Source organism: Spinacia oleracea, chromosome 5, assembly GCF_020520425.1.
Source record: "Spinacia oleracea cultivar Varoflay chromosome 5, BTI_SOV_V1, whole genome shotgun sequence".
In the NCBI taxonomy this organism is placed as follows: domain Eukaryota; kingdom Viridiplantae; phylum Streptophyta; class Magnoliopsida; order Caryophyllales; family Amaranthaceae; genus Spinacia; species Spinacia oleracea.
Window position 1 is genome coordinate 3,260,268 of NC_079491.1, and position 72,089 is coordinate 3,332,356.

Below are 72,089 nucleotides of genomic sequence, written 5' to 3' on the forward strand. Positions count from 1 at the left end.
CATAGTTAAAAGATGACTCATTAATATTGATTGATAATGTTTTAAAAATAATATCTAGCTACTTAGTCCAACTCTATTGTATTCGTAACCAGTTAGAAAAATTCTCATAAAAGACGGCCTGATTAATTCTTATTTGTAATACCAAACATGAGTACCAAATGTTATTTAGGCCTTGTTCTTTAGAGCTGAGCTGAACTGAGCTGAATTAAACTGAACTGAACTGAACTGAACTGAACTGAACTGAGCTTAACTAAACTGAATTTACGTAAAAAACACAACCGTCATCAATTCAACTCATGCATGATACGACTGGCTGTACAATGAAATTTGACAGTAGTCATACCATCTAATAAAATTAAACGACGTAATTATCATGGCGTTCCAACTTTTCATACCTACACGGCTACACAGTTACACATTGAGAAATTTAATCATGAACAGCCGTAATATTACAAAACGTGTCCATTTTTTTCCAAACACATTTGGTACAAAGAAAGAATGACCTCCACGATGGTAACGTGAGATGATCGATAAGTATTTGGTACAAAAGATAACATACAAAAATGTAACATTTTGGAGTATGGATTTGAAAATTATATCAATTTAAGTATTTAGATACAAAAGGAGAATATTATAAATAAATGTAACAATGGTCCTAATGGAAATGGAATTTCATTCTTAACTATATGAGCAAGCTACCAAATAGATAACGTTATAATTTTTGGTCCACATAAAGTGTATGTCCAAAGTTACAAGAACAATATTGACATATTGTACACTCTTATAAGTTATGTTTTGCCAAATAAGTATATGTTTTAACTTTATATAATTAAAATCACGCAATATTGGTTTTAATATTAAGAAGATGCAATATATCCATTTTCATTGAGTCGGGATTTGTAAATTGTAAATATGAGTTGCCAAATAAGTACTTCTACCTTTGTATTATCAAAATCTTGCAAATTCGGTTTTAATTTTAAGAAGATGCAACGCATTTTCATTGTGTCGAGATTTATAACTTGTACTCCCTCCGTCCCGGAATACTCGATCCGGTTTGATCGGCACAGAGTTTAAGGGATTTGAATTGACTTATTTAATTTAATAGGTGGTAGTTGATAGTGGGGTATTATTTTAATGTAGTCAGTGAGAAATGTGTAAAGGGGTGGGGTTGGGGGAGAGTAGGGGTTGAATTTTTTTTTAATTTTTTTTTTGTATGGAGTAGGGGGTAGGTGGGTTAATAGGGGTGGAGTGAGAAATAATATAATATTGTTAGAATATTTCCATTTTTAGAAACAGGTCGAGTATTAAGGGACGGTCCGATAAGAAAAACAGGTCAAGTATTTCGGGACGGAGGGAGTAAGAGATACAGAGTATTACATACGGAATACACAGTATCTATACTAATATATTAAAAGGTGTTCTTAAGAACGTACACGTGTCACGTATACCTCTCCTTATTACGCCACGTCACCACTTATCAGCATCATGACATGTCATTGACAACCAAAAAACATGTAAGCAAGGATTGAACACCAGACCTCTTTGTTAAAAGTTCATCATCCAACCATCTTAACCAACTACAACTTGTGTTATATATTCTATATAAACATTTATGATCTTTTTACAATAAATAACAAATTGAATAGAAGTGAATGCAAAAAAATGGAATGATTATTCAATTTATAAAATGTACAGTTATTACTTTTCTAGATTAAGCCTCAAAAAAAAAAAAAAAACAGGGTAATAGAACGTAATAACGAGAAGTGGTCGAATAATTATAGAACATATTACATGCACTCGGGGTAATAGAGCGTGGAGTTTAAGCTTGGGAAGATTGTTAATCGACAGCTAATCTTGTGTGTAACCTCATAGTTCTATGACGACCCATCATCTAGATGGATACATATTTACAACAAATAAATCCGAATAAAAGTTAAAACCTGGGGCAACGCCCGGGCCACACACTAGTTTTATCGTGTAAAAGTTGTAATGTTGTTTAATCAACGAAAAAATACAAAAAGTCCAACATATTAAGTTGAAGGGTCCTACACTCCTACCTCAATTTTGCCCATCTCCATCTTTCGTGGACATAGCACAAACATATATATAGAAAAATAAGGTTGTGCTATTATTGTCTATATAAGACCAAAGTTATTACGGAGTACGTATCAAATACTTTTCGATTAGAGTAACGTACATAAGATATTAGGCAAGAGTAAATTTTGCATGTGATCTAATCGATCACAACAAAATTACCGTGATGTTAAAATAAAGTGATAACAATAAAATTATTGTGATGTTAAAATAAAGTTACCGTGACTGTCTCGCTGTAGTTTCATGATAATCTATACTATATATTAAAAGACGTTTATAATGAAGTTTATGTGCCACGTGGCGCTCTGTTTATGAGTATTTCATTTCATGTAAATTGCATATATTTAAAAATTTAGAAATGGAGCTTGTACAACACTTAAACCCGCAACCTCACGTATAACAATAAAGTGTTTACCATTGAGCTACAACACGTTACATGCTATAATTGTAAAAAACAATACTAATAAATATAATAAAAATGGAATTTATTAATAACATTTTCAAATAACAATAATATAAATGTTACTAATGCAGTAATCCGGGGCATCGCCCGGGCCTAAAAACTAGTTTAATATAATACTCCGTTTTGTTTAATATTTGTTTGAAGCAATAATACAACATCACATGATCGAATCACAATAAATTCTATTTCATATTGTGTTTTTTTTTTAATTTTTTTTGTTGAGAGAAATTGGGTTGTTGAAGTGTTGAACACACAAGGTCACAAGTACTACACAAATGAATATCCCAGGAATCAAAGGCAGATGTTGTCTTTGCAATCAAGTCACTACAGTTCGAGTAGAACTGGATATGATGCTTGATGTCATGATGTGAGTCTATATATGGGTCCTCCAATAATGCTCTCCCCATATATAATAAATTTCATGCCAATTGATATTAAAATAACCAATAATAAAAAATAAAAACAAAAGTATTCAAGGAGTTACTCCGTATGTAATTCTATTATGCACCCGAGTGTAAAAATGATACGGGGTCAGGACGACACGAAAAAGCATGGTCCATCACGAACATAGAGATGTGGGTCGTGGGCTTGGACCGAGCCGTGTTTTTTGGGAGTATGCACGACAAGACACGACACGGCAAAACGCATTAAATGACTGAAATAAGGATTAAACATTATGGCCCCACACGAGGACGCATGGGCTTATTAGGCCGTGTTTGGGCAGCACTTTTAAATTTTTCGACACAACTCAACTCGTAACAAGCTAGTGAGTCTGTGTCGGTCGGGCACTCAGGCCCCATTAATGTCCAAGACACGTGGGCTTGGCTCGGCCCAACCCACATCTATCTTTATCAGAGTGTATCTATTTCATTTATTCCAATAATTGTACATTGTACTAGATTTTAAAATAAGCAAATTCATTGAATTGAAGGAGCACAAATATATCAATCTAACTAGGGGTGCTTGCTCTTCACCTTAAAAAAATTCTCAACTCAACTAAATTCCAAATAATTAAGTTGCAATAAGTTCAAATTAGGTCTTATAAATTCACACTCCTAAGTTCACTATCTTAAAATCAGATTTGAACAGTTTTCCAATAAAATTCAATCGGTTTCATTAGATTAAGTAAGTTCAAATAACTTTAAAATTTCAATTCAAATAAGTTCAGGTTTTACAGAGTATAAGTGAATAGAATACACTCGCGCATATAATATAAATTAAGCTTATTAAGGAGGATGAGATGTCTAATTTTGGTGTGGGGCCCTTTAATAACATGAATGCAATGGCAATTGGCAACTGCATTGCATCAGTGGGTGCTCAACTGCCCTATTATTTCTTTTTGTGCCCAATTATTTGATGCTACACTTAACGAGCCCAAATAGGGGGCAAGGGAATTGTACATGTTAACATGTATCTTTGTTAGTTAGATATTATCAACAAATACTTTACTAAATTCAGATGAATACATACATTAATAATCAATAATAGTGATTATTGTTATTATTCATAGATACATTTGAGTTGGCATGTATTATCTTGTCTGCTAAGATATGATCTAGATATGATTGCAATTTTTCCTTTCATGATTTGTAAAATCAATTTGGTTTAGGTAATAATCACCATATTTTTGTCGTTTCATGAATTGTGTTTATGTGCAACTTTGATGAATAGGAATCGGTTTAACCGGCAAATATTCGTAATTCAGATTTAAATAGGGACACATCCTGATTTTGATAAAGTTATTTGAATAAGGTAGCACGAAATTTCAAAGCGTAATTGTAAGACCTTTAATGAGCTAGAACTACCAGCAACGGCTAATTCAAGCACTTGTTACCAGCTGATTCAAGCACTTATTGATGTATTGTGTGTTTTGTTTTTCTTGTGAAAAGGCTCCAAGATTTGATATTTTTCATATTTTAGGATCATGTGACATGTAATGTCTTTTTTAAAAAGTTAGGAAAATGGTTCACCAATGATAACATATAGACAACATTGGAAATGAGATCAGTATATAAGTTATTGTACATTTGTACTACCATATATTTTACATTCATATCCCCAATTCCTACTTTATCCAAAGATAATAAGAGGAGAGAAAATATCATATTGTTAATAGTTTTTTTTTTTTGAGAGAAATAATGTTAATAGTTAAGTAGACCTAGTTGTTTTTTAAGTTTGAGACTTCGATGGTGTATATGTATGATTTGAGATTTGAGAGCACGGATGGTTGGCTGGTTAGGCCATCTATCTCGTCTGAAGGCCGAGTTCGATTCCCTTGATGTGCTGTTATGAGATAAGCCACTATTGTAAATATTCCTAATAAAAATATAAGAAAAATGAGTTTATATGGTTTTGATAGATCATCCCAAAAAACTTCAAAACCTAGAAAAGAAGCATAGGGGTATAAGATAATGATGATACATTTACAAGTCTTAGATGAGGTATGGGCTAGCTATAAGTTTAGTTCTGTCAATACTTTTGATGGAGACGTGTTGACATACTTGTATAACAAATTAAACATGTTGGAGTTTGTTCCTCCAAAAAAGGAATGCTTCAAAAGAATGAAAAACCAAATGTCCCACATTGATAAAAAACCCACATACTACCTTCTTTATATATTGCACTACCCTTTAATCATTTGTTTAAGAGTGCTTGAGAGTGGCATGGGTGGTCACAACACACACGCGCGCGCCGGGCTCGGGCATGGGCCTTGGTACTTGGTACTAGCCGTTTTATGACTGTTGGAGTTCCCCATTACTCCGGTAACTGCTCCACTAGCCGTTTATGGCTGTTACGGTTTCCCAAAAACTCTCTATAAATTCATCATCTTTTTCCACAGAAAATTGGTTCTTCTCCTCTTCTCCGAAATAAAAACACAAAACCTCCATTGTTCTGGGCATTGCTTAAGGGTGTTCTCAATCTAGTTCTTCGTCGTACACCGAAGGATTGGAGTCGTGTATCCCTGGGGGTCGGTTGCTACGAGTCCGCGTGTACTTAGCGGGGCAAATTCGACTTTAGGGCAGTGATTGGTGTCACGCCACGACATTGTTACAGATAAGCTTGTTCTAATTATTGTTCTTATTAGTCATAGTTCCTACAAAACATATAGACGCGTTTGACATGATATATACGTAGAAGTTGTGACCTTAATCAAGAATTATGTAATGGAAGTTTCTAATCAACCTAACATAACAACAAAATTTAAGACGTAGGCATTCTAATCAGTAATCAGTCTAATCACCATATTTGTTTCCTAAACTAGTCACTCATAAACCAATGTACTTATTAAACATGAAATTAATTAACAAATTAGTTTTTTCTTTGTTTGTGCCAATAAAGTTTTCTGTGCATTTTATTTCTTTCATTATTATTTTTATAAAAATTTATGAATTTGTTTTTGGTACTCTATTACAAAATCTTGGTAAATGATGTTTGCAAACTACTGGGCTACCTTATGATCAATGATCAAATGATGTATGTCTACTTTTTCCCAACAATTTCACTAAAAAGTGGGAGCAATAACATGGAAAAAGAAAGAAAGAAACAAAATAAAAGGAAAAATATATATTCACAAAACAGGGAAAAGGTAAACGGGTACCAATAATGGTAAATGGGCCTACTTTAATCCTAAAGTGGCCCATTCACTCATTACGTTTCTCTATTGCTTATAGGCCCACTTTCTGACCCATCTTCTTTATCCCTTTCTGTAAAGCATATTTTTAGGATTGGACAAGTTTACATCAACAAGAAATTTCGTGACAAAATTAGCTTTTTCTATCTATCTCTATTTCCATTTTCTAATTCGAAATTAAAAAAATAAAATAAAAAATGCTCTCTTTTGAAGTATTTTTCTACAATTTTTACTTACGAAAATAGTGCAACAAATTTCACATAAAATTGCTAACTTTTATACGTACAAAGACTTTGCAAGTCGCAATACATAATTTGAAATATTATATTTTTATTTATCGAATTAAGTGAAACATAGACTCAACATTCTCAAAATACACGAAAACTACTGAATATACCTTATTTTTTAAGTATAAACGTACAGAGAGTGGTTTTCGTGAGACATATTTTATTCCATACGACACAAATTCAATAAATAGTTACGCTGAGTAAAGAAAACAAGATATAAGCTACACGTAATAAAGAAAATCAAAAGTGAAATGCTTAAGTAATAAAATCCTTTTTAAGAGGTACGGAGTAGTAAAAATTCTAAAAAGTAAAAGTAAAAGTAAAGAAGGCACATCAATGGTAAGAACTTTCGAGAATTAGTAAGACTTTAGAGTCGTAATGAGTGCAAAATCCAATTAAGTTGACGAATTAGCAAAAGCAATTAACATTTGATGAATATGGGTCCCTATCCTAAATTAGCTTCTTAATCAAGATTGTTATCTGATTAACATTTTGATTAATGTTTATACACGTATATGGAGAATATGGTACTAGTACATTTTTCTCATGGTTAACTATTTTATGAAAAAGGACTTTGATTATATCTGTGGGCAAGAAACCACACGTCTTTGAGTGAAAAGGGGGAGGGCCAAGCTAAATGTAAGACGAAGCGTGAAAATTAAAACGGTGCAATTATTGAAAACGAAATTACAAAAATTGTATAAACAAATTAGTACTTACTCTGTTTCTTGACACCATTCACAATGGAAGATAATCTTTTGAATTATTTCTAATTTATAAAAAAAAATCATAGTATTTTAGGGTCTTATTTGATTCGTCTCAATGAGTAATTTAACAATATATAATTTTATAATTTTTAATAACACGTAATTAGAGATATTAACGATATAAAAAGTCCATTGACAAATATGCCAAAGGAAAATGGGAAAAACATTTAGGAACAGAGGGAGTATTATACTCAATACACTATAAGCTCAATTAAAAGTAAATGGTGATTTTGAGAAATACTTTATTCGTTTTCTAAGTTTTATTGCTATTTGTTTTAAGGTATTTTTCTAAGTTTAGCTCACTCTTACTTTAATCCATTTACGTCAATTTGTTATTCATATTTTTATCATTTTCACCCTATTTATGAGAACTATATGTAAAAGTACCCGATAATCACAATTTTAATTTTTATTGGTTTATGTTGCTACATTAATTTAGTAGAACTTGGAAAACAGAGGTAACATTACTACAAAATAATCATTTTATAAAGACGGAAATTTCATCTCTATATAGTTCAAATCCGTCTCAAAATGATGCTTAGAGACGGATTTGAGACGGAAATAGGGCTTCTTAAAAAAAATTGAGGCAGAATTATTGCAAATCCATTACAAATTTGAGACGGAATTTCGGACTCCATATACAATTCCATCTCAATTTTAATTTAGAGACGAAAATTTAGTAACATATCTCAGATTTGAAACGTTTATTGTATCCGTTTATTGGATAATTTTGTAGTGCATCAGTTTATAAACTTGCTACCATTTCAAGAAAAATGAGCATAAAATGTGTTCTTTTCTAGAAATAGAATCGCAATTTCCGGTTTATCTAAAAATTTGGGGTTGGATAATAACAATTAAGCAAAATTGGAAAAAGATAAGAAGGATACCACCACCCAAAAATTACAATTTTATATTATGTCTAGAACTCTAGATCCTTTTTGAAAGGTTAATGGTAGCGAAATTAAGGCAATTACTATCCATTGAAAAGTATGTTAAACTGTTTATATTAATAGAAAGTTAAATATAAGGGAAATACAAATTGAAAAGTATGTTAAACTGTTTATATTAATAGAAAATTAAATATAAGGGAAATACAAATTATAATCGGGGGAAAGAAATTCGAACGTGAAACATATCGTACACAAGCTCCCAGTATATTGTACACAAACTCTCAGTTTAAATCACTAGGCCAACACCTCTTAGGTATTATAGGCTTATAGGTGATCAACATTGACCCGACCCGAAAATTACCGGGTTTTGGGCAGTATATTTCGGCCCGATGTTCGGGTCCGACAACCTTTTTTTTAAAAATACGGGCTTTGGACAACGTAAAACAACAATTTTAGTTATAAATTTGACCCGAAACGAAAATGGCCCGAAATAGCGGGCTATGGACACACAAAATTGACCCAAAACTTGGCCGCCCGGGCATAATTGACAGATTTTAATGGTCACGGCCCGGGCCGAACCCGATCCAGCCCGCCTTTTGATCAGGCTTAGTAGGTATCATACAAGAGTCAAAACTAAAGGTTTTTTTTAGTTCGAATGAGTTGGGCCATAAAAGGGAATACAATATACACATAGGGGAAGGGAGATTTGAACCTCTAATGTATCATACAATGGTCAGGGCGTGTTCGCTGGCAGATTTGAGGTAGCGGATCACGTTTTGATCTAGTAAAGACGTTACTTATAAAATCTGTAAGTGTTTGGCAAGTAAGAGGTTAGCGCTAGAAGTAGCAACTGGATGGCTTTTGTCAAGCGTTAAAATTAGTAGCGATCAAAGGTATCGGATATCATTTGATAATTTATACTCCGTAGTAAAGTTTTAAACAATATACAAAGTATATAGCTTTTATTGTATTTTACAATATCAATCGCTACTTTTACCAAACACTCGCATTAATAACTGCTACTTCGACAACTAACTATTGCTCGTTAGTCGTTACTATTCACCATTACCCGCCACCGCTAGTTTTGCCAAACATTGCCTAAAACTAAATATTAGTCGTTGTTAAATTCATTAAGTTGTTTTTAATCAGAAGTTATTTCTTAAAACAATGGGAAGTAAAACTGGTAAATATGATATGTCCTAGAATATATTGCTTGAAAGCAGAGAAAATGAGAAATTCTAAAGCCATAGCAATCAACTAGTCACTATCAAAACTCAAAAGTGATGTTAGTACCTAATTTTTCAAAGAACAAGATAAGTTAGATAATTGTTTAAAGTAACTTAAGATTTTGCACCAAATAAAAGTAACCTAAGATTTGCTTTAGAATATTGTATAACTAATTAACTATGTCCATGATAACATTTTAGACCTCTAAACAAAACAGACAAAGGAAAATAGAAAAATTTATTTTACGGAAAAATATTTTGCGCCAAAATAAACAACACATTACATGAAAAAAGTTCATTATGTCAAAATCTGAAAAGAAATTGGGTTATGTTATAATAAAGTCTAAAAGATACTCCTGCTAAATCTATATATTATACTAAAGCACAATTGTTTTTCCCCTCCTAAAGTTTACATATTTTATTTGATTTTTTTTTTTTTATAAGCTGAGTTGTAGTACTAAACTCTAACAAATTCTTCTTGGAAATAATAATAACGATTTTAAAATATTTATTGTGGCGTAGATTAAAAAACGAACATATTCTTTTATTGTTTTAATTGCATCTAAAAACAAATAATTTTTTAATTGTTTGAATTGAAAATCAAAGAAATATATTAATTGCTTAAAAACATTAATAAAGTCGTGCGTTGTACGAGAGCTAACTAGTTATAAATTAATTAAACATGTACTCGTTCTTTCTTTTAGATTTTCAAAAATTAAGTAATATGTGAAATTTATAGGCCTAAAATAAGATAAAACAAAAGTGGCTAAAGCTTTCATAAACACCCCCGGAACAGAAAGTGAGAAGAACGATAAAAGACGTAGAGAATATGCTGAATTTTTTTGGTGAGTCTAATTACAAATGAGTGAATGGGCCAGCTTTATAATTGGATCTGGGCTTGATAATGGGCCAAACTGTTTGAAATCTACTTCAACAGCTGATGTAGTCCACAGTTCATACCATCAAGATTGAAGGATAATCAAAGGCTCATCACTTTCCCCCCATAAATTAAAGTTGTAAAACACAATTTTGATGTCTAATGATTTTCATCTTTGGGATCTATCACTCTATCAGCCATTCACAACAATTAAGAAAGATTTTTTTTGTTTCATCGAAAGGTACACGGTTCTAAGATTTTCCTAGCTCAGGAAAAGACCAAAGAATTTAAAAGCCTCCCGGTCTTAGGGAAAGACTAATAGATAAGAACAAACAAAAAAAAGTAAAATAAAATAGCTAAACTAAACCAAAGCTTCTCAAGGAAGCCAAAGAAACAAAGCTTCTCGAGGAAGCTGATAAAACGGAGGTGACAAAGTAACTCGAATGTTCAACTAAACGATTTTCTATCGTCGTTCTTCCAAACTTCTTCGCCAAGATTCAACTCTCATCCACCCATTGTGATCGACAAGCAATTCCAAACATGCTTGTTTTGATAGCCATTTTTCGGACTACTCTCTTCTTGAAAGATGTTGAACATTCTTGTTTTGATAGCCATTTTTCGGGTCAGACTCATAATGATCAGGTCTACTCTCTTGTTTAGATTGACATTATCATGGAGTAGGTCATATTGGATTCGGTTGAATAATAATACAAACACCATCGACAAATTTTTCCTCGTGTTATGCCGGAGAGTGGTGGTACGATGTTACATGAAGTAGAGGCTTTGCAGTTGAATCGAAGTCACAAAATGCAACACTTAAGGAAGGCTATGGCGTAGACCTGATCAACTATAGCCCGACTTGACATTGCACAAAAAGTGCGGGTTTGAAAAAGCCTCAAATATACATTTTTAGACCAAAACCTAAGCCCAGCCCAAAAAACCCCATATCGGCTTGAAAAGCCCACACCAAATTTATAGGCACGGGCATGATTTTTTGTGTTAATTCCCAGCCCGATCCAAAATTTGAGGGAGTAGCAAGAAGCGGATAGGAGTTATTTGATGACTTAGAAATTACTCGAATCCTCGTACTATCGTACAGTTGACGACAGTTTCATTTGGAATAAGGAACAATTTTTTTTGGTGTTTTTCACCAGAAACAAACTTACTTTAAGGTTAACAAAATTAAAAATCAATCCTATAAATACAACATTACAACATAATCAGAATTCAAAAGTCATTATAATTGTTATTACATACCATTAAGGAAAAACAAGATTCGGATACACTAGCAACCAGACCAAAGAATCTAGGATAAAAATGTCACACTATATACCCTAAGCAATAAATAATAATAATACAACCTAATAATGACTTCGAAAATCACAAGGAATAATAACGAATTATTTGAGTTTCTTACCCAAAATAATACAAATAATCCTATAAAACATAATCCAGATCCCAAATCAAAGCATATCAGTACATTAATCACGAACAATGTTACCTAATTCCCTAATCACCCCACGAACCGAGAACCGAAAAGGCGAATTATGACATGAAGATGGTACATTTTTTGTTTAATTTAGCAAATTAGGTAGAGAATTGAGAACCCGTACCCAATCTCATACTAGCGAATCACGCAACAAACTAACAATGATCACGAGCTTAGGGAACAACCCGTACCTGGATAGATTGTAGCATATCAGAAACAGCAACAATACGGTCTCCAGATTTGATCATGCCTCTTATTTTCAACAACGACAGAGTTCTGCTCAAATTACTGTCCATGTCTTCAGAAAAGTTTAACCGGAAAGGGATTAACCCCCATTGCAGATTTAACTGTTTACGGACAGAAGCAGTCGGGGTAAAGGCAAATATGGGACAGTCTGGTCGCCACCGTGAAAGGAGAGATGCCATGTGTCCGTCTGACGTGTAAACAAACAACGCATCCACTTGAAGGCTGCTCGCTGTGGAATTGTTATGTTAATCAAGCTGTTAGTTTCAAGAAATGGTAACATTCATCCACGCCGGACTGTTATTAAGATTCTAAGTTTCTAACTTAGCTAAAACACCCAAAAAAAGAGACCAAGAATGGAGTTGATTGTTCGGAATCACTGCCGGTTTCCAGTTTTTGGTCTTGTAAGTCATATGACTTAAATTGAATAATGAACTAAAAGATAATTTTTACATATAGTAATCATGTTTATTATGAAAACTGGCAACAAAAAAAAGTGGAAACTAAGAATGGAGGGGATTAGAAGAAACTTAGGGAGCGTTTGATAGAGGGTATTTAGGAAAGGGAAAGAGAATGAGGAGGGTCAATTCCGTTTCTTGTTGTTTGTATTGTCATTTTAATCATAATACCCTTTCCCCCATTCATTCCCCAAACTTCTTTGCACTGATTACTCACACCCCTATGGTATTTCCATTCCCTTTCCCTAAAGCAACGAAACACACACCACAACACCACCATACACCCACCAGTACCCCACCACCACCACCACCCTTATCGGCACATATCCACCACAACCACCCTTAATGGTACCAATCCACCATTGCCACCTTCACCAACACCAACATCGATGCCCTGACATCACCCTAACTTCCCAAACCACCACGAACCACTAACCACCCACAAAACTCCACCAGAGGCATCGAAAATCCAACCTTAGCCACCGAAACTCCAGCCCCACCCATGGGAACCCCACCACGACCACCAAAATCACCATCACAACCACCAAACCGAACCCAAGCCACCGAAAATCCCACCCCACCCACGTAACCCTACCCTCACCCCATACCCGTCAACCCACCTTCACCCGCGAAACCCCAACACCACCCCCGAAAATCTACTACAACTTCCAAGAACTAAATAAAAATCAAGATCTAAGAAAGTAAAAGTGTTTTTTTAAAGGGGCAAAAAGCAGAGAGGGTAAGAGTGGCGGCGGCACATAAGGTTAAAGGCAACGGCAGCATAGAAGGGTAAGGGCGTGGCGAAAGGGAGGAAGTGAACCAGGGACGGCAGTGAAGGAAGGACGAGGGAGGGGCAGTGATGGTGGTGTGTTTGTAGAGGGAAGGGAAATGAGGTGGTTGTAAATTTTTTAACAAACAACCTAGTAAATCCAATGGTTTAGTTTTCCATTTTCCCCTTTTCCCTTACTTGATGTCCTTCTCTTTCCCTTTGTCAAACAAAACGCCCCCTTAGTTATAAGTTTATTACAGCTACAATCTTCACTTCTTGTAACACCAGGGATTAGCCTCTGCCCCAGATGGTCAGGCCTTGAAGGCAGCTTTTTCATAAAAGTAGTCATAAACCAGTCTCTTGAAGTATTTAGTTTACTTTTACGGGTGTTTAGGGGTTTTCCTCACTGCGATTTTGGTGTAGAAACACCAGAGATTAAGAAAAGCTAGTAGGTTCTCACGCAGGTGACATTGTCACCCCTCCAACCCCCACAGAAAACCTATATCTTGGGGTCTGGGGTCGAACATCAAGTTATGGATTAGTGCAACAATGATACTTGAATTCTAGAAAATTCAAACATCAATAGAACAGACTTCTGTTGCAGCTTTCTAACTTTTACCTACCTATCCTATTCAAAAGAATAAAAGGATTAGCATTGTGATAACATGGAAATTATATTACCAGAATCCCTGCACTGGAGTAAGCATAGAAACTGCAAAGCAACAGTGTAATAATGGTTGAAGTTATGCTCAAACCAATCACATTTAACATGAAAGTGTCACCATCAAGTGATATCACCAAGATTAGGAAAGAATAGACTTATAGACCTGATCATCATGAGTCCGACCCGATTAAAAAATAGAGGGGTTTGGGCCCGGTCCGGATTTTTAAATTTGGGTGGGTTTTGGGCAACTAAAAATTGCAAATTTAGTTATAAATTGGACCCAGCCCAAAGATGACCCGAAAGCCCGTTACTTTGGCCCAAAATAATGGGTAGGAGTTTTCAGCCCGGAGTTTGGCCCGGCCTGACATAGTGGGCAGAAAGTTTAAGGCGTGACCCAGCCCGAACCGCAATTTGATCAGGTCTAGGACAGAATAAGGAAGATAGATGCTTACCTATTTTAGCAGCAGAACGGCATATCTCTTCTTTTATGACAGCCGACAACGAAGTTGATATATTCGTCAGTTCCAACTCTTCACTAAGCTTATCCTCTCTACACCATTTCTCCATCCGCACGCTGACACTCCTAAGAACGGCCAACGCCTTATCAGGGTAAAGACCCATAGCTGATTCCCCAGAGAGCATCAACGCATCAGCTTGTTGTCTGACGGCTTCAGAAACATCAGCAACTTCGGCTCTAGTTGGTATAGGATACTCGATCATAGACTCGAGGAGTTGTGAGGCAACAATGACTGGCTTATTCAGCTGCCTGCATAGCTGAACAATTCTATGTTGTGCAAATGGAACTTGTTCTAGAGGTATTTGTGAGCCCATGTCTCCTCTGGCAACCATAGCTCCGTCCGAAGCTTTAATGATCTCTTCCAGATTCTTCAGTGAGTCGACACTCTCTATTTTAGCAATAACAGCAACATCCCTGCACAACAAATTTAAAAGTTGAGCTCTTTACCGGTAGCAACGTGCAACAGTTTATGAAGGGAGCAGAAATAAAGTTAAATGAAGAAAAATTAATGATTTAAAATTCACATGAACAACTCAGATTGTTACTTAGTATCTAAACAAAAACTAAGCTAGATTCTTGAGCAGTAATCTACAATCAGTAGTTTAGCATTTGATCCAAAAAATATCGACTTGCGCCACATTAATTACACCATATATGTGAGATTTTCACCATTGATTACGCTAATGATTTGCTTTGACATTGAAGATTAATTATCTTGCTTCATTCTTTCATTTACAGTAATGCACTTGCTTGTTGAGAGTGGACAGTTGAATGTTTAGGCTCTAATCTCTTCACCTTATTCTTATTGCTTATGTAGATCCATAAAAAACAAAAAGCACTTGCAGAAAATATTTGGATCAGATCAGAAACTAGAAAACCAGACAAGATGAAGAGAACAAAACCTTACTAAGAGCTCAATGCAAGTTCGCAACGTATGTCACTCATGTCAATTTCTTAGGGTCGAGCATTTTGATTTTATGGGCACATTTGAAATGCTTAGGGATTTACCACAAAAAATAAGAGTGCGTTCTTGTGCAAAGAGAAAATCGGGTTAAAAAAAAAGGTACCACAAAGAAGTTAAGCTCTCACTTGTTAGCAACATGCAACAGTTTATGAAGTGAGCAGAATAAAATTAAATGACGAAAAAATTAAGGATATGAGCACAAAAACTCACATTAACAACTATAGATTGTTACTTAGTATCTAAACAAAACTAAGCTAGATTCTTGAGCAGTAATCTACTATCAGTACTTTAGCATTTAAAACACATCATCACATTTCACCACCTGCATAATGCATCCTCAAACATAACACAGCATAAATACCATTCGTAGAACTAGTTTTGGAATTTTCCCTCTAGCAGAAGAATAACAATTATACAGCTCCGGCTAGAAGCTCAGCTGTTTTCCTGAAGGGCTAAAATGAGACATGGGGAATCTTTAGAGTTGCGCAGTTTTGATCTAGCAAGTAAAATGTTTACCTGTTAGGAGATCGTGCAGCAATATAACTCCGTAGATGATTGATTGTATCAGCTGAACGCACAAACGATAATGCAATGAAATCCACACCTTCTGCTATAGCAAAATCAATATCCAGCCAATCCTAGGAATCATAAAGGGTTTGAATCAGAATATATGGTATCTCGCCAAGTAACCATCAAAAACATGAAATGGAAGTAGTGATCTCTATGGTGATGTAGACCTGATCATCACGAGCCCGGCCCGGAAATAGCGGGTTTGGGCAGAATTGTAGGCCGGCTCTTGGGCCCGGCCCGTCTTAAAAAAATGGGGGGGGGGGCTCAAAACTGCAATTTTAGTTATACATTTGGCCCACCCAAAGCCCGTTATTTTTGGCCCGAAATAACAGGGGTTCGGGGCAAAAAATTTTGGCCCGAAGTTTGGTTCGGCCCGGCCCGACTAATGGCTAGAATTTTAAGTCACAGCCTAGCCCGCAATTTGATCAGGTGTGGGGTGATGATAATGGGTGAGGGAAAGACACCAACCTTAGACGTGATCGTTGGGAGCATACTGTTACGTTGTTGAACCAGTCTTCCCTTCCTCCATAAGGCGAGATTTGCACGAGGCAACAATAAACCCGGATCAGTGCACAAGCACTTGACATCAGGGCCAATTTTCTCAACAACCTCAAACCGAACCATACCACCATCCACGACAAGTTCATCACCCACTTCGACATCTATAACAATGGGAACAAAGATCAAATTTGAAACAACTCCCTTCATCATATGGCTCTTTCCACAACAAGAAAACAATTTAAAAGACATACCTTCAGCGAAACCGTCGTAGCTTGCACTGATGGTGCGCTCTGGCTGACTCTCGTCAAAAGACCGGACACTGAAGGTCCAAATATCGCCATCCTAGAGAGGTCAATAGATGCACATCAGTTAAAAAGGGTGTGGTAAATCCCCAATGCAATCACTTTAACATGTTGAGAGTTGGTAAACTATAAACTGAAGCCAAATAGGATAGTGAATATTCCTTATTCGCATCGATATTCTATAAGCACATATTTCAGTACTTGGATGCTTAAAAGCTCCGCATTTGTGTCAGACATCAAAGAAAAAAGATCAAAATGCATGAAAGCACTCATGTTAACAATCTCTCCTTACTTCCAGACAAGGTATGGTTTACAAAATCCTTCCTAGAATTAACTCAGAAATAACCTCCCAAATCTCTAGGATTCACCTAGAAAGAGCTACAATCATGCACAATGACGGAGCTAGGATTTTAATGTGGGGGCAGAAAAGAAAATGAAAGGGCATGGTTATATTGTAGTATAAAGGATTCGAACCCTTGACCAAAGAGTGCACATGAGTTGATAAAACAGAAATAACCACCAAAAATCCAACTAAATCTTGTACTCAATAACCCAATTTGCTCAAACTCTTCAGTCTTCGTCAGCAGTTCGTAGCCCCGACCCGTGGATTTCATATACGAAATCGATAGTAGAAGGGAAATACTATTTCGATATCCACTTACCATCCTCTATGAATCCATACTTAGTTATTGCTAAAAATCCTACAACATCTTGTGCCTATCAGTCTACATCAGTAAAGACTAAAAGCTCCCTCCTTCTCCCCTCTCAATCAGTAATGTCAATGGTCATTGCAACTTTCTATTAATACACGTCACCTTACTTACTGAGTCAACTCACATTGAACTTCAAACAATCTTAAAAATCACTATCAACAAACTCCAACAACTATAAATTTACAAAACCATAATCATAATGGTCATATGAAATTATAAAGCTACAAGTTCTCCACACTAAATTTCGAAAGTGAATTATTATTATGGGACAAACGAAAAATAGAAATGCGGCCTATTATTTAAGGACGAATGGAATATCAGTCTACAATTACATCAAAGTATATCACAAATTCACACAGGAATACAGGATGCTATTCCACTTTGCTATCAATCCATGTCACCTTAACTGCTAAAAATTCACAAACACATGCTTCTTAATTGGGAACAAGATTAATGTCAACTAATAATTACAAAATTAACTGTTCAAAATCCAACCTTTTTCCTAATTGAATTTCGGGTCACATCGAATCTATCCAATCAAAATAACCAATCCTAATATGCAGGATCCAATTAATTTCGGGTTCGGGTCCTAACATTGTGCACAATCTTTTGTCATCAATTTCCAATTCTAGGTCAATTTCACAGCTAAAAAAGAACCAAGAACCAAAAAAAAGGAAGAAAAAAGAAAATCAAACCTCGGCTTTAAGAGAAGAAGCAGCACCAAAATCACCCAAATGAATCTCACTCCCTTGAGTATCCATCATCACTGCAACAGCAAACCCTTTCTCCTCATTCAACCTTCGCACGTGCTCAAGCACCTCCTTGTGCCACTCCCTCGTGTTATGACACATGTTCAAACGTGCGACATTCATCCCACCTTCAGCAAGCGCCTCGATAGTATCGAAGTCGCACGTGCTAGGCCCAATCGTGCACACGAGCTTCGTCCTGCGCGTGCTGCGAAACCCGTTCTCCTTCATCTCCGACGAGCTTACATGGTCGATTTCTAAGGCGGAGGAGGAAGATGAAGAAGAGTCTAGAACCACCGGGGAAACCACCGCGGCTCCGGAAACAGAGACGGAGAGGGGGTGGTGGTGGTGGTTAGAGTGAGGGTTTGATTTGGGGTCTGATCGGACGGAAAGGATTGAATGGCGGGGTTTAAGGAGGGTTTTGAAAGGGGAGATTTTGGTTGGGGTTAGGAGAGAGAATGCTGTGGCGGTGGACTGAGACATTCTCGCCGGTGATGATGGAGTTTTCCGGCGAGAAGGAAAGAGATAGGAGAGAGAAAGTTGGGAATTGGGGGGGCGGAATTAACGAGGAAAAGCAGGAATTTTGGGGTGCGGTGATTTAACAGTATTTATAGTCCGTACTTGGTGATATCACGGATGTTGAAGAGTCTTAACTCAAGGCAACTTGACTCTTCAGACTTTTGGTTTTTTTGGGTTGTCTACCTGAAAAATACAAGTATAGTTGAACAACTATTTTTTTTTATAACAACAAAACTTGAAATAAACAAGTTTGTCAATTTTTCTTGTTCTTATGTCTCAATTTAATCGCCGCACTAATCTTTTCACGTGTTTTTAACGATACTTTGTACTCCGTATGTTGTACATTGTTGTCTTATCAATTTTTTGTATATTTTATTACTCATAAAAAAACTAGATGTGTTGTGATATGTGAAATGGACTGTACCTTTTGGTACTGGGAAGAGAGGGAAAATAAAATAATATGAAGCCAAGGCAATTAAATTGAGACGGGTATAAAAAGAAATACTGACAATTAAATTGAGAGGGGTGAAGTATTAAAAAAGAAAAAAAAAAAAAAAAAGTTTGTCAAATTTGTAATAAGGTAGATTGTTAACAAAAATATTCTTCAATTTAACCGACTAGTTATATTGCTTTCACATTTAAAAATGGGAGAGTTAAAATAAGAGCGAATAAAACTACTGTTTCTATTATAAGGTTGACAAATGATTGTATTAAAGTAAAGGTATGTTGTTGAATTAAATTGTGTGTCACCCAAACCTCCAACGAGTTCTATTTGGTCATGAGTCATGACAATCAAGGAATTGCGTTCTACTCACTTGATTTTCACTTAATTTTTCTGAACTTATCTTAACTGAACTTATTAAAACTTATTAAAACTTATTTTAGTTATAAGTTGTACTTGGTCAACCCTTATATTTCCTGAACTTATCTTATCTGAACTTAACTGAACTTATTTTTCCTGAAATAAGTGGAAATAAGGTAAACAGAACATAGCCTTACACGCGATTAAGAATTACTCCGCACTATATAATAACATATCTCATACTATGTACATGTTAGAAAGAGACCGGTGCTTTTTTATTTACTTTTTGTGAGAGATAGCGTGGTTGGAATTTAGTTAATTCAGTGAGTAATTAAAGAAATTGAGATTGGTAAAACAATATCAAACGAAAATTGGTATAATTATTATAAAATGTTGTTGAAAAATTATAAACTTACAACTTTATTTAGGCTTTAGCCATTTCAAATAAGATGCATGACATAAAATCATGCAATACATACAAAGTTACAAACTCAGTTAAAAAGATTAATAATGGCAACAAGTTTAGCCATGTTCATGGGCTTGGGGTAGTAATGATCCAACCCAGCACTCACAAACTCCTGAATCTTTACTTGAGAAGAAGTTGAAGACATTCCAATCATCAAACTCCTTACACCCATAGCTCGTATTTCTTGTGTTGCCTATAGGAATGAAAGAAGGTTAATTAATTAATTAATTAATTAATTCATTTGTATGAAAACTTTAGAAGTATGTCTCATATAAGACCGCCATATCATAAGACTGTTGATGTCAGCATTAAAAAGGATAAGCATTTGACGAGAAACTATAACTATTTGATTAAAAAATACTTGACTATTTGATTGAAGAATATAATTGATAATAGAATATAGCTACATTGAATAACCAACAATTCTTAAATGAATTGGTCCACGCTAAATTTATTGTGGACCATGCCTTAAAATAAAGTCCACAACTTGTTCCTAATTTATTTTGGCATTTTATTATGATTATTATGAAAAAAAAAAAAAATCAAATTAGCGTCGTTGATACATGTTGTGCTTGAATAATGTGATTTTAGTCACAATTCGCTTTTAAAAACATAGGGTTATTATGCTTCAAAAAACGGTTACTATATCTAAGAATTTTGGTGTTTAATTTATTATAGTTATTATATGAACAATAAAGGTCACTATGAGTGTAAAAAAGTTAGATAAAAAGGTTAGTTATTATAGACCGTCTTACACTTCGTATAAGTTTTTTGTATTTCACGTACTCTACTTTGTTTATATTTTATAATATGTACGTACTTCGTATTAGAGCATCTTTAATGGTAAGCTAATTGGTAAGTTGCTTTCATTTGCCACATCAGAATTTCAAGCTACTATTTTTTCATGTGTATTTTGCTCCAATGGTTAGCAAGTTGCTTGAGTTTTTAAACCATTTTTTAAAAATTTATTTTTATTACAATTCACATGTTTATCAAATAAACAAATTTTCTTTTCCGTTCTTTTTTTTCCCAAGCTAATTAGCTTTGTAGAGCTAATTTGCTTAACTTGGCTAATTGTTCATATGTACTCCAATGGTTGGCTAGTAGCTAGAAAATTTATGAAAATTGCAAGCTAGTCCCTATATGTAACCATTGGAGATGCTCTTAGTTAAGAAAATATATTCATGTTGGATTTTGTTAGATTCGTCCTAATGTATATTTTCCGAATATTAATTTTATTCAGATTTATGTACCGGCAATCGTAAAAAGCAAAGTGTTGCAAGTAAAAAGAAACGGAAGAAGTATTTATAGAGTGAAGTTGATAGTTATACCTGAAAGCCATCCATGATGGGCATTTCCATGTCCATGACCACTAAATCAAACTTGTAGCCCATTCTAAAAAACTCAACAGCTTCTAGCCCATTTTGAGCAATTTCAGTTTCAAATCCATTTCTACGTAAATACTTTAGATTTATGGCTCTATTAGTGGAGTCATCACCAACAACAAGAGCACTAAACTTCTTAGCATTTGCCATAACTTCTCTTACTTAGTGGACTAATTAATTAGTAGTTGTTGAGTTTGAAATAGTTTATTTATCAAAATGATGCTTTATATAGAGGTTTAAATTAATGGTTGGATTTTATGAGTAATGAGGGAAATCTGTGGAAATTAAGTACATATCTAATAGATTCGTGAGAAGGCACACCAAGTATTACTCTGTAAATGACATTATTGTTAATTTAGCTAATGTTTTTGTCCTGTTTTCGTCAAACACAATCTTAAGTGATTTTGTGAAAATTGAAATTTTATTAAATTAAAGTCAGATGGGAAAGTTTCAGGTGTCGTTTTCTGTGGGTTCTGAAGAAAATATGTGACAAATATCCTATAAATTTACGAGAAGACACACAAAGTGTTACTATGCAATAAGACAATAATGTTAACATAGTTGGTGTTTTTTATGCTTTTTCGTCAAACAAAATCTTAAAGTGATTTTGAGAAATTTGAAATTTCATTACATTAAAGTCAACTGAGAGAGTTTCAGGTGTCGTTTTCTGTGAGTTCTGGAGAAAATATGTGAAAAAATATCCAATACATTAATGAGAATAGGAAGTGTAAGTCATGTTACTATGTAAATGACAACAAGGTCTTCAGGGAGAGTTGATGGTGTATGTTTTTTAAGTGATGAAGGAAACACGTAATAAGTATCAAATAAATTTATGAAAAGACACATAAAGTGGTACTCTGTAAATGACAATAATATAATGTTAACCTAGTTGGTGTTTTTTTATGCCTTTTCGTCAAACAAAATCTAAAGTGATATCATGACAACTGAAATTTCATTAAATTAAAGTCAACTGAGAGAGTTTCAGGAGTCGTTTTCTGTGGGTTCTGAAGAAAATATGTGAAAAAATATTCAATAAATTAATGAGAATAGAAAGTGTTAGTCATGTTACCATGTATATGACAATAAAGTCATATGGGAGAGTTGATGGTGCATGTTTTTTAAGTGATGAAGGAAACATGTGACAAATATCCTATAACTTTCACGAGAAGATACACAGAGTGTTACTCTGTAAATGACAGTAATGTTAATTTATTTTCTGTTTTTTTTTTTTTGCCAATAACAATCTAAAGTGATTTTATAGCAATTGAAGATTTCATTGAATTAAAGTCAGCTGAAAAAGTTGATGGTATTGTGCTAAACTGATTAGTAGTTTGTAACTGACGCAATAACTATAAATACTTCTTTAATAAATGCAAGCAACTTCTTATAGTGTATAAGCCAAACTCATTTTTGCTATTCAATGTCAAACCTTTGAGTATATAGATGAAAGGATGCAAGATATCTCACCCTTCATTAACAACAATTAGTTGATGCCACCCTTTTGAGTCTTGTGACCTAAAAGCTACAACATGAAACTAATCATTATCATAAAATAAAATGTACTTAAAGACTTAGTGTTAAAAAACGTCTACTTCATCAACACGTTCAGAGCAATTATGAACATCATAATAAACTATCAAAGAAATTGCGCCACCCACAACAAAAAGTAAACTTCAATATATGAAATAGAGAATAAAATAACTAGAGTACTTATCAAAGAAATATTTGACAACATAATCTAACAATTCCTCTTTAAAAATGATATTCTCTTACAAACTTTCAATTTTTTTTTGTTTGCATTGGTAATTCGGAGATCATAGGACTAGAAACTACTCTATACTAAAGGTGGCCGTGGGCCGGGCCAGGTTGGGCTTCAGGTTGAGCACGGCGCAAACCGGGCCGGGCCCATGTTAGGCCCACATTGTTTCGTGCCGTGCCGGGCCGAAAAGTTTAAAAAGGGCCCAGGCCCAGCCCAAGACCACAGGCTTTCGTGCCGTGCCGGGCGGACCCGTCGCGCCTACGGCTAATTTTACTAAATTTAGCGTGCTTTGTTGTCCGGGTCGAGTCGTGTCGTGCTTTTCCCAAAAAATTAAGGCCCAGACCCCGCCCCCGCCCCACGACTTCGTGCCCGTGCCGGGCCGTGCTTTTTTCGTGCTTGTATCGGACCGGGCTTTTTTCATGCCGGGTCGGATCGGACTTCGGCCCGACCCGCAACCATCTTTACTCTATACAACTTACGAAATGCTTCATTAATCATTACATTATTTATTCACCCTAAAAAAAAAAATCATTACATTATTTATCAATATGACCATTGTTTCGAACCCTATATAATAGCTTAAGCAAGTAATTCTCGGACTATTTGAGTGGCCGATTATTCCCCTCTTTCTTTGCAGTTGATTGTTCCACAGCTAAATTCTCTCTCATCAGGTAAATTTGCTCTATTGTTTCCACTTCTTGCTTCTCTGATTACTTTTTATCGAGGTTATTATGATTTTGATCATGCTGTTCTTTATTTTATGCTTTAAATGAAATTCTAATACAATTTTCATATACGAAGTACAATTTATCGAATTGAAAATTTGAAATGAAATGTTTAAGCAAAAGGTGTGAACTTTTTCCCTAATTAACTAACTTGTTGAATAAATTGCTTAAAACTTGTGTATCATTGTTGTAGTAAACTCCGTTTGTTCGATGCTTATCATTAGTTACCATGATTATAAACTGGGCAATTGATTTTTAAGGTTATATATCGCATAGATGAAATGGGTTGGATTTTTGGAATCCTGTTATACTGTATTGCTGTTTTATGAATCGTTCCTGTGATATTTGGGCATTTTGTATTCCCAATTGTTAAAATATACTTGTATGAACTATGAAGAATTGATGGGTATGGAGTTATGGACTATGGAATATATAACTGGATTTGCTTATAAAGAAAAGCTGTTAAACTACTTGAAGGAGCAATACAATGATTGAAAGGAAACAATCTAAAGTGTGTAACTTGTTATAGATGAGGTTTGATAGCATTTTTGCAAGACGGGACTAGTTTCTTGCCTCATGAATCATGATAGTCATGAACAATATAAAGTAGTGGCGTTCTTTCGAGTAGGTGGAGGAATTTGTGCTTGAAAACTTGTACCATGTTTGGCAGGGAGCTTGGTTATGTAGAGCAGTGTTTGTTTGTGAACACTTCAGTTTGTTGGATTGGTGGACGGGGTAGTTAGCCAGTTGGTGTAGCCTTCAATTCGTGCTTATGCCTTTTCAGGGCACTATATTGTTGGGGAAAGTTGTCTGTTTCATTGATGGTTGGGATCTTTGTGGTTGTTAACTTGTTATGGACCGAGATTTTGGGGATCTATTGTCGAATAGTTGTCTTTTTGAGGACTTAGTTGTTTGCTCAGCCAAGAAGCTGACAAGTATTAGCATCCCTTAGCCATTGATCCGGTTGAAAATCCTGCACATTCTGCCATGATTTTGTTAAACTAGAAGTAAATGCGGGAAATCTCGCATCTTTCGCATAACTTGAACCTAGCTTCCACTATAAAAATATCTCAAAGCTTATGTTTGGGATGGATTGATGAGATTTTTAGCCAACTTGTGAGCAAAAACTTACTGCTTGGTACTTTAATTTTGGAAGATCTTTTCTTCAGAAGCTTAATCCGGATTATGAGATGTCACTGACACTAGTGAATCAATGGGATACATCCAAAATGGATCATGAAGAGGGATTGATTTCTTTCTTCTCATACTTCTTTATCTTCCTGTTATATGCCATTAAAAGGAGATTGTGATTCAAAAACATCTCATAAGCATTAAGCAGTGCTAATCTCAATAGTTCGGGAACTTGATTTAAATATTTTAATCTGATGATTTGAGTGAAACAAGAACTTGTTAAGTATATCGAATCTTTAGAAGTTCAAATGTTCAATAGTCATTGTCATTTTTTACATATCAGTATCCTACAAACAAGTGAATCAAACCTAGGTATGTATGTGACTCACTGAGCCAACATGTGATACACACTAGAATATATTTTCAATTTAGTTGATCTGATACCATGTTAGTTTTGTTACTTTGTAAGCCGAAAAAATTCTGAGGATCATTGGACCTTTAGTTTTTCCAAGGTATAGAGGTGTGAAAACTGAAAAGTGTTAGTCCAAAACTAACGGTGTATCTTGGGCCACTATATTTAAATTCACCGACTAATGGGCATTATCTTCACTTGTTTGCTATGTGCGACTTCTAATACGGTACAAGTGTCAATAATCTGGGTAGACATTTCTTGTAGGCATCAGTGCATCAGCGCATCAGCATTATTGGAAATTCAATTAAAGCTGTAACCAAGAGGCATTTAAGCTAAAGCAATCATGTCCTGCTAGAATTTTGTTTTCCATATGCTAATAGGCAATTCTCTTAAAAAGGTGAAACCAACTGTGTATATGTTTTGTTTGCAATATGCTCATAGCGTGTATTGTGGTCTTGAATTATTGGTGAAGAAGTTATGCTTGATTTACTCAGGATAAGTTGCTGTATTGTGGTATTGTGTTTTTTTAGTAGTCTTTCAAGAGAACTATCCCCTTTGTTTACTAGTAGCCACATGTGCTTTGTGTAGACAATATTTATTATTGGAGACTTAGGATAAGGAGAAAGAGTGATGAACCTGAGATACATGGTGGATTTTACCTCGAGAGAGAATGTGGTCTTAGTTTAGCTCTCTTCTTTCTAATGAATGGGGCTAAGGTGATATAAACTAAGAGAAATTTCAATTTAAGGCTCTTGATACCATGTGAGTGTAGTAAAAGCCATTTTGGAAAAAACTGTTGTGAAAACTTGTTAATACACAACTAATGTATATCCTGGGCCAATAAATGGCACGCCATATACATATGTGCATTATTTTCACTCATTGGTTATGTGCAACTCTTACATGGTATTAATGGCTTTGATTTGGATTTGGCTTCGATAGTTTGTATCTTGCTGAAAATCCAATTAGATCTGTATTTAAGATGTACTCCGTATCTAAGCTGTTTCAGCAAGCATCTCCAGCAAGATATTTTTACTGTCACATGACATTAGCAATTTTCTTAAAGAAGTAAAACCAGCAGTGTACTTTATTACTGGATGCAATCTGATGCTTCAGGGTTCTGGGAAGGAGTATAGTGCATTGTCTATGGGTGAAGAATCTGAAGATAGGAGAAGAAGTTATTCTTTCTTTACTTAAGATAGTTGCTTGAATAGTATATCTCTATGATTTGGAGCAATTAATATCAATGACATAGATACGACTATACGAGAGTATATTTTGGACAAATGCTGAAGCTATTACAGTTATTGGGAAAACTATCTTATATCAAAACTAAGGGTGCAAAATGCAGATATTGTCTCTCATTAGGATTCATTTGTTTTTTTTGGTTAAAGACGAGTAATTCATGAATTCAATGATAGCCACACAAGTGTTCAACTCATTACCACACTGAGTTGGACAAATCTGTGACTTTTACTGTATTAGTAATCTCTTAAGACACCCATTGAAAAACCACTCCTTTTAGTTGATTCATGTGCAATACTGAAATACAGAGGAATATATTTGGAGATTTAGGTAAAGGAGAGAGATTGATGATCATGACAGACAGGGTTGAGAGTATGTTTTGGACAAATGCTGAAACTATTACAGTTATTGGGAAAACTATCCTATGTCAAAACTAAGGGTGCAAAATGCAGATATTGTCTCTAATTAGGATTTCTTTTTGGTTTAAGACGAGTACTTCATGAATTCAATGATAGTCACACAAGTGTTCTACTCATCAACACATTGAGTTGGACAAATTTCTTGACTTTCACTGTATTAGTAATCTAGACAATCATTGAAAACGAGCCCTTTTAGTTGATACATGTGCGATAATGAAATACAGAGGAATATATTTGGAGATTTGGGAAAAGGAGAGAGATTGATGATCATGAGAGACAGGGTTGAGAGAACTTGGTCTTGGTTAAGGCCTCTTCTCTCGATTGGTACATATTAGCATGTTGAATAGCAATTAGTCAATTACTATATTCTACAGAAAGGTGCTGTCGGAAAAAAAAAAATTTACAGTAAGGAGAAGGTTCCTTCTGTAATGGGAATGTAACCTCTTATGGAGTTAGGTTATACCCTTAAGAGTATGGAACAGGGATGAAAGGATACAGAACATTCACCCCCAAGAACCACAGTTGATAGGAGGCATGACTTTAGGTTACAATGTGAAACTTCGTACTGCGAACTATATCAAGTACTACTTAGCGCGGAGCAACTCCTGCCGGGTTAACGGTTTTAGAGCTATTAAGGACATCCAAATGGAACATTGACAAAAGAAAAAAAAAATTGGTGCAGCACACAACCAAAAATAAACTTTTGCAAGGAAAAGACCCAAATAACCACTGTAAACACAGTTGACAATTTGGCTTCATTACTTGCCTTTAGAAAAGATACTATGATAGTATCTTAATTTAGTTCATATTACAATATCAACGTGACAATTGTTTTTAGACCCTAGTAGTAATCCCCCCTCCTATGGCGATTCAATTTGTTGGGCTGTAGGTGAAAATTTTAACTTAGTATACTTTAGAACGTAAGCGAAACCTCAAACCCAAATAGGAAAGTAGTTTAAGCAGTTAATCCCCGGACTATTTCGGTGACCGGTTATTTCCTCGGTCTTTGCAGTTGATTGCATCAGTCCAGATTCCAGAGTCTAAATTAGCTTTTATCAGGTAAATTTTCTCTTCTGTTTCGACGTCTTGCCTTCCTTGTTTCTTAAGATTATGGTTATGATCATGATGTTCTATATTTGTTGTTTTGAATAAAATCCTATGCTATTTGCAAAAAGAGGAAGTAAAAAAAAATGAAACTTTAATGGCAAAAGGTAAGAACTTTTTGCCCTAATTTAAGTACCCTGTTGAATATATGGCTTCAAATGTGTGTATCCTTGCTGAACAATACTTTGCATGTCGGATTTTTATCATTAGTTTACAAAATTATAAACTGGGCAATTGATTTTTGAGGATGTAAATTGAATAGATGAAAAGGGTCAATTATAGGACTCCAATTACGCTTTAGTTGTGAATCATTCTTGTTATATTTAGTTGTTTTGTCCTAGCAATTGGTAATCATATATTTGAGTATTTCTTTGTTCTTTTCTGAGTTAACATACATGAAGAATTTTTGCGTATCATGTATATACCTGGATTTTCTTATAAATGTTTTGAAACTACTTGTAGTTGCAAAAGAATGAACGAAGGCAAACAAACTAAATTGGGTGATAGCATTTTGCAAGATAGAACTGTTCTGTTGCCTGATGAACTTCTCATACACATATTATCCTACATGCCATTGAGGCAAGCTGTGAGTACCAGTCTACTTTCAAGAAGATGGAGGAATTTATGGATGAAAAATCCCAATTTGATGTTTGATGCCTATAACATATTTGGCCGGGAACTAAACTACGTAGAGCAGCGTTTGAAAACACTTCAGTTTGTTAGATTAGTGAACGGGGTAATTAACCAACTGGTTTCTTCTTCTTCGATTTGTGTTTCTACCTTTTCGGGCCACTATGAATTATCCGGGGAAGTGGTCTCTTTCATCGACCGTTGGGTGTTGTTTTCCCTTGACCGCAACGTGCAAACCCTTAACCTACACTTCCGTAAGGGAACCACCATTGGTTCATGGTTCTTTCCTCCTCAAATGGCTAGTCCCCAAACAAGCCTTTGCCACCTAAGCCACCTCCGTTTAGGAGGATGTGAAGTTGTTCCTACTTTTGGTGGTTTCAAGAATCTTAAACTGGTCTCTTTGACCTCTGTGATTGTTACAGATCAAGCTTTTGAAGATCTGCTGTCAAATTGTTTACTTCTTGAAGACTTATTTGTTTGCTCGGCTGAAAAATTGACAAGTATAAGAATCCCGGAATCATTAGTCCGGTTGAAATTTCTGCACTTATACCTTTGCCATGATTTACTCAATCTAGAACTAAATGCACGAAATCTTTCATCTTTCACATATATTGGACCTAAGTTAACCTTCTCCTTCAACAATATCTCAAAGCTTCTGATTCTGCGTTTGGGTTGGATAGATGAAGTTTTTAGCCAACTTATGAGCAAAAACTTACAACTCCATACTTTAGTTCTTGATCTTGATCTGTTCTTTGAGAAGTTTGATCTGGATTATGAGATTTTGCCTACACTAGCCAGTCTCAAGGTGCTGATTTTGTCAGTTGTTTCTTTAAGTGGCGGTTTTCTTGGATTCATTAACTTCCTAAAAGCAGCCCCTTCTCTGTATAAATTTGGTTTGCATCTAAAAGGTCCTAGCTTTTATACTCATGATTTAGAAAAGCGTTTATGTGAGAAATTCCGCCATGAAAATGTTCGTGAGATTGAGCTTAGTGGCTTCTTGGGTCAGAAAGGGCATATTGAACTAGCTATTATGCTGATTGAATCAGCTGTTGTGTTGGAGAAGATGACCATTGTACCCTTTGGTAAAAGGTTGTATCTGAACAAATGGTGTTGTGAAAAGCCGGAGAAAGAGCAGATTGATGCCATAAGAAAATGCGCTGATCAGATTTCCAGCAAACTTCCAGCAACAGCTAAGTTGGAAATCCTTGAATATTGAGTAGCATGTTCTTCCTTTCTGAATGTTTTGATAAAACTTTCATCTGGCAAAATGTACATACATGGTAATTGATCTGCATTCTTTTGTTCAGCCAATTTCATGATTTTGTCATAGTGAAAAATATTTAGTGGAATATTTTTATTCAGGTATTTTCTGGAAGAAATTTGAGTTTCAGATATTGACATTCTTTTTCATGTCATCTTGTTGATACAGAGTTTATGATATGATACAGTTATTTCTAGTTTTTTCAGGGTTCATCATCTCAAATTTAGAGATCATGTATGGAGTATATTGTTTGTAAACTATAAGATTTTTATGTGTAGTTTTTTTTATGAAATCAAATTTCACCTGAATTTTGTTGCTGGTTTAGGTTGTTTTGCCTGACATCTTTAGCACAATAATGCAACTTTCTCTGATCAGTTTAACATTTGAACTGACCTGATAAGTTATTTGATAGAATGGTTTTTGGTTCCGGATTCGAACCTTGAACATGCTGTAAGTACAATATCAGTCTGGCAGTTTGCCTTGTATCTGGATTTTATTTATAAATGTTATTGAGTGTTGTTGTAGACAGTTATGTATGAGACTACTGGTCCTTGTTAAACAAAATAAGTTGCTCATTGCTTTACAGAGTTTTTGTACTATTGCTAGTTTCTTGTGGGCCGGCAACCTAGACCCGCCTAGCTCTGCCGGTGGTTGAATGCTTGGAGATGACTAAGGGTCGGGTCAGTTCTTAGCCGGCCGAGCTATAGGGTTCAAGTCGAGGTTTGGATCCATCAAGCAATTGTTTGAGGCTAGTTCATGGGTCAACTAATGGAGCCATAATGTTAGAATTCAACCTTCAATTACTTGTATTTTGCTTACTCATTACTTTTTAGGGTCTTTCTAATAGTTTTCTAGGATTTAGATAGAATTATTATGTTTCTGTCAATACAGTGTAGTGTTTACTGAAAGTTTGAAGCTAATTCAAAATAAACCTTATCCGATATGGACCACTACCCCTCATCAGAAGTTGACCTTCCTTAATTACTTGCATGGTTGCTAACCTTTATAGATATTGTGATGTCACATGCTCTTAAGCTTTTCAAGATTCAACAAAGCCTTCCCAAAACAGTTACATTTTTGTCGTCGGTCCCGCTTGTGCCTGTTGTGCACACACAACTACACAAGTGCCCCAATCGATTCTCAACCCTCACTCTTGTCGCCGATAGGTAAGAGTGTCCATTCTAAATCAAGCACCATCTCGTGCCTCTCAAGCTTTGAGATACAGTTTTCGCCCTTGCCGCTCCATAGACAAGAGCACACCGCACAATCCACTATCAAAACACTTAGACTGTGACACATAGTGTTGTATCATATTTTTTGACTAGAGTGTTGCGTCAACTTAACTACTGTACATTTAATTTCATAATTTCTTGCTGAAAAGGTCAAGTAAATAACAATGGCTTTTGAGGGTGAGTTGATTTATGAAATCCCATTTTCCATACTTAAAACTCGTAACCCAACCGCTAACTAACAACCCACCATGTTATAAGAAATAAGTTGGGTTGAGCAAGTATCCGGTAAATTTTTGGCTATACCCGGGTACAGCCAAAGCTGGCTGTACTCCCATCCAAAACGATGTCGTTTTGTGTTGTTTAAAATGAACATTAATATACTGGTACAAAAATGAACATTTACTATTTCGGAAATGAACATTTATTTATTTATTTGGAATGAACATTTACTATTTTGGAAATGAACATTTATTTATTTATTTGGAAATAAACTACAAAAATGAACATTTACTATTTCGAAAAAGAACATTTATTTAGTTATTTGGAATGAACATTTACTATTTTGGAAATGAACATTTATTTATTTATTTGGAAATAAACAATATAGGCGCTTGTAAAAACATAAAAGACCAATGAAGTGAACAATTTCATTATGAACATTAACCATATATTTATTGTGAACAAACAAATAAACAAGAAAGAACAAATAATTCAACAAAAAAGAACAAACAATATAAAAAAGAACATAAAATTCCAGAAAAAAGAACAACCAATACAACAATTATGAACAATTTTATGATGAATTTTAAAGCCAACATGAAAAAACAAACAATACAACATGAAAGAACAAATACAGGTACAAAAATGAACATTTACTATTTCGGAAATGAACATTTATTTATTTATTTGGAATGAACATTTACTATTTTGGAAATGAACATTTATTTATTTATTTGGAAATAAACTACAAAAATGAACATTTACTATTTCGGAAATGAACATTTATTTATTTATTTGGAATGAACATTTACTATTTTGGAAATGAACATTTATTTATTTATTTGGAAATAAACAATATAGGCGCTTGTAAAAACATAAAAGACCAATGAAGTGAACAATTTCATTATGAATTTTAAAGCCAACATGAAAGAACGAACAATACAACAAGAAAGAACAAACAATAAAGCAGATAATTATTATGAACAAAAAAATAAACAAAAAATAACAAATAATTCAACAAAAAAGAACAAACAATATAAAAAAGAACATAAAATTCCAGAAAAAAGAACAAACAATACAACAATTATGAACAATTTTATGATAATTTTAAAGCCAACATGAAAGAACAAACAATACAACAATAAGTTTGATGAATGAATTTAAAAAACAAGAAAGAACAAACAGTACAACAAGAAAGAACAAACAATACAAAAAGAAAGAATAAAAGATTAATGAAGAGTTTAATTATGAACATTAACCATATGATTATTATAAACAAACAAATAAACAAGAAAGAACAAACAATATTAAAAAAAAAAAAACATAAAGTTCTAGAAGAAAGAACAAAAAATACAACAATTATGAAAATTTGATGATGAATTTAAAAAACAACATGAAAGAACAAACAGTACAACAAAAATGAACAAACAGTACAACAAGAAAGAACAAACAGTACAATAAGAATGAACAAACAGTACAATAAAAAAGAACAAACAGTCGACAAGAATGAACAAACAATATGAGCGCGTCATTTTTGGGGGGTACAGCCAGAGTTGGCTGTACCCGGGTACAGCAGTTAGCAATTGCAAATATCCCACATTAATAAATGGGCTAAAGTAGTACAAATAGCCCATATTAATAAATGGGCTTAATAGTACAAATAGCCCACATTAATAAATGGGCTAATCGTCCAAAATACGGGGAGTAAGAAAAGGCGCCAAAAATTGTTTGAAACTTCGAAAAACCAGAAATTTCATGAAAATTTCATGAAATTGGCGCCTCTTTTAACTCCTCGTTAAAATCAAAACGTAAATTCACCGCCATTAATTTCAAAACCCACTTTCTCTCTCCTCTATTTAATTCATCCCTTTCTTTCTGTCACTCGATTTCCAAAGCTTCTTCCTTTCTCAATTCCCTCACTCCCAGCCAAAGGTATGCTTTACTGCTTTCTTGCATTTTCTTTTCTCCAATTTCTGTGTATTATTGGCTTGGAAATTTAAATTTTTGTTTAGAAATCTGGGTTTTTGTTGTCCGTTAGTTCATAAATAAAGAAAAATGTCAATTTGGTTCAAATTTGGGGATATTCTTTTCTGGGTTTTACTGATATTAATTTGATTAAAGGGGGATTTTATTTTTTTATTCTTCCAATTTGTTGTTAAGAATTGGGCTGAAATTCTGCTTTAGGATTATAAATCTAGTAAAACTTGTGTGGATTTATCTTGAATTTAGATTTTTCCAACTGAAACATGTTCGTAGTTCTTGATATTGATAATTTCTTCCTTGTGTGTGTATATTTTACAGTGATTTTGTGGTTTGAAGTTCAACGAATTTAAGGAGAAAATGTCAGGAAAGGGAGGAAAAGGACTATTGGCTGGTAAAACAACGGCGGGTAACAAAGATAAGGATAAGAAGAGGCCTGTTTCTCGCTCTTCTAGGGCTGGTCTTCAGGTAGTCTTTCCTCTTTTTCTCTATATGTTTGTGGATCTTCTTTTGTATAGCTTTATAATTTGCTTAGAAAAGTTCCAAAAGATTAATCATGAGAATAATAGTATGATTAGTTGAATGTGAAATTGTGTTTAGTTAATTAAGGTGTTTCGTTGTTGAAAATATTTGTTCATTTGAGTGAGAGAACTTGTTGAATATATAGATGTTTCAGATGCTTAAACTTCTATCAACAAGTGAAGTTTGAAGTTAATTATTACGGAGTATTGATCTCTCTAGGTGTTTACTTCTGGTTTAAGATATGATACAAACTATTGTGGATTTTTTAATTTAAAGGCTCTGATACCATGTTAGATTTTGTATAAGCCAAAAAGTTTATATGATGATCCCATAAACTAATTGGCACTATCTTTGCTTATTGGCTATATGTGAACTCTAATATGGTATTAGTGTCTTCGATTTAAATTGGACTTGCTTAGTTTGTATTAATGTTCCTGAAAAATAAAATTATTGTTGTTATCAAGAGGCATCTAATCTAACTAAGCATCATCTCTTACCAACATGTGTAGTTTCTAATTTTCTATATACTCAGAAGACAATTTTCTTAAAGAAGTGGAATTAATATTGTATAATGTATTACAAGATGCTATTTGATACTCAAGAGGATTTTGGGAAGAGTGTGTTTGAGGTCTTAAACTATGATTGGAGAAGCCATTATTGCTTATTTTGAATAAATTGTTGAATAGTATGCCTTTATGGGTTGGAGCAATATGTTCAGTTTACTGTTTAGAAATTAAACTATGTGTTGGTTTACAGGAATCCTTGGGCTTAGTTATTAAGCATTTTCCCTAATTTTTGTTATCAAATGACTGTCTATATCTAAATTTGTCAGCAAAGACAACTACCGAATGAATTCAATGGAAGCCACGCTAGTGTTTCACTCATCACCACTCAATGATAAGTGAAACAAATGTGTGGCTTTCATTGAATTATTGTACTAGTCTTTAAGGCAACAATTGAAGAATCACCCCTTTGTTTATTAGTAACTAGCTACAAGTGCATTGGGTAGAAAATATAATTGGAGATTTGGGACAAGGAGAAAGATTGATGATCATGAGAGACATGGTGGACTAATGATGTCTTTTCTTTCTAATGAGCTAAGGTGATATAAACTAATAGAATATGTATAATTATGTAAATTATTATGTAAGATTTAGTCAAATATTCCAATATTGTTAACGGTTACTTATCATTAGAATAATAAACAAACTCCTTAATTGTAGGAGTATGTGTATGTTACGCAAACAAGTTTTAAATCAGCTTTGTAAACTCTTGTATTCTAGCTTGTTTGCGTAACATACTCCTATAATTGAGGAGTTTGTTTACTATTGTAATGATAAGTAACCATTTATTCTAATTTACATATTCTATCATAAACAAAGAAGGATTTTCGATTTAAAGACCATGATAGAATTGGTAAAAGCCAATTATTATGTTTTCAGAGGATTCATGAACTTGAATTGTCTTCAAAATATACAAATGTTGGGAAAACTTGCAAGTCCACACCTAATTGTAGATCTTTGGCAATAAATGACATTTCATAAGCTAATGTGCATAATCTTCACTCCTTGGCTATGTAAAACCTCTTTCATGGTGTTAATGGCACTGATTTGATTTCAACTTTTCTAGTTTGTATTGCTATTCTAGGTCTAGATATGTTTTAGGCACACTTTCTGTTGAAATGCTTCAGGGTTCTGGGAAATAGTGATACAATCTTAAACTGTTCATAGGTGAATAAGTTATACTTGCTTTATTCAAGATAATTTTTGAATGAGCCTACAATTATCTGAAAGTGGTCAATAACCAAACTAACTAATGAAAGACAGGGATCCCTTGATTATAAGGCACTTCTTCCTTGTAATGTTAGTAGGCATATCTTACCTTTAATTAAGAAACTTTATAACAGTAGAAAGACAACTAACTAATGAATTCAATTGAGAGCCATACACAATTGGTTAACTCATCATTACTCATTAATGAATTGGACAAATGTGTGATTTCCTTTGCATTGTGTCAATAATCTTGTAAGATCAACTATCGAAATAATCACCTCTTTGTTTATTAGTAATTAGATACATACTTAATAGCGATAGAATGATGATAGATGTGTTTTGCTCTTAACCCAGAGGTAGAACTTTGTCTAAGTTCAGGTCACCTGAGTTTTAGGTGATGATCACCACCTGCTCGAAATTCTGGGTATTTCAGAATTTTCTTTGTTTATCAGGGACCAATTACCTGTCCAATAAAAGCTGTTATCCCATTGATCACACTTATATTACACATTAGTCAGGAAATCTGGAGTTATTGATAATCTTTTACTATTCCCAAAACTTTCAAAGTTCCTGCTAGATGTTCTAAGGCTCCGTTTGGTTTGGTGTAAAACATGTTTATGGAAAACGATTTTCCCCTTTTCAACCATTTTTTCTTTTTTCTATTAATTTTCTTGTAAGGAACCAAACAAAGGAAAACTAGTTTGGAATTCTGTTTTCCCTTACAAAACAATATTCATTCCCATGGTAATGCAAGTTCACTCAAAATTATGTCTTTTTCTTTATAAATTTTCATCACCACCCATCACCATTTGGGGGAGTGGTATTGCTTTATTAGGTGGGAATGCAAATTTATGAAGAAAAACACAAAGTTTGAGATAAATTTTCATTACCATGGACATCATGATGCTATTTTCTTGCCAAATTAAACTTAGATTTATTCGCAGTTCCCACCGTTTATTACCGGCTACCAAACAGGCCGTCAAAGTTTCTGCTAGATGTTCTAAATGCATATTCCATTTGATGCTCATTTGTGATTCTGAAAACAATTTGCCTTCAGTTTCCCGTTGGTCGAATACACCGACATCTCAAGTCAAGAGCCTCAGCCCACGGCCGTGTAGGTGCAAATGCTGCTGTATACTCTGCTGCTATACTCGAATACTTAACTGCAGAAGTGCTCGAGTTAGCAGGAAATGCAAGCAAAGATCTCAAAGTCAAGAGGATTACACCAAGACATCTACAGCTTGCTATTAGAGGAGATGAGGAGCTTGATACCCTAATTAAGGGAACTATTGCTGGTGGTGGTGTTATTCCTCATATTCACAAATCATTGATTAACAAATCAGTGAAAGAATAAGGATTTGAAATGTGATGATTATAGGAGGTAGAATTAAGTATATGGAATGTGATTTCAGCTGTAATATCTTCCCTTTGGACATCTGCTCTTTTTAGATTGTGATTTTATTAGCTGTTTAGGTAATTGTCAATTTAGTTTAGTTCATTATGGTATTTTTGTGCAGTTCTAACTGGATTTGTCCTCGTAATGTGTGCTTCTTTGGTGATTTGACAATGTATCTTGTTCTATAAAATTTGTGATTTTTTCTTGATTTCTATTGCAAATTAAGCTTTAGTTGAAACTTATGTTTTCGTCAGATCAGATTAAGTTAGGTCTTGTTCTTTTGAGCTGAACTGAATTGAATGCTCCTGAATTGAACTGAACTGCCAAATAAGCCTTGAAATTGCAATTAAGCCAAAAAAAACAAGATCTTAGCTGTATGTTTTTTAATGCATACGGACAATTAGTGCGAGGCTAAATGCCTAACAGTGAGGCAACTAAGGAAGGTGACATGCTAATAGTGCTCTCCCTACATTTCACCCATGGGTAATTAAGACAATTCTCCATGATGGTTAACTATTCTTACAACAAACAACACTCATAACAGCACACAAAGAAGCATTAACTGTTTTCTATTCCCTTAGTATTATTTATACCCTAATCTGTGCATGAATTTAAGGGAAAACTCTTCTCAACTTCTCAAACACAAACCATACATGGAAACCAGTTTTCTAAGCAGCAAATGCATGTATCATAACAAGATCATGTCTTTCACACCTTTTATGTCACTAAAAAAATCAGATCATAATGTTTTCGAGGTAACAAACAATCAAAAGATAATAACTTGCTACCATGATAGATGGTTTGATCATTTAGCCATTAATCATCTTTCTAAAAACCTACAAGCTGTAGCAGGTTTGTAAAACACAGTTAAATTTAAAAAACATGTAATTATGACTTTATTTCATGTCATAAACATGAACTAGGTGAAGATATATATTGATCAGATATGGTGTTAATGTGTTATGCAGGTATTCAAGTAGAGAAGAAAGGCTATGATGGTTTGTTGGAGACCTGTAAAGTAGTGACTGTGAAGTTTGATGCAGTAAAACAAAGGCAACTCAGCTTGGAAAGTCTTAAAAGATCCATTCCAGAGAGTTTTTTTTCTTTGGTAAGTACTCTTTTATCATAGAGGTGATCAAAATTCGGGCCGGGCCGGGCTTTAACACAAAAATCATGCACAAACCCATAAATTTGGTGCGCGGCCAAAACAGGCTTTTTTGGGGCTCGGGTTTTGGTCTAAGATGCATATTTAGGCTTCCCAAACCCGCACTTTTTCGAGTTGGGTAGGGTTGGGCCGGACCGGGCTTTAACACACAAAAATAAGCCCAAACCCATAAATTTGGTGCGATCGAAATAGGCTTTTTCAGGGTTTGGGTTTTGGTCTAAAATGCATATTTAGGCTTCCCAAACCCACACTTTTTCGGTCTGGGTAGATTTTCGGGCTGGGTAGGGTCGGGCCAGCAGGCCGTGCTATAGTTGATCAGGTCAACAACTAGTTTATCATGTGTTTTTTCTTCAGTATTTCGCAGAAACTTGTTTAATAAGTTGAATAGAACGGGGCCTTAATCTTACAAGTTAATGACTCTCTTAGATAACTTTGAGTCAAGAAATAGAAGGGAAACAAATAGAATGATGCAGGCATTTTGTTAATGGACTTATATCTGATATGATACTATAACATTCTGTTTTTTAATCAATCATATAATTCTGTTTTACTTTGTGTTTACCTTGTAAGATCAGTGACTAATTATTTACTGTGTTCTGTTGTTTTCTTTGACAGTTGAAGGCATTGGTACCACATTCTAAGTTTACAAGAGAATTGCTTGCCAAATTTACAGCCTTGTTTTTTACTTGGCTAGTTGGACCTTCTGAGGTAAAAAAAAATAATTCTATGTCATATTGATAATGCAGTTATAATTAGGGTTAGTAAGAAGAAATAACAAATACTCCAAATACTAATGTTTGTTGAACAAAACTTCTTCTGAAAACCTAACAATTTTGTTAATGGACTTATGATGAAGTTAAAGGATTCTGAGTTCAATGGAGGACGAGAGAAGAACGTGGTGCACGTAAAGAAATGCAGGTAATATAGTATGAACTTGTTCATACAGAGAAAAGCTGCATTGATTCACCTGATTTTCACTTATTTTTTCTGAACTTATTATAACTTATCAAAACTTATTTAATTGTACTTGATCAACCCTTATTTTTACTGAACTTATTTTTCCTGAAATAAGTGGAAATAAGGTGAACAGAACAGAAACTTCCGTTTTCATGTTTCTCACTCAAAGTTGTTTATTTCCCTAATCAGGTTTTTAGAGAGCTCTAATTGTGTGGGAATGTGCACCAATCTTTGCAAGTTTCCAACTCAAACATTCATCAAGGATTCTTTGGGAATGCCTGTAACCCTGATCCCTAGTATGTCTAACAGACTGACTGACTTGTTAATTACCAATTTGTGGAAAAATTAACAGTATATTTGCACTAATAAGTTATTAAGTACAGTAGAATAACACTTAGGGTCCCATGATAACACCATTAAGAGTGCATGGAAACACCATAATTTACAACCCCTCAAATCACAATCTGTGTTTTTTCCCTGAAAAAAGTAGTGAATTTTACACATTTTGCTTTCAGTTGCATGAATAATATCATAGATTATTATGTATTTGTCTCCTGAATTGAACACTTTTCGCGTTGATAGACGGCAGCCAGTATACCTGGTTATTGGACAGGGTAGTCCAATGGGTATAGGGTTTGGGTCATGTTAATAGGGTTCTTATTGGTAAAGGCTCTTATTGGATAGTGTCTTTATTGGACAGGGTCAATATAGGGTCAAACTTATAACATGATAATTTTGAAAACTAAAATAGTTACGGAGTATGATATAAAAAATTATATAGATAACTTCCTATTCACTTGTATTCGCATAAGACTATTTTTTCATTTTTCCTTGTTCGTTTATTGGCATGCACACCCTATCGGCCCGCTATTGACCCGCGCCCCGCTTTGACCCTTCCATTATTGACCCACTGATATTGACCCGACCCGCCAATAACCGGGTCTAGCGGCCAGTAAATTTACCATCCATTATGATCAGCAGTAATAATTCAACAGTTATTCCCCTGATTATACAAACTTCTTTTAACCAAGAAAACATGATTGAGCACTATAAAATTAACTCTAGTAATTGGTTTTACAGATTTTGAAGACATGAGTTGTGATATGATATTCGGCGAGGAACCACCAAGTGCAGATGCAGATCCAGCAACAAAACAACCTTGTTATAAACTATGTAAATTCCACCAATTTCAGTCAAGAATTTTATCCTTGGCAAAAGTAAATGTAAATAGTTCATCTTGATCCAAATTTTTTATGTTTTTCAATGTGTTATTTCAGGTAAAATCAATAAGAGTCACACCACTCAAAGGTGCTCCTAGTATAATTCCATGCTACAACCATGCTAACTTGCGCGGACCTGCATGCAAAGGGGTTCAGATCCTGTAGGTCATAACCTAGTTGTATTCTGTAATCTGTACTTTTTAAGATCAATAAAATTGCCTCTCTTTGCATGTGGACGTAGCTAACACATTCATTGACAGTATGTCATGAATGTTGTCTTAGGGGTAAATTCAACCAAACAATATGAACTATCTTTTGTTACAAGAAAAAAATGAGAGTACGGCCATGATATAACTTTTTGCCCCATGGTAGTTGCCTAACTGTTAAGCAATCAAGTAAAAGTTTATTTCTCCTTCCATTATACAATCAGGTGTATCTTCTACGTACCAATTGTAGGATAATCACGTGCTCCTTTACATTTCATAAACACAAGAAAGAAAGTCTTAAAACAGTTGCAGATCTTGACCAAAAAAATAAGAGGGGCGATCTAGGTTTGAAAATTGAACATTTTACTAATACAAATACATTTCAATCAATATGTTTCCAGCATTTTACTATATATATAAATTTAACTTGTGTACTCCATAATTAATAATTTCATAAAACTTATCACGAGTCTAGCTCGAAATGATCCCTGTGGAAGATCCTCCCGTACGTGCCCACTAGTCCATCACTCTTTACATTACTAAGCAAGTGTAGTGTTAATTGACACCTGCACAGTTAATTATAACATAGGTAGAGGAGGATTACAGGAAGCTAGGGATTAATAATGATAGTATGGGAAATGAAATATTAATTAGTGGGTTGACATGATGATCTGACATTAGTGGATTGTTACAGCTACATAATTAAGTTGTCAATTACTCTAATAACTTTTTTGAATCTCATCGTATGGTAATTAAGTTTATTCTTTGGGAAACCTCTAAGATCGAGTCAGACTTCCGTGTTTGGGTAAGCCGTATCATTATATTTATAAGATCAACTGTTCGATCTGGTAGTTAAATACTACTTTACATCCGTTTTAAAATTATTTTTACACTTTTCGTTTTAATCCGTTTCATAATGCTCTTTATACTTTGTTTTATTCTATTTTGGACATGGAAATTTACTTCTTTACCCTTCTTACCTCACAATATTTACAACTAAATTTTAGTCCGTGCGATGCACGAATTTTATTAAATAGTTATGTTACCAAATACTAATTGTTATATTTATATATTAGATTAGATAAATGTTTGATTTTGGATTGAATTTCATTTTAGATTTATTTTTTAATTATTAGAGTGTTTGATTTGGATTGAATTTTATTTTATATTTATTTTTAATTATTAAAGTGTTTGATTTTGGATGGAGTTGTATATATTAGTAATTAATTAATTAAAATATCTACGTGTCACCTAATTAATTATTTACGTGCCACTCGATTTTTTTAATTCAAAAATAAATTAGAAATCTTCTTTTTCATTGGCCGAAACTATTAGATTTCCTATGTGGCGCTCTAATGGCTCAGCAAATATGCCCACTTTAATTATATAATATATTAGATTTTCCACTTACTTTCTCTTACTTTGTTTTTTCTTAAACCCACCCATTTTTTAACACATTTCTCTTATTTTATCCATATTTTATTATATACAACCAACTTTTCTACTTTTATCGTAATGTTTATATAAATAGTAACCGTAAACATCTTTATGAAACAAAGGTAGCAGTAAGGGAAACAAGAAAAGGTGAGACGAACAATGTTTGCCACCTAATTTGAGAGAAAATGCCATAAGTAAAGAAAGCACAGATTTAAGATGGAGTATTCTCTACCCTTAATAGAGCAAGACCCCAAAAGGGAAGGAAGTTTCATGATCTGTAAGTGGAAACCACCATTATGGTATTTTTGAAGCTTTTTATTTAAGTTGTTGTTGTTGTTGTTGTTGTTGTTGTTGTTGTTTATGGGATTGTAGTAAGGTAAGTCCGTGAAGGGACAATATAGTGTTTGAGGGGCCACACTTTGTAACCCACAAAGCTAAGCTAAGCTACACTACTCCAAAAATGGTAGTGGTTCCGGTTGGGTTGTGTTTCGTGTCAAGCCCACGTGTCTTGGGTCTAAACAGGCGTGCACCACTTGTTTTGTTGGTATGGGCCGTGTCAAAAACTTCAAAAAGACAGCCCAAGCCCATGTGTGGGGTCCATCGCTTCCTTCGTGTCTAAGCTTAATTTTACTTAATTTTGCGTGATTTAACATTACGTACCTTGTCGTGTTTTTTATTAAAAAGTTGCGACCCGAGTCCAGCCAACGGCTTCGTGCTCATGTCAGGCCCAATAAGTAAAAAGCCTTAGGTTTTTTTTAGGGAATCATAAATTTCAAAATTGTGTGTACTTGTACGGGTCGAACTATTACTCAAAATTTTGAATAAGCAATATTTGAGATTTTTAACTCAGTAATTTAAAAATGACATCTCTAATCAAATGCTCCGTACGAAGTATAGGACTATAAAGGACAAAGAAAAATGTAACGTAAAGGGGTAGCCATTAGGGGCTTAGCGAGCCCCTCTCTATATTGAAAGTATTGGGCTTGGGTTGCCAATAGAAGGCCTAGTCCATTGGGCCCAGAAGTGTAGCTCACGAGTTTATGTGGCATTTTTTGGAACTCAAAAGTGTTCAAAAACAAATGTGGTTTGTCCTTCGTTTTTTTTTTCTTTCACAAATGTGGTTTGTTAGTAGATTGCGAAATACTTCGTCCGTCTCGAACTATCAAATATATTGTTGGCTTCATCTTAATATATATTTTCAACATATTAATCTTTTATAAGTTTTTATAATATGTAAATAAAGATATTAGTAGTCAAAGATGTACATTGACAAACATGTTCAGTCAAAACGGTGTGACTTGCGAATATTACGGGACGGAGGGAGTATTTCGTACTATGTACTCCGTATATACTAGGGTTGAGGGTTAATAGACTGATCACAAAAAGTAAGACAATCTTTGGGATCAATCTATCAGCCTTCAACCAACATAAGTTCGTTGACTTGAAAGTCACAGGGTCAAGTAAAGTCCTATCAACTTCAAAATGTTTAAGAGTGACTCAAGCGAAAACATTCGTAACTAGATTGGTTAACTTGTAATGAGGGTTGATTCAGTGTGGTCCCTTCTTCTTACATATTAAAAAAAAATCTATCAAGAAAAATAGGTCATTTTGTTGACTTCGTTCAACTAATAGTTCCTCTACTAAGGTCGACCATATACTATTCTTTTTACGTGGAATATAGACATTCTCTATTTAGCTTTCGTCCAATTTTAACAACTTGTTCATTGAGACAAAAAAAATAGTGTGTAGCAAATATTTGAATAGAATTCATGTTTAATGAACTCTATTATTATCAATTTATCATACCTTTTAAAAGGGACCATGCTAGGGCTAGAAATTTCATTCAATTCAATTAATATTTGTGAGCCCAAAACCCATAAGTTGGGTTAGCATCAAACCAGATATATAAAATATCCGTACCTAAATTTTCCTTGTTTTTTGGTTTTTTTTGGCAACCTAAGAAAAATAGCAGAAAATTAAATACATCAAGTCACACACTATTCTAAAATACAAACTTTTAGGAAAGACGGCCTAACGGTTAGACCATTTTTATGAACTGGAATCAATTAGTTATGCACTTTAACTAATTAGTTAACCACTGAAACCAATTAGTTAAGTCTGAAATTCAATTAGTTAAGCAATAAAATCAATTAGTTAAGCACTTAACCAATTAATTAGTTAAACAATAAAACTGATTAGTTAAACAATGAGATAAATTAGTTAAGATTTTATGAGTTTTAGTTAATAATAAGTTTGTTAAAAAATAATAACTATTCGACTCATAAATTTAACTATTAGTCTTTATACCTTAACTATTTTGTTATTGAATTAGTTATGATTTTATTACTTTTAGTTGTTTTACACTAGTTTAATTATTATCAAAAAAGTGGTCTAACTGTTAGACGGTCTTTAACAAAAGTTTCTGTTTTAAAAGAAACTAAATTGTTATAAAGTGCCAAGGATGAAATTGACAACTAATTTGGTATAGATAGTACTGTGTTTAATCAATGGAAAATGGTCCTTCTTTAGACAAACATGGTCACTAAATAATGGAAGTTTAAAAGTTCAAAAATTATACACCCTATCAAAATTGGAGAAGACAAAACCGACATAACATGATCAATAGCACAGTATTTTGTTTTTGGTCCTCACTCTAATTTACAAATTAATACACCCAAAAAAAAACTCTTAATTTTGTACGGGTATTTTTTCGTTGGTTTGGCCATATTATATTATCTTATTTCCACCTATTTCAAGAAATATAAATTCATAAGTTAAGTTAAATTCATATACTGTAAGATGAGCTTAGAGGAAATAAGAATTACAATAAATAACTAAAATAATTTTTGATAAGTTTTACTCCGTAATAATTATGTAAGTCATTTAAGTTCAGATAAAAGAAATTAACAAAAAAAAGTGAAAATTAGGTAAATATAACAAATCCTTAAAAGGTTTAATTTTAATTTAGCATTTTTGGAAGGGAGCAAAGAATTAAATGAAAATTGTACTAGAGATAGACAAGAAAGCATTTTGCTGGATAACTATAGTTATCATAAGCAAGCTGTCAAAATTGGGCCAGAGAACTTATAATGGACTTAACTTAAGCTAGTGTATGATGGAAAGCCCATTATTGGATGGAAGAATATTCCACAACCATTTAATCACATTTTCTCTTTTTTTTTTATAAACAAAAAAAGAAGCTTTTATCCATTTGTTGTTCTATTTTTCTTTTTTTCCATTTCCATTTTCTATTTTCAATCATCAATTGTGACTCATTTTGCATAATAATCCTTGTATTCTAGAAATATAGAATGAAACAAATATAAAGTGCCCAAAAACGTTGTATATTAATCCCTCGGTATTTTAAAAACAGATACACTTTTCTTAAACGGCTGTATTTTAAAAAGAAATAAACTTTTCTTTTTTGACATGTTTTGGTCTCCACTTCCAATATTTCTATCTTTCTTGTGACACTACAAGAATATGTATCTTTAACGACAATCCAATTACGACGGGTCAAAAATCCCGTCGTAAAAGCCTTTTGCGACGGGGCTAACAACCAAACAAATACGGGAACAACCGTCGCAATTGTCTTTTACGACGGTTTAACGACGGGATTTCCCATTAACGAACGGCCCCCCTTTACGAGGGTTCGCGACAGGAAATCCCGTCATTAATCAACGATTATTGGCCTTTAGCGACGGGTTTCCCCGTCGTTAATGGTACAATTTTTTGTAGTGTGATTTTCACACTTATTCACATCATCTTTTTACTATAATAAATAATTCACCAACTACCCCGCTTTCATCTTATTTTAATAAACTCAACTCACCCTCCTTAAACTATGTGTAGGTCAAAGTGTATATCTTTTTAAAATACAAAGGGATAACTAGTTTTCATGCAACAAGGCTAATCCAACTTTTGTTACAAGCTAATCGGCTATGTTAGGGTTTCTCTTTTATGTGCATAGTGTTCATGTAGCCATTTTTAAAAAGATAACTCAAATCTTAAAAAAAAATTAATGTTCTTTTCCCTTTTTCCAAATATGATAAATTTTAAAATTGTTCTGTAAGTGCAGTGAGCCAATAAGAGCAACTCCAGTAGTGAACTACAAGATGTTACGTTTGCCACATCAAATTTCTAACTACAATTGATTTAAACTATAAATTATCACATTGGTGGGTTACAATACTTTGTAGCTCCCTATAATATTTAATTTAAATTATTTATTTATTTGAGCTATATTTTTTTGAGATACGTAGCCCAAATTACTTACAAGGTTTTAACAGTTGCTTATGTCATTGTTATAATAATGGTGGGCTACCTGCTAACATGCTCATTTTTTTTTTGAGCAGGTTCATTTTGTAACCATTGGAGTTGCTCTAACAAGGAAATTGATTTTTTGGCACTACTCAATCATATGTATTTTGACACTTTTCTTTGTGAATACAATAATACTCGGTATTAAATATTGTGATTATCAATTTCCCATTAGCAATTTTCAATTCCATCCCTTGTCTCATTTCATATCCTTTTCCTTCCCCTCTTCTAGTAGTATGCAATGTCTCATAGAATTGAGATGGTCAAATATTATACAATTCTAAATGGTCAATTTCAAAAGTGTTGACATAGAAAAGCAAGAGTTAGGATAGGACCAGGGATGAACAATGATGAATAATACAGCAAGACTCAATTGATAGATGGGGTATCAAAGAAAATTCATATGAATGCATGCCCTCCCATGCATTGCACTTTTTTCATTGTTTGTGTGGTATGTAGGTCATGCAAATAATTCATTTCATTTCTATTTACTTCCTCCATTTTTTTTAATTGCACCATCTGGGATTTCACGCTTGGCAATGCACTATTTTAACCACTAATATCTCTCATTATACATTTTGAAAAATTATAAAAATTTGAAAATTTGAAAGTATATTTCGAAACGAATCTAACAAGATCCCACATGAATATATTTTTCCTTGCATATAAATCACAAAAAATAACTATATAAGAATGTGTGAATAGTGCTAAAACCAAGATGGTGCAATTATTAAAAAATGGAGGAAGTATAACATTTTTAATACAATTTGAATCCAACTAAAGATATAAAAAATAACTAACTCTTTTTCATCATGGTTTAATTTACCGACTTTGTTTTGCATATTTCAATAGGACAACATTTTTTGGTGAGGACAAATTGTCCTATCATGTAGAAACCCCGGCCCACTATGGGATTACATAGGTTAGATTAACATATTATCCCCACCCTTAAAGTGGTTGTCGATGGAGATTGAACCCCTAAGCTTTGGTCATATATTAATATATCGTTTAGTTATTAAGAAGAATCGCATTGATGAGATCTAAACAAAAGACGGGTCGGGTTGAGTTCATGTCAGGCCACAATAAAAAAAAATGCATATTGTGTCGGGCTAAATAAAGATTCGGGCCAAAATTTTATGCCCAAAATCCACGTCTTCAAACCAAAATAACAAGACGGGGTCAAGATGATCATGTCTAACGGTAACATCAAATCTGAAATTGGTTTACCAAATGACCCAAATGGACAAAGGAGGAAAAGGTATATATTCTTGCAACAAACTAAAGTGTTGCTAGACTAATTTCTACAGGATTTACCTTTATACAATAAAATTCATTTAAACCTATATATACTCAATCTTGTCAAATCCAAATATTACTTGACACATTATTGTTACCAAAATTAAAGAACAATGCATACTACTCCCTCTGTATTTATTTAAGGGATACACTTGTCTTTTCCGGCCGTATTTATTTAAGAGATACACTTATCATTTTTGGTAACTTATCAACCCCACCATCTAATTAAATAATATATCTACACCCCACCCCCACCCCCACTCCCTAAAATGACATGGTCCCCACTTGTTTTTCTTATTAAAATATTTACTCTATCCCACTTGTTTTATTACTTTATTTCATTCAATTCTTTTTCTTAATACCCGTGTCCAGCCAAGTGCATGTATCTCTTAAATAAATACAGAGGGAGTATTACTTTATTTTTATTTTTTAAAAATGGGAGGAATATTATTTAGTAGGTCCAAAATAATAAAAAGGTAGTCAAGGTCATTTGGGTTCATTATTGTAGTAACGACATTAAACTGTGGTTTACCCTACATGTGTAAGAAGTTACAAGGAAGATATTGATGATGCATGAATATGAATAGTAAACTAGATAGATAGATAGATGTCATATCAAATGATGTCTTTTTTTTTTCCAGATAGAGGAATGGTGGTGCGCAACTACCCTAACTAGCTAGCTAGCTAAGGATATGGTAGTATGAGATCTGACATTTTAGGGTTTTTACCCTTTTGTGATCAGATCATTTTGCATGTGAGAGAAAGGCTATGATTGTGTGTTTAGTGGAGTAAGTTTTGTGCCTATCCTTCTCTTTTGTTCTTTTCTCTCTTGACTAGTTCAATCTTGCTTTTGTTCATTGAATCATTGAATGGGGAACTTATTTAGTTTTGGGTAGAATTTGAAAATGATTATAATTAGTAATTACATTATGAACTAAAATTATAATTAATCCAACTTAAAGAACGAATATTTCTGAGTAAGCTGCTCACTTGACTCGAATGTTGTATAAAATCTAATACTCCATCCGTCCCAAATTAGTTGTTACACTTACCTTTACACAAAGTTTTAGGTGATAAGCGGTTGTTTGGTTATCAATTGTTATTTTATTAAAAAAGTAGATGTGATAGGAGTTAGTGGAGTATTTTTTTAATTGAATGAGAGAGGGTGTGGGGACAAAAAAAAAGTTAGTGGGAAGAGAGAGACAATGTAATAATTGTGGGGTCATTCCTAATTTAGAAGTGTAACAACTAATCTAGGACGGACAGAAAAGGAAACTGTAACAACTAATTTGGGACGGAGGGAGTACCAAACTGACTTAAAGAAAGAATGCTTCTTAATAAGCTGGTCACTTGATTCGGATGTTGGTTGAAACTATGAAAGCTATACTAGGACCTAAGTTGAGGGGCAACAATATATCTTTTATTCTTTTACACCCTAGCTCTTTGATCCGCATTTCATATTCAAATGTAACAACAGTTTCCTTCGTAACTCACGACTTATGTACACAATTCAATGACATAAGTGAGTTTCCTCTCCTAACAATGAGGTAATTTAATATTTTATTATCAACAACTCGACCTAGATAGGATACTATTCCAATAGAATATATATACTTCCTCCGTTCCGGAAATATCGCACCATTTGTTTTTTACACTATTCACACTACGACTTTGGCCATTTTTTGTGGTTCGTACGTAAGAAAGTTTTAGTCATGTGAGGTCATGTTAGATTCGTATTGATACTTCCTCTATTCTTTTTTAAATGACACAATTATTTAGGCACGTTTGCCAATGCACGATTTCAAACGTTAATATATTAATATTTTATTATGGATAAGAAAAAATTATAAAAAGTTGATATTTAAAAAATATTTATTGAGATGAATCTAACAAGATCCCACACGACTATGTTTTTTCTTATGTATAAATCACAAAAGTAAGTCAAAGGAACATGTGTGAATAGTGTCGAAAGTACAATTGTGTCATGTAAATAAGAATGGAGGAAGTATATATTTTCCAAATATTAATTTTTTATAATTTTTTCTTACACACGATGTGAGATATTAAGAGTCAAAGTAAGACTTAGAGGAGTAAAAGTCAACCATGGTGCGATATTTCCGGAACGGAGGAAGTATAACTATTATTCCATACTTTACCGTATTATTTAATTTTTTATGTCGAATAAAGAATAAAAAATAAAAAATAAAAAATAAAATAAATTGGAACGGAGGGAATATTAGAGCAAAGTAATGATAAACTGATAAATGATAATCTTAGGCTCAAAGAACGAATACTTCTGAGTTCTGACCGAAAATGGTCCCTTGAGTCGTACGTAGTATGTTGGAAGAAAGCTTAGTAAAGCAGTTGATGGGCATTAATCATTTACACATTAGTTATTTGACTTGTGATGGTTATTCGAAGGTAACAACAATTTCCTTCCATAACTCACGACTTATGTACACAATTCATTGACGTAAGTGAGTTTCCTTTTCTACACTATTAAGGAATTTAATTTTGTAATCATCAACTTTAAGTAGGATATTATTTCAACAAATTGAATAGAGAATAACTTCATATGCTAATATAATTCCGTATAAAATTAATTAAACTGTTGTTGGTTTACAGCATTGCCAGCATGCTGATCAATCATTCCACGTAAGCAATGCAGCCATACATCAGCACAGCAACAACAGCAACAACCACATCAATGCTCTAAAGTCCAAGCAAGCTTCTAGAAGATTTCCTAACTGATTCCCCTTGAAATCAGGAGGTTGTTAGAGCTGCATATTTATGATTCATGTAATGATATCTTGTATGTAATCTGAGATGTACAAACCAAGCATTCCCATTGGTTTAAACACATCACTAGTTGTAGCTAACAAAGCTGTATATATACTGATTGATCATTGTAATACATTTTCAACATTCAATAATACAAACATTCTCTCTTTCTCTTAATCTTTTCTAAGACAGAATTCATCCTAGAAGGAGAATTCTGACATGGTATCAGAGCAAGATCAATAGATCCTGCTCAAATTTTTCCGCAAAATCTCTTTCTATTCTCTGATTAATCAGCCAGCTTGATTCCGATTGTTTCAATCAGCTGATTTGCTTGATCAATTTCTTGAATTGTTCGAGGTTTTTTGTTTTTAGTTTGATTCAAATTCTTGAAAATTTACTCAAGAATCTCAAATTTCACTATGCCTGATCAAGAAGAACCTTCAATCAATCCTAATTCAGCTTACTACCTAAGCAACAATGATCTTAATGCATCCAAGTTAGTCAGCATCATCTTCGAATGGAAAATGCTTCAATGACTAGAAAAGGTCTATGATGATAGCACTCTCAGCAAGAAACAAATTATGTTTTGTTGATGGAAGCCTCAACCAACCAGCTTCAAACTCTGCAAATTTCAGAATATGGAACAGGTGCAATGATTTGGTGATTTCCTGGATTTTAGCTTCATTAGAACCTTCTATTGCTAGAAGTGTGTTGTATCTTAAAACAGCTAGAGAGATATGGTTGGATTTAGGGGAAAGATTTTGTCAATCATCGGGACCACAACTTTTCTCAGTACAACAGAAGCTATATGACTTGAATCAGGAAGATGATGAACAGATTTCAAGTTTTTTCACTAAGATTAAGTTGTTATGGGACCAACTTGATGGCCTAGATCCTTTACCATCTTGTGTTTGCACAGGTTGTAACTGCACTCTAACTCAGAAACTTCTGAAGTCTCAACAGGATCAAAGACTTATTCAATTCTTGATGAAATTGAATGAAAAGTATGATCATTCCAAAAGCACCATTCTGATGATGACACCTTTGCCAACAATATCAAGAGCTTATGGACTTCTTCTTCAAGAAGAGCAACAGAAAGAAGTCAACAGCAGTAGAAGTCATGGTTTGGAATCTACAATTTTTGCTGCCAGAAAATTCACTGAAAATAAAGCATACAAGCCACAATATACTTCATCTTTTGGTTCACAGAATCTGAGTGGAGGAAATACTTCAAGAAACTTCACTTACACAAGGAATAGCTTATACTGTGAACACTGCAAAATGAAAAACCACACAGTTGACAAGTGTTGGAAATTACATGGCTATCCTAAAGATTTTAAGGGAAAAGGAAAAAGAGTGGCAGCTGCTGCACACTTAGAAGAATTTGCTGAAAAGGATGCAACAGGAAATGCAGAACAAGGCACTGTCCATGCAACTTTTACTCAAGAACAATATGATCAACTGATGAATTTTCTAAATAATCAGAAGGTTGCTAATCAAGCTGAACATAATGGCTCTAGTTCTCTTGGCTTAGCAACCAGCACTCATTTGAGAGGTACTTTCTGTCTTTTGTCTAATTTCAAAACTAAGTGGATATTAGACAGTGGGGCAAGTGATCACATGTGCTCAGATTTGGCTATGTTCAGTAGTATTGAATCAGTAAATGATAAATTGCACACTATCACCATTCCTGATGGCACAGAACTCACAGTTACACATAAAGGAGAAGTTGATCTAGGCACTATCATTCTGAAAGGTGTACTGCATGTTCCAGGGTTCCAGTTCAATTTAATTCCTGTTTCCAAGCTGTGCTGTGATGATCAATGTTCAATATCATTTACAACTGATGAATGTTTTGCACAGGACCTTTCCAAGAACAAGCATACTCTGCTTGGTAGATTGGACAAAGGCCTATACAGTTTCAATAAAGATTTGCTAAAATCTGACAACAATTCAGTGATCAATAATCAAGCTCTCTCAACTGTGTCAGAAGTGGAAGAAGCAAAATTATGGCACCTTAGACTTGGACATATGTCATTTGGAAAAATAAAGAACATCAGAGGAGTTGATGTTAAAGGATGTTTAGCAGAGTGTTTTTGTCAGATATGCCCCTTAGCTAAACAGTCCAGATTTCCCTTTTCTGTAAGCAGCATTAAAACAGTTCAACCTTTTGAGTTGTTACATATAGATGTTTGGGGTCCCTACTCTGTGTATGATACTGCTAAATGTAATCAATTCCTCACCATTGTGGATGATTACACCAGGATGACCTGGACTCATTTAATGAGAAATAAGACTGATTCTGTCAAAATAATGCATGATTTTCTTTTGTATGTTGAGAATCAGTTTGGTTATACAGTTAAGCAAATCAGATCTGATAATGCTCTTGACTTAACTGAAGGAGATATGAGACTTCTGTTTTTAAAAAGAGGCATTGTTCATCAAAAGAGCTGTAGTTATACACCACAGAAAAATGGTGTTGTTGAAAGAAAACACAAACACCTTTTGGAGACTGCAAGGGCTCTTTCTTTTCAATCCAAACTCCCTGATAAATACTGGAGTGATTGTGTTCTCACTGCCACCTATTTGATCAATAGGATGCCATTGAAAAGTATTAATTTCATCACTCCTTATGAAAGATTGTTTCATAAACCACCTGATCTGTCTCATTTGAGGGTGTTTGGATGTCTATGTTTCATCAGCACTCCTACCATTCATAGGTCAAAGTTTGATCCTAGAGCAGTTCCATGTGTGTTGCTTGGTTATCCTCCACATCAAAAGGCTTATAAGGTCCTTAACCTTGTCACAAAGAAATTTGTTGTGACTAGAGACATTATTTTTCATGAACATCACTTCCCTTTTCATTTTTCAACTACACCTGATCTAGCCTATTCTAATCAGTTTTTCTTACCTGTTGTTACTCCTTATACTTCAGAATTGTGTTCAACAGATATCTCTCAACCCCATCCACATACTTGTACTGATTCTCCTTCACAAACTCTTTCAGAAACCAATCAACAATCTTCTAGTACACCCTTATTTTCTACACCAGACACATATAATTCTGCCTCACCAACAAACCATGTCTCACCAACACATAGTCCACCAGCACCAAGAAAATCCACTAGACCCTCCAAACCTCCATCTCACTTGAAAGATTTTGTTTGTCAAAAGCCTACCAGACACTGGTGCAATTTAGTTGCTTATGACAGTTTACCTATGCATCACAAAGTGTTAGTTGCTGCTCATATGGAGTTAATTGAACCAACTACTTATTCTGAAGCAGCAAAGAATTCTCAGTGGATTGAAGCTATGGACAAGGAAATCACAGCTCTCCAAAACAATAAAACATGGGATTTTGTTCTGCTTCCTAAAGGAAAGAAGGCAATTGGTTCTAAGTGGGTCTACAGAATAAAGAAAAATGTTGATGGATCAGTTGAAAGATATAAGGCTAGGTTGGTTGCTAAGGGTTTTACCCAAAAATATGGCATAGATTACCATGAAACTTTCTCTCCTGTGGTAAAAATGTCTACTGTCAGATGCTTGATTAGTCTTGCTGCTAGCAGAAACTGGAAATTGTTTCAGCTGGACATAAACAATGCTTTTCTCCATGGCACACTTGATCAAGAGGTTTACATGAAGGTGCCTGAAGGTGTGACAGCTCCTCCTGGTTTTGTTTGCAAACTTAATAAATCTCTATATGGTCTTAAGCAGGCATCAAGACAGTGGTTTGCTAGACTCCACCAAGAACTCAAGTCTCAAGGTTTTCACCAATCCAAGAATGACTATTCATTGTTTATTAAGAACACTTCATCAGATATCACTGTGGTTGCAGTTTATGTTGATGATATCATCATCACTGGGTCTAATGAATCTGTCATTACTGATCTAAAGAACCATCTTCACCATACTTTTAGCATCAAAGATCTTGGTGTTCTTAATTTCTTCCTTGGGATTGAAGTCAGTCATACAACTGAAGGATACATTCTCACACAGAAGAAGTATACCAAAGAGTTACTTCAAGATTGTGAGTTGGATATATCTAAGCCTGCTGTCACCCCCTTTCCACTCAATCTTAAGCTCTCTAATGAAGGTGAAGATTATCCCAATGCTGAACTCTACAGGTGCTATGTAGGGAAACTGAATTTTTTAACTCATACTAGACCTGATATATCTTTTGCAGTTCAAACTCTCAGCCAATTCATGCATTCTCCCAAGTACCAGCATATTGATGCTCTCTCTCACACTCTTAGATATATTAATAGCACTGCTGGTCAAGGGATTTTGTTGAAAGCAACTGACAAACTTACTCTTCAAGCATTTTCTGATTCAGACTGGGCTGCTTGCCCTACTACAAGAAGATCTGTCACAGGGTATGTTCTTCTTCTTGGCAACTCACCTATCAGTTGGAAATCCAAGAAGCAATCTACTATTTCTAAGAGTTCCTCTGAAGCTGAGTATAGAGCAATGTCTCATGCTGCTGGTGAAGTGACTTGGATCATTCGTTTACTTGAAGAACTAGGTGTCACTGATCTCAAGCCAGTTGTTCTGCATTGTGACAACCAATCTGCCATACACATAGCTACCAATCCAATCTTTCATGAAAGGACAAAACGCATTGAAGTGGATTGTCATTCCACTAGGGATAAGGTATTGGATGGTTTACTCCAATTAAGTTATCTTCCCACTCAAAATCAGCTTGCTGATCTCTTCACTAAAGTCCTTCCTGGTGCTCAACACAGAAATCTATCTAGCAAACTAGGCATGGTTCATACCTTCCCTATGTCTAGTTTGAGGGGGGGTGTTGGTTTACAGCATTGCCAGCATGCTGATCAATCATTCCACGTAAGCAATGCAGCCATACATCAGCACAGCAACAACAGCAACAACCACATCAATGCTCTAAAGTCCAAGCAAGCTTCTAGAAGATTTCCTAACTGATTCCCCTTGAAATCAGGAGGTTGTTAGAGCTGCATATTTATGATTCATGTAATGATATCTTGTATGTAATCTGAGATGTACAAACCAAGCATTCCCATTGGTTTAAACACATCACTAGTTGTAGCTAACAAAGCTGTATATATACTGATTGATCATTGTAATACATTTTCAACATTCAATAATACAAACATTCTCTCTTTCTCTTAATCTTTTCTAAGACAGAATTCATCCTAGAAGGAGAATTCTGACAACTGTTATGATAGAAAATGTTATCAGATTGCATATTATCATTAAATCAACATTTTATAACATTTACTAATAAATAATTAGAGTTATTAGTGATTAAAGTTATGCATTTAAAATTGTGTCAGTCACAGTTAAACATGTGTTAAAAGTTGGGGATAGATAGGATAGTACACCATATTATGGAGTACTTATAGACAAAATTTATTTATTTATTTTTTTAATAGGTAAGAAGAAGAGACTTTACTGAACCAGCACCTAGCACATCTTAACCAGCTCAGCTATGTATGTCTTCGCTTGAGCCACTCCCAAACATTTTGCAGTTGATAGAGCTCGACCATGTAACTTTTCATCAAGTCATAAGGTGAGTTCACCAATAATTCCACCAACTTATGTTGGTTTCATAAACAAAATTTGTGTGGAACAAAGTACGTCAAATAAATCGAAACGGAGGGAAAAGAACGATAACTTTTATGTAAGACAACCTTACTAAAAATAACTGTTTTGATTGCTTAACTAATTAGCTTCATTGTTTAGCTAACTGATTCCAGTACTTAACTAATTAGTTCCAGTATTTAACTAATTAATTTCATTATTTAACTTTTATGACACCAAGAATATTTTTTTTGTGTAAAATCGACTTATATAAAAGTTTATAATATTCGAACAATGTATATTGATAATCATTGGAGGAGGTTGTGAAGGTCTCAAAAAAAAGTTAAAAATGAGAAATTCAAGGTTGGGGCGCACGAGCCGTGGCAGGGCTATGATAAAAGGGCCCATGCCTTCTAATAAATCCACAACAAGGAGCGTGCGTGACAATGAGTATGGCAATAAGCTTCAACTTCACTTATTTCCATCAACAACTTAATTAATTCTACAATACAAACTCATGATTACAAATCCTGTTACTTACTAGAGACAAACAAAACAAAATAACACATGGAAATTCCATTTTAATTATTTAAACACCAAACAAACAACACACTAATCCAAACTGCTCCCCACTTGTTTTTCCCCTTTTCAGCTCACCCACATGCTCTTCACATGACACCCCCTTTCCTACTATATTTAAATTAAAATTAAAATTAAAATTAAAATTAAAACTAAAAATGTCCTACTAATTGCTTTACATCTTTTCCCAAAAGAAACAAAAAGATAAAGGGAAAATTAAAAAAAAAATTGAAAAAAAGAAAGAAAAAAAGTGACCGTTAGATTTGCCTGGGTTTCAGCTGGAGCCTACATTCTCAAATCTAAGTCCACAATTCCATATAAATTTACCACAAAAAACCATGGCCGACGAAAAACTTTTAAAATTAAGTTAAAAAATAAATTTACTCCTATTTTAATAAATACTCCACTATTATTAACTACCCATTCTACCCTTTTGATAAACAATTAACAAACGGAAAACCCGCGCCAAAAGCAGCTCCTTTCCAAACTTTTATGTTTCCCGCGCTTTTTTTTAGAAAACTAACTTCCTACGTAAATAATCTACACTTTGCCCGGCAGTAGTGGTAGCGAGATCTCGGATTGTTTCGCCGATGAGATCCTTGAATATCAACCGTTCGATGTCGAGCACCGCCTCCGACATCTCCACCGGGCTATCGGCCCAACCGTTAACCGAATCCTCGGCTAAATCCTTCTTTAGGACCCCACATATGACCTCGAAGAGGTCCTCTGACGGGCCTCGTTCTTGGATTTTTTGAAATTCCGACCAAATTTGCTCCGACCCGGTGGCTGAATTCGGGTTTGAAACCGTTTTCCACGGGGGGAGTTGTCGGTTTCGGTCGAGGATTTCGGTGATGGTATCAAAAATAAGCTTCCTTTGAAGAATTGAGGTTTTGGACTTGTTTTTACTAATTGAACTTTGCTTCTCTAATAACATGAATAAGTTATTTTCATCAGGGAGGTAATTTGATGCTCTGAGTACCTCTGTTACATAGCTGAATTCCGAGTCGTCTGATGAATCAATATCATGATCAAGCTTTGATGATAATTGGATTATTGAAGATGGGCTCCACAATAATTCATCTTCTAATTCCATAACTACTTGATCTGTTAATCAAGAAATCAAGAGATAATTATTATTTTTAGTAGTCAGTAGTACTCGCAAAAAATTCATATGATTAAATACAAAAAAAAAGGACTAAATATAGGATCTTTGGTTTTCATTAAACATAAGACTCAAAGGAATTGAATGCGACAGTTATCATCATGTCAGTTTGGAAACAAATTTGTGCAGCAAATCTTCATCAAACATTAAAAGCTCTTCAACCACTTTTTACAGAACATTCATCTTAGTTTTTAGTCTCATTAATTACCAATTTAATGGAGGTCTAATCTGCATCCTACACACGTATACAGTTTGCCTAATCTAGCAAATAGGTGAAATGCATTGTCTTAATCCTATAATCCTTCCCTTTCTTTAGACCAAATCCCTACCACGAGGTTCGTGTTCGCTCTTTTCAGGTAGATTTCCCAGTTACCATCCTAAATAATTAAGGTTTCCATTGGGTCGAGGAAGAGTAATGAGGCTACATAAGGGTCCGTTCTATTAACCTGATTATCATACCCCGTTAAAAAATAATCAAAAAAAAATCACCCGATTATCACTTAATTTTCTGAACTTATTTATGTGAACTGAACTAAACTCAAAATGTCTTGCATGCACAAGCTGTACAATAAATTTATTGTACACCAACATAACTTTTATCCCGTTTTCTCTAATTTTTACCTAATTTTCTCTAATTTTTATATTATTAAAAAAAAGTTGTTAGATAAAGCTTTTAAAGGGCTAAATGATAACTTTTCTATATTATTAGTGATTTTGAAGAAATATTTTTTATTAAAATGAAAAATTTTATCAGTAAAAAATAGATAACTTTTACGTATATAAGGGTAACTTTTAAGCATTTTACGTTAACTTTAATTTCGGTGTATTATATTTAAATAGGAATTTGTGCTTATTTTTTAATTATATTATCTAAATTTATCTTTAACTTATTTTCCTGAAATTAGTGGGAAAAAAGGTCAACAGAGCAGAACCTAAGTTACAAAGAAAGCCAAAGGGAAGAATTGGCGGTTAAAAAAGCACATAATACAACATCAGCCAAGGAAGGGTAACAGTTAAAAATCATTAATGAGTTAATTATAATTAGTAAAGTAATTTGACTAATACAATATCTAAATCTAGAATGGAGTAAGTCCGAATTTATCATATGATTTGATGGGCATAGGTTGTCGTCATCAAGGATCCAGGTGGATAAAGAATAGAAGGAGAGAGAAAGAGAGCAACCCACGTGATGGGATCAGCTGATCATGTGTGCGTTTAAGACTTTCCCTGCTACTTTAATTTTTTTTTCCCCAGAAAAAAAATACACCCCACTGGCCAACTTATCTGAAGCTGCTAAACATCAACCCACCCTTCTTTTCCCTCATTGGTTCCATTTAGCAGATTGAATTGGCTTGGCTCCCTTAAATTGCCAGTCTGTATTTTTAGCATCTTGACCAATTAAACTCCCATCCTCTTCCTTGAGGTCAGTATTCCTCATCATCTTAAACTCATTCCTTAATTACTCCGTATCATTCAATTTAAACTTAATTATAATCATTGACTACCAACTAACATGGGAATAACATCAATCCCTTTGACCATGCTCTGACTACAAGCGTCTTAAATGATAAAGTGTTGAAATTTTAAGTCACCTTAAATAATTAGAGCGGTTTGTATAAGGTCCTTAAAATTTCGATGTATTTTACTTTAATTTTTTATTTAAAACAATTATTTATAAATTTCAGCTCCTTAACTCATTATTTCTACCAAACAACTCATCTTATCAGATACCTTTATTAGTTTCACCACCTTATCAGTTTCAGCTACAACCTTTTTAATTTCAGCTAATTTATCAGTTTCAGCCCTATTTCAGTTAGTTTTAATCTCTATCATTAAATCACCAGTACTAACCATAGAAGAATGTATCTAAAAGTTTGCATGTGTGTCGATAAGCTAATCCACCATCTAACATGTTCATTCCTTCTCTGGATCAGAATCATTAAATTTCTTAGTTGTTACGTTACAATTTAGTACTCCACTATATTCGTTTCATAAAAAGTTGTCACGTTACTAAAGTTACGACTTACGAGTAAGTAAAACTACCATGGCCGGTAATTTTCTCGAAACTGAATATAATGTACGATGATTGTTATAGCAGTAGGGCCGTAAAAGTACCATACCATTTGGTTTTCATTACATGTTCATCACATATTCAGTACTTAGCAGGCGTGATTGTTAACAGGGACAAGTGAGTAGTACTACTTGAAATGATTTAACAAAAATATCCTTACACAAAGTCTTACGTAAATTTCACGAGTTGTTTGTTAAAAAGGACAAATGTAGTGAATAATATGTAAAAACAGCTATGAAACGTCATCATCAAAAGTCAAAAAGACAATGCGAGGTAAGGTAAGGTAAGGTAGGTAAGTAACAACGGTATTAACTAAGAAGTGTCGAGTGTGTAATACCTTTGAAATCAATGGTGCGTTTCTTAACAGGGGAAGGTGACGACTCATCCTCTTTGTAAAAAGACGAGTCGAGAACTGATACTGGACTCGATTGTTGCAACTCGGCCGAGTTTGAGTTTGAGTTCGACTTTGCTGTTATCTCTGCTATGCTGTTCAACAGCTTATCACATCTTTCTAATAGATTCCTCCCATCTCTGTATTCTTCACCTCTCCACCTCTGTTCAGATAAATCAATTAATTATGATTAGTGGACTAATTAAAGCAGTTAATTGAAAGAATTAATCATTAATGGATTAATAGTGCTACCTCATTGTCGGTATGTGAGGAAGTACTGAAACTGCTTTCAGAAATAGTAGTTGATGCTTCATCCTCAGCATATGCAGGAGGACCACTGAGGACTCTATCTCCCTGACAAATCTCGACAGTTGATCGCCGATTCCGAGGCGACCGATTCACCGTTTGATCAGACCGCCTCGTCGTCGTCATCTTCGGTGATTGAACCGGTGAATGTTGCGAACCTCTGGTACTCGTTGTCGTCGTTTCATTGGTTTTCCTCTGCGTTTCAACACTTAGTGGACCGCCTTTTCGCCGAATCGTAGGGCTCGAGCTTCGATTGTCACCTCTCCCCGGTGACCTCATCGGACTTCTTGCCGGTCTCTCTCTCTTCGGACTCTCGCCGGAGGAAGCGTTATTCGCATTTCTACGGCGATTATTGGATGGAGATCGCGCCGGTCTCATTAAAACAACAGGAGATTCTTCCTCCGAAGAGAATCTCCGGTTATGGCGAGACTTTGTAGTTGTGGCAGTGGATGAATGTAGAAGGCCTTTGAGCTGAAGAGCTTCTAGAATGTGTTTGAGAGTTTCGAGATCCTTTAATGGCTCATCGACTCCTCTCATTCTCATCCGCCGCCCAATTTCTCCGTAAATCGACACCGCCGCTTGGTGTTGCTGCTGCTGTTGCTTCACCGGAACTTCAGGCGGGAAGAAATCCGCAGTGTCATAGTAGCTCTTTCTTTCCACCATTAATCTCCGCTGATTATTGCTATTATTATGAACAACACTCTGATTCTTTACCTTATGAACGTTGTTACTCTTTATTCCATGATGAATGTGATTGTTACTCTGATTTCTGTTAATACCAGAAATTTGATCCGATTTTCTCTCTCCTACAACATCGTTTTTTGTAGTTACAGGAGAGAGAAAGCTCGGAGTGTCAAAAAACCGATAATCTCTCGATCTAGACTCCGATGCCGATCTACGAAGCTCAACCTTCTTCTCCGGCTCGCTCGATGAGCTCGGAAGCTGTTCGAGCCCCATAAGGCGAGCGATAACGCTAGGCGACTGTCGCTGATTTTCTTTACCGTCGTCAGCAGCGGCGGCGGAAGAAGAGACTGTGTTGATTCGAATCTCTCGCGGTCGAAGTCCGCCTTTCCCGTCGGTTATCGCTCGGCTGTCAAGCGACAACCTCGGCGCTTCTCGGTTGAACTTCCATGGAGATTTTGTTGTCTCCGACGGTGAATTCGTTTTCGCCGGTTCACTTACCGGCGTTGTTGATCGGACCTCTGGTTGAGGCTTCGGCTTCTCGAACTCCATCGATAATGTCGGAGATCCAACGATTGAGACTGATTCCGACGCTGAATCTCCAGCCTAAAATTCATCAAATTACACCAAAAATCACTCAATCAATTCATCACTCCAACAAACAACAAATTAAAAATCAATGAAGAAAATCATTAAAAAAAAAAATCAAATTAGCCTACCGTCGAAGAAATAGCGGGAGGAGGAAGACGTTTAGGATAGAGGCGTTTTCCAGAGAGAAGATGATTGCGGTCAAAGAGGTTGAAGAAACCAGCCATACAACCTCCCATATGTTTCTCAATTTGCTTCTCTAAGTTCTGGTCATGAATCGTTATCCCCGTCGTCGTCATTTTCCTTTCTCCTAAATACTCACTCGCGCGCACAATCCCCCTCTCTCTCTATCTCTCTTTTTACAATTTCCCTTTAGTTTGCACAAACCATCAAATCACCATTGATTTTTCTCTCTCTAGAAAACATACTCTCACTCGCTTTCTCTCTCTAGTTCACTGAGTTTTTAGTGGGATTGGAATTTCACGGCTTTATTCGTTAACTCCCGCTTTTCGGGTCTTTTAAAGGGTGTTACGAGGTGAGCCTTTGAGGCCAAGTCCCGAAAATACCCTTTTAGGTACATTGACAAGTTGGAGTGAAACGGAGGGTAGTTTGGTGAAATATTTTTATATGCACCCGAGTGTATTACGGAGTACATGTATGTAGATTTGGTGTACGGCGTGAGTATAAAATTGGTGTACGGAGTAAATAAGGTTACTTCGTATTTTTCCCTTTCAGCTAGTCTTCTATAAAACTGTCTAATATTTTTGTGTAATTGTCGAGATTAACATAAGTTGGGGTTAGTGATAAACTCACTTTGTGACTTGCAGATTACAGGGTCGAGCCACATCAAGTCATCAACTATTAAATGCTTGTGAGGAACTCAAGTGAAAACCTGTGTAACTAGACTGGTTAACCTCGTGAACTCGATTCCGCAACCACTAAAGAAACGTAGGGCATGGAATTGAAGCGGTACCACCTGTTTCAGATCCTATCATAATTGATTTCGTCTCCGATTTCATTTCCATCTTTTGAAAGCCTTAAATTCATAGTGAAACTGATTCTAATACTTGACTACTAGGCACTGTTGGAGACGATTCTGAAATCGGGTACCTAATAGATCGGGATTAGTTCTAAACCAATAATCATTTGAAATAAATTATCTCATATATTGAAAAGACGGATAAACTTTTTAATAAAGTAAAATGCTTCCTATAGAAAATGATACACCGTACTTTTAAAAAAATCGAGTGATTACCTAGTCACTCCGGTTCCAAACTTCCAATTACGTAGTTTAGAACTTATTATAATCAAGTTTATTTATTAGGCCGGAAAATGATTGATGGCATACCTGATTACACTAACTTCAACTTAACATGCTAGCTGGATAAAAGTTGCGTGACATGACATATAATCTTAAGTGGACAATTTATTAAATGTGTATTTTTTACAAAAATTATACTCGTTAGAGATGCTCTAATACATAATTACATACGAAGTATTAGTTTTATCACTTTAAAATTTCCCAATACACAAAAGTATCAATACACCTATTTTAAATATACCCGTATTCGATAACCCGGATCCATAATACGGAGCAGAGATAATGGTGCTTATGAAGATGAGGTGGTATAGTAACATTGGGCCTCTTCCGTGGGTGATGCTCCATTGAGTATTGAACGTGTCAGAGTCCAACTTCCTTGAGTTGCGTTAACTTTGACCCTCTTTCACCTTCTTCTTTAAAATCTTTACCCCCCTCAATAATTTTTTACAGTATTTATTTATCTTTGTACAAACTACTCAATGTTTTTCACTGTCTTTTACTCCATTCGTTTCCTTTTCTTCTCTACGTTTTTCTTTTCGGTGTTCCAAAATATTATTTACATTTGTTTTTATATTATTACATAAATGCTTTAGGAGCATCTCCAATGATTGTAGCTAGGGACTAGCTTGAAATTTATAAAAGCTTCAAGCTAATAGCTAGACCACTGGAGTGAAAATAACAAATTAGCTTGGCCAAGCAAATGAAAGCATGTCATTGATTGCAGATTTTTGCAGTACATAGTGCTTAGATGTGCATATATTGCTCAGGTTAATTATTGGTGATTTACTGTGCATAAAGGGCTTAGAGCATCTCTAATGGTTGTAGCTAGGGACTAGCTTGAAATTTATAAAAGTTTCAAGCTAATAGCTAGACCATTGGAGTGAAAATAACAAATTAGCTTTGCCAAGCAAATTAGCTTAAACAAGCTAATTTGCTTGACAATTAGCTCTTAAAATTGCCAAATAATAAATTGGCAAGTGGACAAGTGAGACAAATTTAAATAACAAGCTAGTTGCTAGTCATTGGAGCATAAATTAGCTAGACAAAAAAATAGCTTGAAAGCTTATGTGGCATAATAAGTTAATTGTCAAATTAGCTTACCGTTGGAGATGCTCTAATATTCTATCAAAATTTATATCCTATGATTTTTTTTAACCAATTAATTTATTGGGTCATTTAATCTTTCACGCTTTTTCATTGGGTCATTAAATTTTTCTCATTTTTCCAATATCAAAATTTTGATTAAAGTAAAAAATTATAAATAATCGTAATTTGCATTGTTTAAATAAACAAAAACACTACAAGAATTTGTATCTTTAACGACTACCTAATAACGACAAGTTAAAAATATCGTCGCAAAAGTAACGGGGATAACAAATAAACAAAAACGGGAAAAACTATCGCAAATGTCTTTTACGACGGGTTAACGACGAGATTTTCCATTAATGACGACCCCTTTTATGACGGGTTCACGACATGAAATCCCGTCGTTAATCAACGATTTCTGGGCTTTAACGGCGGGATTTCCCAACGTTAATGGTGAAATATCTTATAGTGAAAATAGTGCATTAATTAGTCGTTAATAAACGAGTAAAAAACTAAACGTAAAGGAAAAATAAGAAACGGAGGTAGTATTTATTTTTACCGTGGGGGAACCAAAATTGTCGAGTAAAATGAAGGTTTTGTCCTGAATAATGATCACCCCAAGTGTCGTATCTAATGGGTGTATTGTGGCTGGTTCAGGACTAACGGTTATGCATGAAATGAAAGCATAATATTTATATAATTGAGGACAAATTTGAGGTCACCATGAAATTTTTATTTGCTAGGAATAAGGTGATTTGTGACTTGTGAGTCAGGGGATAAGAAACATGGGTAGACTAGATTAGAATAGATCATTTTGTTTTCCTCAATTCCATGATGAACTCTATCTATGTCCATTTGTGACATTAGATAGTGTATAGTGCGTTACACATTCACTAGTTATAAGTGAAGTTTGTGCATTTTTTGTTTGTTTTACTACTTTACTATGGTTCATCTATCGTATGTTGGAGTTTGTTCCTCCAAAAAGGAATGCTTCAAAAGAATGAAAAACCAATTGTCCCACATTGATAAAAAAAACCATATACTACCTTCTTTATATATTCCACTATCTTTAATGATTTGTTAGAAGACTAGAGAGGTGGGACTAGCAACCACACACGCGCGCGGGCCGGGCCGGGCCGGGCTCGGGCGAGTGGCGAGGGTGTGGCTCCTTTTTATTAACCGTTATTATTTTTGGTCGTGTAATCTTTGCAGGATTGACGTAACGGTTAATTGATTTCTTTGACGATTTGATTTCCGTCAAAGATATTATTCCGGTTGATTGCTTCAGTTACGGAATCAATCAAGGACTAATTGATTGGGTTTCCGTTTTTAGCTTAACCGTTTTGGCTATAAAACTTGACCTTCCATTCCAGAAAAATACACACAGAAAAATAATCTCTTCCTCTTCTCCGAAATGAAAACACAAAACCACCATTGTTCTGGGCATTGTTTAAAAGTGTTCTCAATCTAGTTCTTCGTCGTACATCGAAGGATTGGAGTCGTGTATCCCTGGGGGTCGGTTGCTACGAGTCCGCGTGTACTTAGCGGGGCAAATTCGACTTTAGGGCAGTGATTGGTGTCACGCCACGACATTGTTACAGATAAGCTTGTTCTAATTATTGTTCTTATCAGTCATAGTTCCTACATCGTACACATGCAGTCACGCAGTTGTGTTATTTTCAGGGAGTCGGATTTGTTTCTGGTTCAATTCAAAGCAGGCTGGGTTTGAAGTTTTGGCGGAAATTGTGGTCATGCATGTACATTGGTTCATGGTTTAGCGTTATGAATCTTAAAATTACAATCTAGGACATAATCCGATATATATTGCTCTAATCAAAGGTTAAGGGTATGATAATTGTGATAAAGACTATGAATCATGATAGGACCTTGAACATGCCCACGTCGTAACAGAGTCTAATTACGGTTCATCCTAAACCCAATTGGGACAAGAAGAGTAACTTAATTATCAATTTTATAAGACGATTATTTTATTCAAATCCTCTTTTCTAATATAGAACAGCTCGTTTAGAGACCGCATAGTGAAAAACTAACACGATCATGACCAATTCACCACTATACATTTTGTTATAACGGATGCAGAAAAAAATTAAATAACGCAAATAAAGAACTCGGAGATTTAACGTGGTTCACTAATAATGTGTTAACTACGTCCACAAACAGAGGGGGGAGAATAATTTTTATTGATCTTGAGGAATACATATTACAGAATACAACTAGATTATAGCATAGAGAGTTTATATATATATATATAGTACTCTCTAAACAGATGCGGAAAACCCAGAACATAGGCTCAAAACAGATAACCCTAATTCAGAATAACATATATCATAGCGAGATTCCCGTACTAATACATTGCGATAAGGGATTTGACCGATTCAAATCATGTTCTAACACATTTGTTGAACACACCATATGTTGAAACAGTGAAGATAAGAAGAAAAAGAAAACTCATAATGATAATCACATGGAACAAAGAAAAAAAGAGAAAGCTCGTGACCCATGTTAAGCTCCCGGATCTCGGTTATACGACCCGATAAGTGTTTGGCTATAATAATACAAATGATCCACTTTTTGACACGTGGCAAGCTTTCGTTTTTTGATGGCTACAATTTGAACGTACGGTTCGGAAACATTGAATTAACCTATCATAATGTTTACATTATAAATGGACCTAACTAACTAACTATCTCTGTCTATCTCATCTAATTCTTAGCTTGGTCAATTTAGTTTCTTCTTTTATGTTAAGTTTTCATTGTTGTGTTTTTGCTTGCATTAATTTCTAGCTAGATTGAAACTAGCTAGTCACAAATTCACAATGAGTCAATGGTAGTGGTTATTGTGTCGTATCATATCGTTGTTTGAAAATAATAATAAGGTACAGTAATTTGTAAGATTTTTGGACAAATTATAGCCGCGTTGTTGAATGAAGTGTCAATTTACACACACTGGTGAATAGAGCGGTGATTGAAAGTAAATTATAACTTTGACCTGGCTAGCTTTTAGTGCTAGTAGAAATTCGATTTTTTTTATGATGAAGTAAATATTGAATTCTTTATTACATCGTACCATGTAGCTTTAGTAAAAGCTTTTGTTGCATTATTTTCAAGTGGAGTGATCGAAACTAACTAGTCACTATAAATGTTAGGTCGTTGTTTGAAAATAATAGTAATGAATAATATAATACTACGTACTACATAGGATGTTTAGACAAATAATTGTCACATTATTGAATATCAATTTACATCCACTGTCCCGTTTATGAATAAAGACGCGATAGGAAGTCACCAGCTTTCTATGGAAGCGATGCGTGTTTATAATATAAAATTGCACTTACAATTATAATTAACTGGTTAATTATTTTTTGCCCTTTTATCAATATTTTTTTCTAGTTTAATTTTTGGTAAGCTTGGTAAATATTCCCTTTTAAACTGATTCCTTTTTTAATACGGAGTATGAAATTTTGTCATTACTTTTCCGACACCTCCTCGGACGTTCCTTTAATATAGATGGTAACTTGATCTTTTATTACCGGTAGAAATTCCGAATTGTTTATAGATCAAAGTAATTAAATGTATTTAATTACCGATTAGTAAATCTAACGAAAATTCACCCAAGGGAAACATGGTCCCAAGTAAACTAAACAAACTAGATCTTCTTGGTTAGCTCATTCTAACATTTCGTGTTTTGTGATTACATAGATTAATTATTGTAGTTAGTAAATAATTGATTTAAATTTACGTACCAATGCATCCAGTCTATATTAAGATTGTTGCTTGTGGTTTCAACAAATGCTTAATTACCTTGTTTATATACATTTACATGTGAAGGTCAATGATTTCTACTATATCTTTTTATTTATTTTTAATTTTTTTTTGACATAGATTTCTATATCTTGATGTTCACAAATATGCAATATTTAGAGTAACCGTTATTATTATTACCCTATTCTAATTTAATTAACTCTTTTAATCTTACAATGCCTCGTCCTTAACAAAGAATGCAATTAAATCTAGGGTAGTCAAAGAGTACAAAGATCTAACATCAAAGCTAAAGCATCTTCATCCTTGTCAACTCGGATCCAACATTCAATAATTAGTAATTTAGTTCAAGTATTTTATCTCTCTTTTTGCGTTAATTTATCCGTTTATAATTCATCCAAATTCTTATTACAATGTCTTTTTTCTACAATTTATTTATACTAACACAAATACCGACAATGACACATGTTATTTCATGGTGCAAATTTTTCACATCAAAAACCTTTTCCTATAAAATATATATACTTTATTTATTTTCTTTTTTTGTATATAAATTGTTTATGTGTGAAAAAAAATACTGCATTATAGAGTATGGCAATTATTAGATACTAGTACTACGTACGTAATACTTCCTCCGTATTTTTTTGGGAGTCATACTTACGGAGTACTATTTTCACACGTATTTTTTTAGGAGTCACACGTATTTTTGGTAACTTTTACACCCTTCTCAATTGTTTATTATTTTTTACTTTTCTATGGCCCTACTTAGATCATAAATAATTCCATTGTTGGTAACTTTTACATCTATTTGTTTTTTTAATTTCTTTATTGTCAACTACCCCACTTACATCATTATTATATCAAATTCAACTATTCTTCCTTAATACATGAATTAGTCAACATGTGACTCCTAAAAAATACGTAAAGAGTAATTTGCTAAAAATAATTTTGTAATATTTTAATCAAATAGGTACTTAATGATTTGGTCAAATTATTATATTAGGCATATAAATATATAATAATACACATATAGTAGGACGGAAATTGTATATTAGATGATTAAACGAGTATGTCTAAACTGTACTGATTATGCACTAGCTTTAAGAGTAAGAATATTTCAGTTAAATATTTTAATCTTATAATATCCGTGCGTGCAGAGAATTTAATCTAGTGGAGTATTATTTTTAAATTCATAAACAAATATTTACGCGCTGATAAGGGGGGCAAGGTAATTCTTCAATTCTAGGTACGTAGTAATTCAAAACTAAGATATAATTTCAATTTTTTTAAGAAAATTAATCATTATTTTCTCAAATTAATGGATTTTTCTTTTAAAAAGTGAATTTATCTTTGGAAGAATCATTTTAGATAGATAAGTATCGATGTCAATTAAGCAGAAGACGTATTGCATGTCCACATGCATGCATGTCAATCCATTTATTTCAATTCTATGTTGAAATATATGAGGTTAAACAATCCTTTGTCCATAATATAATATGATGATGCATGAATATTATCCCACAATCGATCTCAAAGTCAGTAATAAGTGATGATAATGGGAGGTCATTTTCAAAGTGAATGAGAGTTTCTATGTTTTTGAGAGAAGTCCTTTTCTAAAGTATGACAAATTGACAAGTAATTTTCAAAATGTAAGACAAATCAACATTGAATATTTTCCAACCAAACTATTAACTATTCAGAAAAATAAGCTTTAGGAGTTTCCCATTTCTTGTTCTTTCCTCGCATACAAATCCCTAGCTTCAATTCATTCTCGTGCATGTGGTCACCCCTCTCTTAAAATCAGGTCTAATTAGGTTCAATCAGGTCGTATACATTGAGTCGGATTCAAGTTTTATAAGTTTACATGAGTTCAGATATAAGTTTAGTTTAGAGATATATACACATGTAGGAGTTCCCTCTCTCTTGTTCGTTCCTCGCTCTACAAATCCTTAACTTCAATTTTATGCATGTGGTCGCTCATTCCTCTCTTGCAACCGGGTCTAATTAGCTAGCTTCAATTAAGCCGTATACGTGGAGTCAATTAAGTTCAAGTTTTATAATTTTAGATAAGTTTAGTTATAAGTTTAGTTTGGATATACTCGATCATGAATACTCTTCAGAAGTTCCCTCTCTCTTGTTAGTTCCTCGCTCTAGAAATCCCTAGCTTTATTCTTTATGTACTACCTCCATTTCAAAAATATCTTTACACTTTTCGTTTTAGTCCGTTTCATAATGTTCTACACTTTGCTTTATTCTATTTTTGGACATGAAAATTTACTACCTTATCATTCTTACCCCACAATATTTACAATTTTCCACTCACCTTCTCTTACTTTATTCATTTTTTTCTTACACCCACCCACCTTTTACACATTTCTCTTATTTTATCCATATTTCATTATATTCAACAAACTTTCCTATTTTTGTCTTAATATTTGTGCAAATAGTAACTGTAAAGGTATTTCTGAAACGGAGATAGTATGTGGTAATTCCTCTTGAAATCAGGTCCATATAATTAAGTTCAGTTAGGTCGTATACATTGAGTTGGGTTCAAGTTTAATAAGTTTAGATATAAGTTTAGGTTCGATATACTCATACTTTAATTTATAAGGTGAAAAGGTGTTAAGGATAACGTAGTTATCCGAGATGATAGAATATCATATGAGATAGAGTTATGTATATGATATGAGATATAAGTTTATAGGACTTAGGAATCCTACGAAGTGTAGGACTATCTAGTTTGTAATATAAATAGAGCCCACAAATAATAGGAGACAAATCAAATAATATATTCTCCATATTTTGGCATGTATCAAGAGCCTAGGAGATCCTAGGGACCGTCTACACGATTTTTCACCTGCTGGTGGGTTAAAAAAAAAAAAAATCCACCGGCGGGATTCGTAGTTAATATAATAATTCCGCTGCAAATAATTGGTAGAAGATGAGGTTGGTGTTGGAGAAAAGACTCGTACTTGGAATCGCGTCCAATTCAAGTATTGATTTGAGTTTGGTTTTGCTTCGAAAAATCAATGAAGATTTGAGAGCTTGGTTTTCCTCCGAAAAACCAATGACGGATTGAGCATGTTTTTGCTCAAGAGAAGCTGAAGGCGTTCCCGTCATATTGAGATAATTGGTGAGTTCGAAAAGAAGGACGTTCTCATCAAGAAAAAAAAAAAAAACAAGTGCAGGATCGAAAAGAATGGCGTTCTTGCTCGAGTTTTTTTTTTTTTTAATGGAGGTCGGCATCACTGAGTTGTGCATATCGACTTCAATAAAGACGAAGAAGTTCTAGTTCATCCTATTGACCTGGTACTAACGCATGAAATATTTTTACGTTTCCAACCGCAACGTTCGTGAAACTACCGTTACGATTGTGGGAGGGTGTTAAGGATAACATAGTTATCCGAGATGATAGAATATCATATGAGATAGAGTTATGTATATGATATGAGATAAAAGTTTATAGGACTTAGGAATCCTACGAATTGTAGGATCATCTAGTTTGTAATATAAATAGCTATTCGACTTAGGAATCCTACGACTTAGGATCATCTATAGAGGCCTATGCCCACAATAATAGGAGAAAAATCAAATACTCCCCCCGTCCCTTAATATTCGACTTGTTTTGACTTTTTGCACTATTCACATAATTCGCTTTAATTTATTTCTAGTATATGAAAACAAATGTTAGTATATAATATATTGTTGGATTCATCTTAATATATATTTTCAAAATATTAATATCTTTATAAGTTTTTATATTATGTGGTTAAAGAAATTGGTGGTCAAAGTTGTGCATTAGCAAGTGTGTTCGATCAAAACAAGTCGAGTATTAAGGGACGGAGACAGTAATATATTCTCCATATTTTGGCAAAAGGTTAATTAAAAAATTACTCTTGCCCGAAAAATAGGGCATTATATACTACGAGTATTAAGAAGTTGTTGGCAAGAGAGGAAGCAAGTTTAAATGGGTGCAGCAAATAACAGGCATATAAATATATGATTGGTGGTAACAGCCAAAGGTATTCTTACCA

At 34.3% G+C, this 72,089-nt stretch overlaps 6 protein-coding genes across 9 annotated transcripts; 3 read left to right on the forward strand and 3 right to left on the reverse strand.

Moving 5' to 3' along the window:
- Nucleotides 1-11,452: 11,452 nt before the first annotated feature.
- Nucleotides 11,453-18,773, reverse strand: LOC110783680 (pyruvate kinase isozyme A, chloroplastic). Its single transcript, XM_021988027.2, has 6 exons — nt 18,121-18,773; nt 16,662-16,752; nt 16,378-16,571; nt 15,856-15,977; nt 14,311-14,789; nt 11,453-12,199 (listed from the first exon to the last, which is right to left on the reverse strand). Exons 1-6 carry the CDS (start codon nt 18,652-18,654, stop codon nt 11,898-11,900), a joined length of 1,722 nt encoding a protein of 573 aa, XP_021843719.1. The 5' UTR covers nt 18,655-18,773; the 3' UTR covers nt 11,453-11,897.
- Nucleotides 18,774-19,983: 1,210 nt separating this feature from the next.
- LOC110781774 (two-component response regulator 24-like) lies at nt 19,984-21,493 on the reverse strand. The gene is made up of 2 exons (XM_021985829.2): nt 21,290-21,493; nt 19,984-20,151 (listed from the first exon to the last, which is right to left on the reverse strand). Exons 1-2 carry the CDS (start codon nt 21,491-21,493, stop codon nt 19,984-19,986), a joined length of 372 nt encoding a protein of 123 aa, XP_021841521.2.
- Nucleotides 21,494-23,618: 2,125 nt separating this feature from the next.
- Nucleotides 23,619-30,227, forward strand: LOC110783664 (putative F-box/LRR-repeat protein At3g44080). Of its 4 annotated transcripts, XM_021988017.2 has the most exons (3): nt 23,669-23,773; nt 28,047-28,093; nt 28,601-30,227. In XM_021988017.2, the coding sequence occupies exon 3, from the start codon at nt 28,611-28,613 to the stop codon at nt 29,982-29,984; it is 1,374 nt and encodes a 457-aa protein (XP_021843709.1). In that variant the 5' UTR covers nt 23,669-23,773; nt 28,047-28,093; nt 28,601-28,610; the 3' UTR covers nt 29,985-30,227. The 4 variants fall into 4 exon arrangements, with proteins under 4 accessions (XP_021843705.1, XP_021843709.1, XP_056684396.1 ...); XM_021988013.2 differs by lacking the exon at nt 28,047-28,093 and having other exon boundaries at nt 23,619-23,773; XM_056828418.1 differs by having other exon boundaries at nt 23,757-23,773; nt 25,635-30,227.
- A 3,028-nt stretch (nt 30,228-33,255) lies between these two features.
- Nucleotides 33,256-37,358, forward strand: LOC110783657 (probable histone H2A variant 1). The gene is made up of 3 exons (XM_021988007.2): nt 33,256-33,412; nt 33,782-33,928; nt 36,812-37,358. The coding sequence occupies exons 2-3, from the start codon at nt 33,821-33,823 to the stop codon at nt 37,106-37,108; spliced, it is 405 nt and encodes a 134-aa protein (XP_021843699.1). The 5' UTR covers nt 33,256-33,412; nt 33,782-33,820; the 3' UTR covers nt 37,109-37,358.
- Nucleotides 37,359-37,724: 366 nt separating this feature from the next.
- LOC110781764 (beta-carotene isomerase D27, chloroplastic) lies at nt 37,725-40,722 on the forward strand. The gene is made up of 7 exons (XM_021985818.2): nt 37,725-38,002; nt 38,119-38,258; nt 38,931-39,023; nt 39,172-39,233; nt 39,462-39,568; nt 40,353-40,445; nt 40,550-40,722. Exons 1-7 carry the CDS (start codon nt 37,756-37,758, stop codon nt 40,588-40,590), a joined length of 783 nt encoding a protein of 260 aa, XP_021841510.2. The 5' UTR covers nt 37,725-37,755; the 3' UTR covers nt 40,591-40,722.
- A 15,822-nt stretch (nt 40,723-56,544) lies between these two features.
- Nucleotides 56,545-62,371, reverse strand: LOC110783646 (protein LONGIFOLIA 2). Its single transcript, XM_056828033.1, has 4 exons — nt 62,001-62,371; nt 60,547-61,887; nt 60,241-60,457; nt 56,545-57,774 (listed from the first exon to the last, which is right to left on the reverse strand). Exons 1-4 carry the CDS (start codon nt 62,166-62,168, stop codon nt 57,182-57,184), a joined length of 2,319 nt encoding a protein of 772 aa, XP_056684011.1. The 5' UTR covers nt 62,169-62,371; the 3' UTR covers nt 56,545-57,181.
- Between the last annotated feature and the right edge of the window lie 9,718 nt (nt 62,372-72,089).

Coding starts and splice junctions, on each gene's coding strand:
- LOC110781764 (XM_021985818.2), top strand. CDS start 37,756: ATGAATTTAAGGGAAAACTCTTCTCAACTTCTCAAACACAAACCATAC. Junction 39,234..39,461: donor GTGCACGTAAAGAAATGCAG/GTAATATAGTAT, acceptor TTCCCTAATCAG/GTTTTTAGAGAGCTCTAATT. Junction 40,446..40,549: donor ACAACCTTGTTATAAACTAT/GTAAATTCCACC, acceptor GTGTTATTTCAG/GTAAAATCAATAAGAGTCAC.
- LOC110783657 (XM_021988007.2), top strand. CDS start 33,821: ATGTCAGGAAAGGGAGGAAAAGGACTATTGGCTGGTAAAACAACGGCG. Junction 33,929..36,811: donor CTTCTAGGGCTGGTCTTCAG/GTAGTCTTTCCT, acceptor ATTTGCCTTCAG/TTTCCCGTTGGTCGAATACA.
- LOC110783680 (XM_021988027.2), bottom strand. CDS start 18,654: ATGTCTCAGTCCACCGCCACAGCATTCTCTCTCCTAACCCCAACCAAA. Junction 16,753..18,120: donor CTTCTTCTCTTAAAGCCGAG/GTTTGATTTTCT, acceptor TGACCTCTCTAG/GATGGCGATATTTGGACCTT. Junction 15,978..16,377: donor TCCCAACGATCACGTCTAAG/GTTGGTGTCTTT, acceptor TATGATTCCTAG/GATTGGCTGGATATTGATTT.
- LOC110783646 (XM_056828033.1), bottom strand. CDS start 62,168: ATGACGACGACGGGGATAACGATTCATGACCAGAACTTAGAGAAGCAA. Junction 60,458..60,546: donor CCTCACATACCGACAATGAG/GTAGCACTATTA, acceptor TTATCTGAACAG/AGGTGGAGAGGTGAAGAATA. Junction 57,775..60,240: donor ACGCACCATTGATTTCAAAG/GTATTACACACT, acceptor CTTGATTAACAG/ATCAAGTAGTTATGGAATTA.
- LOC110781774 (XM_021985829.2), bottom strand. CDS start 21,493: ATGGCAAATGCTAAGAAGTTTAGTGCTCTTGTTGTTGGTGATGACTCC. Junction 20,152..21,289: donor CCATCATGGATGGCTTTCAG/GTATAACTATCA, acceptor TCATTCCTATAG/GCAACACAAGAAATACGAGC.
- LOC110783664 (XM_056828418.1), top strand. CDS start 28,554: ATGTATATACCTGGATTTTCTTATAAATGTTTTGAAACTACTTGTAGT.